Here is a 69,727-nt window from a genome sequence, read left to right as displayed (position 1 = left end):
CTGGAGTCCACAGACCCTCCTGGCCCCAGCGGCAGAGCTGGGCATGATCGATTCCTGCAATTTGACCTCTAAGTTCAGCTGCTGCCTATAAGACCTGCTGGGAGGATGCTGGCTCTCCCGGGCTCCTCCACGGGCTCTTCCGTGGGTGTCCCTATGCTGCCGAGGAGGCCCCTGGGTCTGCACGCTGCGTCTCAGTCCTCCTGGTGGCCTCACAGCGTCGGCAGCTGCACTGTTCCCCAAGCGAGTCACCATCTGTGCACGAGTTTGGGTCTCTGTGCGGCTCCACTTCTGTGCCCAGGGCTGTTGACTCCTCCCCACCTGCATGCATAGGTGCTGGGACAGGCTCCGGGGTGGCACTGACCTCAGGCCTTCTGCCCTAAGACGCTGACCTACATGGGTGCCAGCTGCCCGCAGTCTTCCCCGCCGTGCGTCTCCGCGCCTGGCGTCTCCTGTCAGCTCCACTTTGCCAGGCAGGGTCCAGCTTCTAGAAGCTCGTTTTCAGGTCATCAACACAGCCTTGCTCTGGGTTTGTGTCACCATGAGAATGTTCTGTGACTGCCACGGGGACAGGGAGGCCCTGGAGCGGGAGGTGAGCCCTCACCCCTGTTGGCTTCTGCACAGGACTCCAGGGCCAGCATGTGGGAATGGGACGGCTCTTATCCGTGCCATTTACACAGCGGCAGAAAGACAAGCATTGAAGAGGGGAAGCTGAGGTCTACGCGGTCAGCCTCAGGTGGAGGCACCTCACACCCCAAGATGCCTCCTGCTAGGGTGGAGACAGCCATGGCCAGGGCCTGGAGCAAAGGGGAACAAAACCCAGGACACCCCAGGGAGCTCATGGCAGGGAGTCACCATACCTGCTTTGCTCAGGGCCAGGCTCCCATGTGAATGGGGGACACCCCCAAGCCAGCCTCTCTTCCCCCACCTCCAGCCTGTACCACGAGAGCCCTTCTTCCCCCACCTCCAGCCTGTGCTGTGAGAGCCCCTTTTCCCTCCCCCACCTCCAGCCTGTGCTGTGAGAGCCCCTTTTCCCTCCCCCACCTCCAGCCTGCACCGTGACAGCCCTTCTTCCCCCACCTCCAGCCTGTGCTGTGAGAGCCCCTTTTCCCTCCCCCACCTCCAGCCTGTGCTGTGAGAGCCCCTTTTCCCTCCCCCACCTCCAGCCTGCACCGTGACAGCCCTTCTTCCCCCACCTCCAGCCTGTGCTGTGAGAGCCCCTTTTCCCTCCCCCACCTCCAGCCTGTGCTGTGAGAGCCCCTTTTCCCTCCCCCACCTCCAGCCTGCACCGTGACAGCCCTTCTTCCCCCACCTCCAGCCTGTGCTGTGAGAGCCCCTTTTCCCTCCCCCACCTCCAGCCTGCACCTGAGAGCCCTTCTTCCCTCCCCACCGCCTGCACCTGAGAGCCCTTCTTCCCCCACCTCCAGCCTGTAGTGTGACAGCCCTTCTTCCCTCCCCTCCACCTGCACCTGAGAGCTCTTCTTCCCTTCCCTCCGCCTGCACCTGAGAGCCCTTCTTCCCCCACCTCCAGCCTGTACTGTGACAGCCCTTCTTCCCTCCCCTCCGCCTGCACCTGAGAGCCCTTCTTCCCTTCCCTCCCCTCCAGCCTGCACTGCGAGAGCCCCTCTTCCCTCCCCCATCTCCAGCCTGAACCATGAGAGCCCCTCTTACCTTTCCCCTGTTCAGCCTGCACTGTGAAAACATCACTTCCCCCCACCCCCAGCCTGCACCGTGGAGCACCCCCAGCCTGCACCGTGGAGCCCCTCCTCCCCCCGACCTCCAGACTGCACCTGAGGTCTCGCAGCCGGTGTGTGACCAGCCACCCCTCCCACAGTAGTGGCTTCGTGGCCACACTCAGGCCTCAGGCACACAGTGGCCGAGTGGAGGACAGATGTGGGTGGTGTGGGCACCACGTTGTGGTGGGCAGGAGCTCCGGGTTCCAGATATGGGATCCACTGTCCAGATATGGGATCCCTGGAGCACTGCAGACTCCAGGCCAGCAGGTGCCCTGGGCCCCATTGGCCCCTGCTCTGTGGGGAGGGCCATCGAGCCTGGGCTGGGGCCTCAGGTGACCAGGCTGAGGTCAGTTTGGCAGAGACCACCCTGACGAGATCATCGAAGGGAAAGATTTGGGGAGAAGTGAGCTTCTGTCTGTGACTGATTTGGGGAAGCTGAATCTGCTGTGTTTAGGGGAGAGGAGATGAGAGGGTTTTCTGTGAATATGAGATTGAGGCCACAGCTAGCATCTTCACGAAATAGGAGCATCCACTCTGTGGTACACCGGATGCATTTAAAGCCATATTTAGACTGCCACGTGGGCGTAAATGTAAATAAAAAACCAACCAGAGTGTTGTGGTTGGGGGTGGTGGCTCTGTTGGCCAACCCAAGCCCAGCACGGAGGGCGCTTTCCCTGGCCTGCATGGGCACGGGTCTCACTGGGCAGCCTTTACGTTGAACGCGCGGGAAGAGACAGTCAGTCCATGCATTTTTTCCGAATTTGAAGAAAGAAAGGTTGATTCCACATGGTAAGAATATCTACACAACTCCTTTTTGGGTGTTTACTTTGAGACAGCATCTTGCTCTGTCACCCAGGCTGGAGTAGAGTGGCACAGTCATGGCTCACTGCAGCCTCGACCTCCCAGGCTCACGCCATCCTCCCACCTCAGCCTCCTGGGTAGCCAGGGCTACAAGTAGTCGCCAGCACACCCGGCTAATTTTTATATTTTTTATGGAGACAGGGTTTCGCTATGTTGCCCAGGCTGCAGCTCCTAGTTTCAACAATTACTTGAAGTTTAGCAGTGTCATTCATGAGCAGGGAGGACGCAGTGGTGTCTGCTGAAGACGGGAAAGGTGGCTGTGAACGGCTGGCTGCTGTTACAATCGTCCACGCAGGATCGAGAGAAACCTGCATCCCATTGCACCGAGGCTGAGAGATGCAGAGGCCGCAGTACAGCCACTGAGCAAATGCAGAGGAGAAGCAGGCTCTGCTCAGAGCAGCGGCAAAAGCCAGGGATTGCTGAGAATCGACCAGAGACACGCCCCGGGTCATGATGGAGAGACCTGCAGGAAGGCAGAAAGGAGACCGAGCCGGCAGCCACGAGGGTGCAGACGGTGCTCCAGTGCCGGCCGCCACTGTCTGGGCACTGCCTCCAAGGGGTGAAGGCCGTCAAGGTGGAAATTCCCCCCAGGCAGTGTAGAAAGCAGCGCAGGGCCGAGGGAGCACCGAAGAATCTCTTCTGGAAATTGACAACCTGGTGCAAAGCTCAGAGGAAAAGTGGTAGCTGGCAAAATTTCAAAGAATAAAAAAAAATGGCCTTGCTCTACTACTAGGCGTCGAGACTTACAAAAAAGCCATAGTAATTAATGCAGTGTGGTTTTTGGTGCAAGAATCCACAGATCTCAGCAGCACCTACGAGATACAGAAGTCGGTTGAACACTGGAGGCAGGAAGTAGTGCGGAGGGGGCGTGCTTGATGAGTGACCTCAGTTGTGTGGACACAGCCAGCCCAGGGCCACCAGCTTAGTCATAAAAGCTTTCTGGGTTGAAAGCTTAAACCACAGCAAGTGTTAGAGTGTCCCGGGCAGCTGGCCTGAACCCGTCGCTTGGCATTTACGAGTCTACGTTCCTTTGATTTAAAGGCGCTGAATATGTAATAAAGCAGCTGCCATGAAATGTCATAGATGTGATAAAATCACTGTAAATCTTTACCGCAACGTTTTGCTACATTCTGTTACAATGTTGCTTTACAAGTCTTAGCTTTGAAGAGAACACTTATGTAGTTAAATACTTATGAATGGGAGAGCAAATAATATTCGCCTTTGGTAGTCATGGGTATATGCAAGTTTTAAAAGCTGCACAGTACCTGCTTCTGAATTATATCTTGTTTTCAAAATCATCAATGAGGGATCCTCACAGTGAGACAAAGCGAAGGGCATGTTCACACATGGGTGGGGTGAGAATGCTGACGGCAGGGCCCTTAGGAAACACCTGAGTTAAATAAACTTGGATGTTTCATGACGTGCGACCCAGTGGCTTGCATCAGGAGACTGATGGCAGAGTCGTTCATGAATGGAGCAGCCCTGAAGTCCCTGCGCAGCTGGTGGGCAGGGCTGTTCTCCCTCCTCAGCAGCACCGCAGGTGGGGGCCTCCCCAGCCTTGCCCCAGCGTGCAGCAGCTGAGTTTAGGGGAGGCTAGTGCCAGACACTTCCAGCACACTGCAGGCGCTTAGCAATGGTAACTGGGTTTTGGTGGGCAAGGCATCGGCGGGCACGGCGTCAGTGGGCAAGGCGCTGGCGAACGAGGCGTCGGTGGGTAAAGCACTGGCCGGCATTTCCAGCTCTGCGTGAAGCCTGCTGCCCCCACAACCTTGCACGCTCTGGTGACTCTTAGCAGACTGAGCTGCAGCACAGGCAGTGAGGGCCCCGGGAGCCAGGGACGCCGCAGCGCGGACAGCGAGGGCCCTGGGAGCCAGGGACGCCTCTGCCCTCTGCTTTAGGGCTTTGGTGCTTTCAGAAATGCCTTCAAGGGGACTCTTTCATGAGGAGAAGATCCAAGGCCCAACGCGCCCTCTCCAGCCCCAAACCCTCAAACAGACCCCAGTGCCGCGAGGGTGGCGGTGACGGGTGTTTCTTTTTGTTTTTTCCGTTTGTGCACATTTCCAGCATTTTCTGCATGTTGAGAATCTTTTCTTAAGCAGGAGGAAAAACCCTTTAAAGGAGTAACCTTATAACAAGGGATAGTTGTGCGGGGGTCTCAGAGAAGGAGCTGAGGGCCTGGGGAACAGGCTGACCAAGCAGCCCGGCCTGGCCTGAGGAGGACTCTGCAGCCTGGGAACCCCCTGCCCGTGGCGCCTGGGGAAGACCTGGGTGTCCTTGGGTGATGGGTGATGTTGTACGTTGGCTCCCTGAGAGCGGTGGTTCATGCCTGTCCCTGCCTCCTATGTCCCCACATGGTGAGCAGAGTGTGACCCCTGCATGAAGAGAAGCAGGCACAGGGTGAGGGGAGGCTCGGGGTGCGTGGGAGCCTATTCAGTCACCAATGCACTTCTGGGGGTGGCGAGTCCAAGGGTCAGTAAAGTCACCCAGACAGTTCTGAGCATCCCGGCACCCCCTACAGGGCTCTCCCAGACAACCAAAGCCAGGGAGGCGAGGGGTGGGCCCCCAAATTCCTTCAAAGAACCTCGGGGAAGGGCACCTGAGCACATGTCTGGACACACCAAGGCTGTGGCGAGGAAACCCAGAGCGGATTGCGTGTTCTTAAAAGAACAGACAACATTCAAATGGAAGAGCACTCACTGCTTGTAGTGTGTGGGTCAGGCAGGGTGGCCCATTCAACCTGACCCCTGGCAGGAAGCTGCCCTGAGGTCCTGGAAGACCACAGCGGACCCCGAGGGGACTGGACCCTCCCTGCTGTGGGCAGTGGTGAAGCTGCCCTGAGGTCCCGGAAGACCGCAGGTGGGCCCTGAGGGGACTGACTCTGCCGTGGGCAATGGTGCACCCTGGTTTCCAGAAGGAGTGACTCCGCCCAAGCACTGGGGATGCGTGGCAGGCGCCTGGCGGGTCAGGGTGCAGATGGCCTCCGCTGCTTAGAAGTCTGCCCCAGGACACAGGCGGGTGCTTACCTCCTCCATAGGTCTGGCACAGGTACGGGAACCGCCAAATGTTCCCCAGCCCCACGGCAAACCCGATGCAGCTCAAGAGGTACTGGGCCTTGTTGTCCCACTTGGGCCTCTCATCCCCGAGGTCACTGGCGGCCGGGTCTGGTTCTGGGGCATGAGCCATGGTGACTGAGTGCCCCAGGCTTCAGGGCAAGGGTGGTGCCTCACTCCACACCCAGCACTAGAGAGCCGTCTCCAGCCTCTGCCAGCATTTGGAAACCACAAGCAGCCCCCCTGCAGTTGTATTTATTCATTTCTTTAAAGGAAAACCAGTGGAGCGCCGTTAATGGGTAACTCAGGCCCAGGCCCTGGCTCTGACACCGGGGTCCTTCCCTGGCACCCACGTCCTCTGCTCCTTCTCTCACGCTCTGTGTTCCAGGCAAACGCCGGGCCTGGCACCACCCCCAGCACCATGAGGACCGTTTGCGAGGACAGCCTCAAGTTTTGTGTTGCGGACACCAGGATTCCCAAGACTGAGGCATGTTTTAATTGTTTTAAATTTCTTATGTTTTATTTAACCTTTTGATCTTGAGATACTTGTAGATTGTCACTCTGTCACTGTCAGACACAACTCAGATCAGATTGCATGCACCCGAAGCCCGGATGCCCGCAGGGATCCTCTCGGCTGCTCTTGGGAGGCCGGGGGCTGCCCTCACACCCACTGCTGCCCTCAGGCTGCTGGGCAGGACAGGGTGACAGGCACCCACCGTGCGTGGGGGCAGAGGGCTGAGTCCTCTCCTGTGCTCGGGGCACCCCTGTCCGTGGGTGGAGAGTTGACGAGCTGACGCCGGGTGAGTCCAGCTCTAAGGAGCTCCCCACAGTGCTCCCTGGACTCTGGGGCTCCTCCTTGCAGATGCTCCCGCCAGGGACAGGCCAAGGGCCCCCAGGCCTGCAATTGCCCCATTCCACTGGACACTGCACCCCTCAACCATGTGGCCACAACTCCAAATCCATGAGTCCCAGGGCAGGGGCCCAGGTGGACACATTTTTGGAAGGTTCTTATTCGAGTGAGAGGAAGTGTCAGGAAAGATGAGAAGAGCTGGTTGGTCCCCGTCACGAGGCCACAGGCCTGGGCCATGGTCTCTTCAGAGCAAGCCCCCAAAGCCAGACCCCCAGGAGGAGGAAGGAGCTGGACCTGCCGTCCCCACCATCCCCTCTGAGGTCACTGGCTCACTCATCCCTTTACGTCTGGACAACAGTAACTTTCAGGGTGAGAATATTAAATAGAAGGGATTTATTTAGAAACGTACACTATATGCCCATAGAACCTGCATTTCTACCACATTTACGGAGACATTGAAACCTACGAAACAACGCATGAATCAGGAGATGTAGATGGGATGGGAGCTCCCGCACAGGGTCCTATGGCAGGCACACCAGGGTACACCAATGGATGCCAGGGCACACCAGTGCACACCTATGCATGCCAGGGTACACCAATGCACACCTGTGCACGCCTGGCAGGGCCTCCTGGGCGGACGCCACAGGGCAGCATATTAATGGGGCACTGATGGGAATTTTCTCGATTGAGGGTCCAAGAGCAGGAAAAGATGAGGTGAGACCCTGTTGAAGCCATCAGCAGGCGAGCCCCTCGGTGGCATCACAGCCGAGGGCAGAGGCTGTGATATTTCCTCCCACCTCTGCTGCTGTGGAGTCTTGCACATCCCAGGGCCCAGTGACAGTCAGCAGGGGAGGAAGATGCTGGTAGGAGGACTCAGTGTGTGCAGTCACCGCTGGATGGGATGCTGGCAGGGAAGATTGTGACCAGGTTTCTGTGGGTGGAACATCACACCGGCACACACCAGCCTTTCAGTCCTGCCTGTAGGAATTCTCAGAACATCAGTTTAATGTAAGTGTCCAGATTCTTCCATGGAAAGCAGAGGTGACCTGTCCGTAGGAATTCTCAGAACATCAGTTTAATGTAAGCATCCAGAATCTTCCATGGAAAGTAGAGGTGACCTGTCCATAGGAATTCTCAGAACATCAGTTTAATGTAAGCGTTCAGATTCTTCATGCAAAGCAGAGGTGACCTGTCCATTGAAGCAGATGTCCCAAGTGCCGACTGCCTTTGGCTGAGATGGAACATTGAATCCCAATGGGGGCCCATCCCGTGATGGGGGCAGGGCAGGCGCCAGGCTGGGCTTCACTGAGTGGTGCAGGGGCTGGAGGCTTCTGGGGGCTGCATGGTCCTCCAAGGTGCCCTGGACACACAGAGTGCCCAAGGATGGCAGCCAGGGTTGAGTTACCCTGTAACCCATCTTTTCCAAAGGCTGGCTAAAAATTCACACAGCTCATGTCCTCTTAAGAAAATGCACAGAGTGGTATTTGCCTTGAATTATGCCAAGTTGAGTTTTATTTAACTGCTCATCTATTTGTGGCGGCAGGGGCAATGATTAAATGGCTGGCATTCACTAAGCCGGGAGATGGCCAGAACGCAGAGACTCCGCAGGGGCCGACTGGAGGCAGGGCCCCAGAAGACGTGGCCAAGTTTTCTCAGAATCGCCAGCAACTGCCCACTCCGGCTTCCAAGAGGCTGCTCCCGATCGAGGGCTACAGGGCCCTGGGAGCCCCCAGGTCGAAGGTCAACACCAAAGGGAAGGGGAAGGGTGGAGGTGGGCAGCATGTGTCGCTCCCAGGAGCCAAGATAGTAACCTGTGTTTTTGTCTCCTGCCATCCACAGAGATGAAGCATAGAGGTGCTGCCCCCCACCCCAGCTGCAGCTTCTGCTTCCCCTGGGCATGTGCAGGGCGCAGCACGTCCCCAGTGGTCTGCTCCCCTCTGCACATGCGCCCCGTGACTGTGGCAAGGACAAACACAGAGGGTAGCTGGGCCCTGAGTGGCAGGCATGCATCCCATTGATGTGTACGCACGCATATCCACACGTGTCCATATGCGCACATACACACACACAGGCATGCACAAATGCACACCTGCCTGAATATGCACATACACGAGCACACGCCACACACATATACACAAACAGGTATAGACACACACATATACACAACACGCATGTATACACACACGTACACATGCTCACATATACACACACAGGCATAAATGCACATATACACATGTGCATATATACATGCAAGCACACACACAGAACACACATACACACAATTGCATGCATGTAGATACACTCACAGGTATACATACATGCATGCATGTGGACACCATTGTACGAGCACATGTGCATGTATACACGTGTGTTCACATATATGCACACCACACACAACACAGGCATGTATGTCCATATATACATGCATGCACACATGGGCAGCAAATATTGCACACACATGTATATGCATGCACACTTGCACACTCAATGTCCCTACATGTACATGCACACGCACATGACACACATCTGCACACATGGCACATGCATATACAATACACACACCCACACACATGTATATGTGTGCGCACATGTGCACATTCACACAGTGCCCATGCATGTACATGCACACACAATACATATCTGCATACATGGCACATGCGTGTACAACACACACACACACACACACGAGCATACACTCACGCTCACACACATGCAGGTGCAGCCCGGCCCCCACCCCACAGGTCTTGCCGGTTCCTCCTTCCCTGACACCAGCGTGTGGCACGCCGTGGGATGGGCCTTCTCAGTAGTTCAGGTCCCCGTTCATGGAGGCTGTGGACAGCGTGCTCACCAGCCCCTGACGGTCCCCTGGCTTCTGGCAGCAGTTCCTGATGAGCTTGTAGATGGCATAACCAGGGATGGTGAGGCAGGGCACTCCGGCCACAATCACCACCACCGCATACACCCAGTTCGGGTAGGAGATCTTCTGGGATTTGGGAAATTCTTCCTGGGGAGAGAGCCCCATGGGTGAGTAGGCATCTCGGGAGCCAGCGGGGTTCACTTTGGGGCAAAGGCCCCTCACCCCATGACTCTCACCTCCCGTCCTGTGGGGCGGACAGGGTGGCCTGGGGCTCCTCCAGCTTTCCCTTTCCCCTACCTCCCAACTCCCAGCCCACCCACCCCCCTCCTGGGATGGCGTGACACATTGGTGTCAGGGAGGGGGGAACCAGCAAGATGCGTGGGGTGGTGGCTGGACTGCACCTGAGTGTGAGTGTGTGTGCCCATGTATGTGGGTGTGTGTATTGTGTGTGCATGCGCCATGTGTGTGGATGAGTGTCCTCCTTTCCCCTTCCCCCTTCCTCTCCCCACCCCAGGCGGCTGCCGGGGCACTTACGTAGCCAGGGTCCCAGATGCTGTAGGTCAGCTCCCGGCTGACCTGGACCACGAAGAAGAAGATGAAGATGAACAGCATGAGCAGGGGGCTGACCACGCGCCACGTGACTTGCCAGAAGATGTTGGGCTTGTGGCCGATCATGAACTCGATGTCCTTATTGAACCTGCCAAGGCCAGAGACAGCTGTCACTGCTGCCACCAGCTGGGCTTCAACTCGCCAAGCTTTCTGTGCATTCTGCTACCCGAACAGATGGCGTGCTGCGAGGTGTCCGGCCTCCCCTCGCCAGGGTCTGATCCCTCCCTCCTGGCCATGGGTGCCTCCTCAAGCAGACCCCTCTGTGGGCACGGCCAGCAGCTGTCTCTGCCCTATGATGCCACCAGCCAGTGCTCGACGGCTTGCCCATGGTCAGAGGTGCCTCGCCCTCACCCACATCTGAGGTGGTCACCAGTGCAGAATGGGGTGTTGGAGGAGGGAACGCCGCCAGACACCCCCAGCCTCTCCTTCCTTAGCAGCACCCTGAAGTTGGAAAACCCCACACCTTCCCCACCCTATGGCTCAATTCCCATCCTCTGCTGATCCCTCTTCTGCACAAAGGAGTTTATCGTCTGCAGAAATCAGGATGGAGCAGGGAGAGGGTTACACCCAAGCCGGTCCCAGGCCTGCAGTGTCCAGGTGGGGACCCGTGGTCCCTGCAGAAGCGTGTGAGGAGGAGCTGGTCCCACGTGCTCCACGTTTAGATGGTTAGGCATGCACCTCGCACCCGGCAAGGGCTTACTGCCCTTGCATCCTGCAAATCCCACTGCTGGGGTTTTCCCAAGCCAGGAGCCTGCAGGGCTGTGCCTGCTCGATGTTAACTGAGTCTGTCCAATTATTTCTTTTCTTCCTCTTCTTTTTTTTTTTTCTTTTTTGAGATGGAGCCTCGCTTTGTCACCCAGGCTGGAGTGCAGTGGTGCGATCTCCCCTCACTGCAACCTACACCTCCCAGGTTCAAGCGATTCTCCTGCCTCAGCCTCCCGAGTAGCTGGGATTACAGGCATGGACCACCATGCCTGGCTAATTTTTGTATTATTAGTAGAGACAGGGTTTCATCACGTTGGCCAGGCTGGTCTCAAACTGCTGACTTCAAGTAATTTGCCCACCTTGGCCTCCCAAAGTGCTGGGATGACAGGCGTGAGCCACCGTGCCTGGCCTTGTCTGATTATTTCTAAAGTTGTGGTGGCTCCAACCAAGAGTCCCTGTCTGAGGCTCTACCACACTGCTGGAGCCTCTCTGCCCTAAAGAGGCCTGGAGCATCAGGGAAATAAAGCACTCCCCCCACCCCCCACCCCTCCCCCCGCACACACACACAAGGAGCATCCCCTGCGGTGGGCCCTGCAGTGGCCTCGAGCATGCAGCTCTGACTCTCTGGGTGGGCACTGCCAAGGTCTGGGCTCCACCAGGCTTCCTGGCTTTCAGCAACACAAAACTCCCATTATCGGCATGCCAGGGCCCTGCTGATGCCCTCTGCTCCTGCCAGGACAGGTCTACACCAGCCTCTGTGGCCGGCCGAGGCCCCGAGTCATAGACTCTCCCTCCGTACCCTGAACACGGCCCGGGTCCTCACTCACAGGAATGCCCTGTGACCTGGCTTTTCTGCATTAGAGGCGTCTGTCCCCACCGTGGCCCCTACCTGTCCACACCGTACACGTAGACCACAGAGAACATCTCGCAGAAGGCGATGATGAGCAGGGGAATGGAGCCGGCATAGCTGTCCAGCAGGGAGAGCCAGTACTGGCCGGAGTTCAGTGTGAAGATGAAGCCAATGAGGAATGTCCCCAGGCAGATGAGGCCTGCAGGCCGGGTGGACAGAGCTGCTCACACACCCGGGGGCTGCATGAACGGCTGGGGGACAGAGCTGCCCACACACTCGGGGGCTGCATGAACGGCTGGGGGACAGAGCTGTTCACACACCTGGGGGCTGCACACACGGCTGGGGACAGAGCTGCCCACATACCTGGGGGCTGCACGCACAGCTGGGAGACAGAGCTGTTCACACATCCAGGAGCTATACACACGGCCAGGGGACAGAGCTGCCCACACGCCCTGGGGCTGCACACACGGCCGGGGACAGAGCTGCTCACACACCCAGGGGCTGCACACACAGCCGGGGACAGAGCTGCCCACACACCCGGGGGCTGCACACACGGCCGGGGACAGGGCTGTTCACACACCTGGGGGCTGCACACACGGCCGGGGACAGGGCTGTTCACACACCCGGGGGCTGCCATTCCACAGGTGGCACCATTGCCATGGGGACTGCACCCGACTGCACATGTACCTGTGAGCAGCTCCTTGGGCCACTTCGGGGGGATGACTTTGAGTTCCTGCAGGGGTACAACGACGCCCTCCATGTTCCCAAACATAGATGACAGCCCCAGGCAGAAGAGCATAACGAAGAAGAGCACGGACCACAGTGGGGACACCGGCATCTTGGTGATGGCCTCGGTGAAGACGATGAAGGCCAGGCCTGTGCCCTCCACGCCCTGCACGGATGACACACAGTCACCAGGGCCTCTGCCCTCCATGCCCTGCACGGATGATGCACAGTCACCAGGGCCTCTGCCCTCCATGGGCTCCCTCTCCTCCCCGCCCGAGGTCTTGTGCATCACCAAGCCACGCAGCATGGGGCGGGCAGGTCTGAGCTGTCATGAAATAGCTAGATCTTGTGTTTTAGGCCCAAAGTGTATTTTCAAAAGCTGAACTATGCATCAGGACCAGCACGTGGATCCCATCACCAAGCGGCACTCAGAGCCCCATTCTGCCCACAGACGGGCTCTCCCAACACAGGGAGCTTCTGAGATCTCACAGCCTGCACAGCCCTGATCCGGTGCGCTGAGCCACGTACCCGAGGTGTTACGCGAGTCGCCTGTTAATAAACGCATGCCCTGGACATGCTCGGAAGTCAGGTGGCTGACGGCCGGGTTGGAGCAGGCTGTGCCCACAGACAGCCTCTTGGGTAAGAACCACCAAGGCGCCGCCACCCGGAGGCCCCAGGGCTGACCTCGTGCTCCTGTGTCTGGTCCCAGACCATCACCGAGAACCAGGCCTTGGCCCATCACGGTCCTGGTGATCACCGGTCCTAGCTGCGAAATCTCCGGAGAAAAACCTCCACCCATGAGGCCGAGGGACCTGCCCAGCTCCCTGGGGCTCCCTGCAGGGAACTGGCTCAGGGATTGGATACGGCAGGACTCAAGGACCCATCCGAAGACAGGGTCCTCCATGGCCGCTTAACACATCTATGTGAGTTCCAGAGACAAGAGTGGAACCCCTTACACAGCAGGACATGGCTTGTGGAGGGCTCTGAAGAGTTTAAAAGGAAATTGTCAGAAGGAGGCGGCAGCACATGCATACAAGGCATGCTGCTCTTTAGTGCAGAGTGGGAGGTGGGAGGAGGCAGGAGGAGGCGCCAGGATGGAGGCGCCAACCTGAAGCAACTCTGGTGCTTCTCGGAATGGCACTGCCGAGGGCAGCTCTGCCATGAGATCACGCACATGGGGTTTCTTTCTGTGGCGTTTCTAGAAAAGGCAGGTGGGCAGAGCAGCAGAGGGGGTGCCTGGGGATGCCAGGGGTGGGGAGCAACGGCAAACGGAAACCTTGTGGGCACGGACGGGGGTGCTGCACGTGGCTGTGCAAGGCACTGAAAATGGGTGAATTTCACGGTGCATAATTATACATCACTAAAGTTGCTTTTAAAAAAGACATTTAGGCCGGGCGCAGTGGCTCACACCTGTAATCACAGCACTTTGGGAGGCCGAGGGGGGCGGATCACGACGTCAGGAGATCGAGATCATCCTGGCCAGCATGGTGAAACCCTGTCTCTACTAAAAGTACAAAAATTACCCGGGCGTGGTGGCGGTCGCCTGTAGTCCCAGCTAGTAGAGAGGCTGAGGCAGGAGAATGGCGTGAACCCGGGAGGCGGAGCTTGCAGTGAGCTGAGATCGCGCCACTGCACTCCAGCCTGGGCAACAGAGCAAGACTCTGTCTCAAAAAAAAATTTAAAAAAAATAAAATAATAAAATAAAAAAGACATTTAAACCAGACGGCCCCGTTGGGTCCTTCCTGCCTGCGCATCCTGCACTTGGAGGCCTCCTGCAGTTGGTGGAACAGGGTCGGGAGAGGCCGCGGAGCCCTCTGCCTGGCTCCAGCTGGTGCGGAAATGACTCGCTCTGCCCAGCTCTTCTCTCAGCGGCCACTGGAGAAGCAGCACTGGGCCCTGAAGTGCCTCATGAACGCAAAATATGGGGTGGCTCCCCAAAAGAACGCTGCATAATTAAAATCGGCAAATGTTGACCTTTAATTATAACAGCATCTAAACTTCGTTAACTATAGAAATAGTATTCAAAAACACTTGTTACATGGAGTATCCTCAGTATCAGCGTGGCTGAGCCTCGCCGGCCGGTCCAAAATAAAACCTATCCTGGTGGCCACACAAGTTCAAAAACAGCTACAAAAACTCTTTCAATGTTGATAGAAGTCATCGTATTACAGATGGCCCCAGGGGGTGTTCTGTGTGTTTGATGGGAGAGAATGGAGGGGCAGCCCATGGTGTTCCCCAGCTCCTGCCTCTGAGCTTATGCCTCTGAGTGTAACAGGAACCTCGGAAGTGAAATCTCGTGGACTGACAGACACCAGCGCCCCAGACCGAAGAGCCCTGGACACCAGGCAGAGCAGACAGTGGGAGCTGGGCCTCCCGGCTGAAGCTCAGCATCTGCGTCCTCCACAGGCCAGGGGCCCAGGGGAGGCCGGACTCTGAGGTGCCAGCAAGGGGTGTCCTCTCCCTGCCTCGAGCTCCAGAACAGACCTACCTCTGAGAGGAAGGAGTTGATGTCGCAGGTCTGGAACGCCAGCTGCGCGTAGGCCGCGGGGTTGGAGGCGTTGCACTGCCGCTGCATCTCCACAAAGTTCTCCTGGGTCACGTTGCCTTCAGGCAGGTCGAACCCGTTGATGAGGGTCAGGATGTTCCTGCAGGTCAGATCGAGGCCGTCCAGGGAGGCTGGGAGGCTTCCTGGAGGCGCAGCCCAAGGCACCAGGATCGCGGGACGGCCACTCACGTGCTGAAGCAGTCGTCGTAGCGCTGCGTGGCGCGGAACCCAATGATGGAGTAGATCACAATGGCCACGTACACCGATGTGAAGCCGTTGATGATGGATACGATCACCGAGTCCATCTCGCAGTTGTTGCTGCAGACGAGACCAGTGTCATGGTGGCTGGCAATGGGGTCCTGGTCAGGACACAGCACAGGGCAGCATCTGCGTCCTGCCCAGAGCGCCAGCCCCAGGAGTAAGAGGCTGAGCCACTGAGTGACACAGGGAGGCAGTCGGAGCCCCTGCCCCACTCCGAGCAGGCTCAGGGGATGCAGAGGTGCCCCCAGGGCAGTGCCTGGTCCCCTGCTGACCTGGCCTCAGCTTAGGGTCTGCCCAGGGCTATGACTGCTCCTGACTCCCCAGACCACTCTGTTTAGAGAGCTCAGGTCTCTTCCCTCCCCATCTTGTGCCTGCAGTAACTTCCATCAAGCCTCTAGGGACAGCTCCAGGCCAAAGACATCACATCCATTCTCCCCCAGTCCCCACCCTAGGCGTCCTGTCCAGCTGCTCGGCAGCTGAGACTCATCATCTCCTACAGGTACCCTGTGTTCAGTGTGTCTTGAACTCAAGCCCCGACCTCCCTGACCCAACCCAGCCAGCCCATTCCACCCTTCCCATTTCGGTTGATGCTGACACCATCCTTCCAGATGCTTCCATCAAAAGCCAAATCTGTTAGTCTCAGGGAAATGCCAGTTAAACTGCAATGAGACCTCACCACACCCCTGCTGGGATGGCCAGAAACAAAAGTCAGACAATAACAAGTGTTGGTGAGGACATGGGGAAACTGGAACTTCCTACATGCTGGTGGGAACATGAGTGGTGCAGCCACTGTGGAAAACAGCCTGACAGCTCTTCAAAGGACTGCACACAGAGGCCCGCGTGACGTGGCAACTCCACTCCTAGGTGCACACCCAGAAGAACGAAAGCATGCATCCACAAAAACGCGTACATGCAGGCTCATGTCAGCATGACTCACAATAGCCAAAACGTAGCCATAGATGGATGACGCACAAACCAGAGCCCACGCACACCATGAAATATTGTTCAGCCCTAAACAGGAATGGCGCTCTGATGCTGGCTGTGATGGGATGAGCCTTGAGGATGTTGTGCCCCGTGCAAGGATCAGACATAGGGCTGTAGCAATGTGGCCACCCCATTCGCAGGAAATGTCCGGACCAGGCACAGCCACAGAGGCAGAGAGCGCATCAGTGCTCACCTGGGGCAGGAGGACAGGGCACTGGGGAGCAGCTGCTCACATACTTGGAGCTTTTGCTGATTGGAACCTTCTAGAACTGGACAGTGCTGATGGCTGGCTTCACAACTCTGTGAATGTACTTAAGACCATTGAACTGGGCACTCCAAATGGGGGAGTTGTGTGGTATTCGAGTTATCTGAATAAAGCTTTATAAAAATAATTCACCCTCAGTTCCACCTCAGCCACGCCACAAAAAAGTCAGAGTCCTCAATCCTGCCTCGGCCCTGCCCCAGCGCCTGCAGTGCCCAGGGGTCCTCCCAGCACCTGCCCTCAGCACCCAGGGGAGCTTCTGAGGCCTTCGTGGGGCTTCACTGCTCCACCCAGTGCTCGCAGAATGACTCCAGGGTCCTTTCTGTCCCTCCAACCCCCTCTCTGCCCCCAACCCCATCCTGCAGGTGCCTCCAAGTGCATCTCCCTCTGCACCCCAGCCCTCCTTGCCTGGACTCTACACCTGCCAAGCCCCAGCCACGCCCCAGCTACGCCCTCCCTGCCCAGCCCCGCCCCTCACACCCAGGGCCTGCCCTCTCTACCCAGGCCCCCGTCCAGTCTAGGCCCCACCCTCCCTACCCAGGCCCTGCCCCCTTGCACTGAGGGTCCCCTGTGTCTGACTCCAATCGCACCTTCCCAGCCTGGAGGGCCACCCTGACCCCTAGGAGTCCTCCCTCACCCCCAGCCCCTTCTGCTCTGAAATTCTGGTCACCACACAGAGGACAATTTCTGCACTTGCTTGTCAATCTGCAGAGCCACAGGTCACTGAGGGCAGGTCCTGATGCACCAGGTCGGGCACACAGTAGGTGCTTCATAAATGCGAGTGGAAATTAACTGACACCAGCTGTGCTCCTCCCAGACGCTGCTGGGGACTCCAGGGTATGCACCCTTCCCGGGGCATTGGGAAGCACAGTGGGTATGTGGGGAAGGGGCAGTGGAAGGATCAGACCTTGGTAGGGGACGTGGAGGGCGTCGGGGGCGCCACATGTCTGGGGGCCTGGGATGCCCAGGGGTGGGCTGGGAGTGATGTGGGTGTGGAGCAGGGAACTGGGGAGAGCACAGGAGGGGTCTGCACCAGACTCGTGGAGGGACGGGTGTGGGGAAAGCTGCAGGCGCCCGGCTCCTGGCCCTCCTCGCAGGGAGACTGGCCCCTCCTCCACACGCTGCACTCTAGACTCAGCTCGCATGGACCCATAGCAGGAGGGAACGGGGCCATCGGGGCAGCAAGGCCCCGGCCACACAGCCACAGAGCGCTTTCCACCTTGTCTTTTATCCTGCCAGCAAGATCCCCCCAGGACTGAGAGGGAAACTGAGGCCCTCCACGCCCGCACTCACTGCACAGAATTGTAGCTGGAGAAGGAGATGAGGCCCCCGAAGGCCAGGGAGAAGGAGAAGAAGACCTGTGCGCCCGCGTCCAGCCAGGTGACCGGGTTGGCCAGCTCCGTGACCTGTGCCATATGGAGACCCTCAGCCACTCGCGGTGCAGATGGGGCCATGGGGACCTGGGGGGGTGTGCTCCCAGGGAGGCTGGGGAGAGTCGAGGCTATCGGGGTGGTCAGGACAGGCCAGGCCCCCTGGGGTGGCAGCTATGCCTTCCCTGTGGGGGCTCCGTTGGCTCACAGGGCAAAGCCACCCTCCCAGAAGCTGTCCCAGGCCCCAGGGACAGGCCTTGCCCTCGCTGGCCCCGTTGACCTCCTCAGGCCTGGGACTGGTCGAGCAGCAGGCTGCCTGTCCCCGTGGGTGAGAGCTGGTATTGAAGCTGGCGGGGGCACAGGGCAGCCAGGCCTCTCCCGGGGTCTGGGCCCAGGGCAGCCTGGGGGACTCACGTTGGGCGTGAAGAGGAAGATGATGCCTTTGGTGGCGCCCTTCAGTGTCAGGCCTCGGATGAGGAAGATGGTCAGGACAACATAGGGCAGCGTGGAGGTGATGTACACGGCCTGCGGGGTGCAGGACACGTGGATGGGGGGGCCGGGCGGGCGGGGGGCGGGGCACGTGGGGGCGGGGCATGGGGGAAGCGGGGCTGCCAGAAGGGTGGGGAGGGGGCCAGGCCTATTGAGGGGACAGGGCATGTGGGAGGGGTGGGGATGGGGGCAGGGGCTGTGGGGGGCGGGGCCTGCAGGGGGCGGAGCATGTGGAATGGATGGGGATGGGGGGCCAGGCCTGCAAAGTCCGGGTATGTGGGATGGTGCGGAGGGGGGCCGGGCCTACGGGGGTTGGGGCATCTGGGGAAGAGGGCCCAGGACGACGGGGGGCCGGGCATGTGGGACCAATGGGGATGGGAGGCAGGGCCTGTGGGCGGCCGGGTATGTGGAATGGTTGGGGATCGGGGGCAGGGCCTGCGGGGGGCCGGGTATGTGGGATGGTGCGGAGGGGGGCCGGGCTTGCGGCCGGTGGGGCATGTGGGACGAGTGGGGAGCGGGGCAGGGCCTCACAGACTGCCGGCCCACCAGGAGAAAGGGCTGGCCGCTCTGGACCTCGTACCAAAGATTCCCACGTAGGGGAAGATCGAGCCTCACTCTTCCATTTCCACCTTCCTGTTTTATCATCATCATCATCATCATCATCATCATCGTCTAACTCTTTCTGGTAGTTTGTATTACTCCTACAGAACGCTAAGTGTCGTGTGGGCCAACGCCAAGTTCCTGGGGCCCCAAGTCTGGTCATTTCAGGAAACCTGGGGCAGGCAGGGCCCCTCCCACCCAGGCCAGTGAGCCTAAGGGCAAAGGCAGCTCTCTTGGTGGGGTCTGAGGAAAGGCGGAGCCCGGGACCCCCAGAGCTGGGTTTTAGAGTGCAGCCGGCCGGAGGCAGGGCTGCCCGCACCCGCCCTCTGCAGCCTGGCCGGGCCCATGCAGTACCTTCCCGGTGGTCTCAATGCCGCGGATGGTGCACATGTACAGGACGCTCCACGCGCAGGCCAGGCACAGCAGCATCCACCACTGGATGGAGCCCGAGTCGCTGATGGACGTGGAGATGTTGAGCGTCTCTCGGTACCAGAAGTAGTCCACAGGGGAGCTCCTGGCACACTCATCCACATACTCTGGGGAGAGGGCCATTCACACACCTCAGGGTACGGGTCCCCCAAGGGAGGAGAATGGAAGGCCCTGAGCTGGAAGAAATGCCAGCCACACTCCAGAGGCCTTGACACCAGTGACATACCCACACGTGCACATGAACACAGGCACACATGACCCCGGGGGCCATCTTGCCGGCCTTGACAGGGCAGTAGCTTGCAGGGAAGCCCCGCTGGCCCCGCTGTGCTAGTCGGACCAGAAGCCAGTGATGACCAAGCCGTTCAGGCCCCAGGGCCACATGTGAATCGCAGTGAGCTGACTGCATGTCACACGTAGAGGGTCTGCCCCCTACGCTCCCTCCCTGGGCAAGAGGGTTCTGGAAGGGCCGGGGTGGGAGGGCAATGCGCACGGGGCCCACATGGGCAGGACAGACCCACCTGTGTGGAGCAACGCAGGGATGCATGGGGCGGGAGGCAGCAGTCCTGACACCATGTCCCTTCCTGGAGAATAGGGAGCAGCCTCCCAGCAGCCCCAGGCTCCAGGCTGGTGACTGGGGGCCCTCAGAGCAGGCACAGCACCCCTGGGCTCCCACGCTTTCTTCCCAAGGGCCTCATCCTCCACCACACCCCCGACACGAGAGCCACCACTTCTAAGGCCTTTTCTCTCGTGCTGTCATTTTTTGACACCCTGTTGCCTTGGGGCTCTGGTTTCTGCCACGCCTGACCTGAGATTCGTGAAGCCACGTGCCTGCTGTGAGAGGCGCGGCAGCCCCACAGGTGAGACGGACGGGACTGCTTGCAAGGACTCACCTGTCTGGTTCTCGTTGAGCGGGCACTCGCTCCAGGGCAGAGGCTCCTGGAAGGAGTTGAAGAAGTACCACATGATCCAGGCGATGATGGTGTTGTAATAGAGTCCCACCATGAAGGACACGAGCATGGCGGCCAGGCCTGTAGGGAGGCTGCTGCTGAGGCTTGGGGCCGAGGCACGCCCTCCACTGGCCGCCCGTCCCCACTCTGAGCAGGAGGTCCCAGGGCTGGCACAGCGTATGGCCGGGACGGGCTACTCCAGAATCTGAGGGGCAGACCCAGTGCAGGCCGGGATCGTGCAGCTGATGCCGTGGTGCAGCCTGTACACGCCTGCCCTGCACACGCCTGCCCTGCACACGCCTTCCCGGCTCACACCTTCCCGGCTCACACCTTCCCAGCACACACCTTCCTGGCACACGCCTGCCTGGCTCACGCCTGCCCTGCACACGCCTGCCCTGCACACGCCTTCCCGGCTCACACCTTCCCGGCACACGCCTGCCTGGCTCACGCCTGCCCTGCACCCGCCGGCCCTGCACACGCCGGCCCTGCACACGCCTTCCCGGCTCACACCTTCCTGGCACACGCCTGCCTGGCTCACCCCAGGCATGGGTCTCATCTGCCCAGTGCAGCCTCCAGCAGGTGCATCCAGGCCACAGCCTTGGCAGAGAACTTTTGATGTACCAATAGCCTGGTTGCTGCCTACAGGCTGGGGGGACTGCCCACTTGGCCCTGCCCCAAAGCGGGAAGCCCCCATGGCCCAGGACAGGTGGTGGGGCTTCAGGAAAGCCTTCCCTGTGAAGGACTCATGAGAGGGGGAGACAACAGAAACTGCAGAGGGGAAGGTTCTCAATTATTTGGGGACAGCTAGGCAGGATGGAAAGTGTGCTGTGTAGTACATGCTTTATTGAAGTTTCAAACTCAAAACCAAATGTGTGTTGTGAATATGTGAGTGTGAGATGGGGAAGAGAGACAGAGGGAGAGACGGACATAGGGGAAGAGAGAGAAGGGGGAAGAGACAGAGAGAATAGGAGGGGGAAAGAAAAAAAGACAGAGACTGAGAGGGGAGAGGAAGAGAGAGTGGGGAAGGGAGAGAATAGGAGGGGAAAGAGAGAGTGACAGAGACAGAGAGAGAGGAAGAGAGAGGGAGAGACAGAGAGAGGAAGAGAGAGGGAGGAGGGAGGTCTTGGAGACTCAGCGAGAGGGCGTGGGCACTGCCCTGGGCCTGGAGGGAGGCCTTGGAGACTCAGGGAGAGGCCGGGGTGAGGGTGTGGGCTCTGCTCCAGGCCTGCAGGCTTCCGAAGGGCAGGTGCCTCCTGGACTCAGACCCCTCTCTGGAGTGGACCCTGCCCTTTCCTCCTCCGTCTTTCACTGTCTGCCCGTATTCTGAGGCCTTAATGAGCCGTGTCCTCTTGGTGAGGCTGCACTGGTTCTGCTCCTGGGCCCCAGAGCTTATAAATGAGTGACTATGTCTGGGGATGTCAGTGCTGGGGGGACCTCCTCACTAGGTGTGGGGGAGTGGACACAGGAGGCTGGTGCCCCCTCCTGGGCCCTGGGCTCTCGCTGAGCGCCGCTGTGGGCAGGGCTTGAGTGGTCACTCTGCTGTCCAGCGTCTGGACCCTCCTGGGCCCTGGGCTGCCAGGGACTTGGGTGGCCTCTGCTGGCCTGTCTGGTTCCTGGTGACCAGGAGTGGCCGGGATTTTCCAAAGGCCTCCAGGAGGAGATGAAGCTGGGACCTTTGTTGCGCCAGAAACAGACAGGGAAGGCGGAGCAGGGGCGCCGAGGCCGGCAAGGTGAACCCTGGGCCCGGGTGGAACAGCTCCACGGCAGAGGTGACCCCTGGGCCCGGGTGGAGTGGCTCCGAGGAACTCACCTATGCCCTTCAGGGCCGGGTGGATGGAGCTCCACACGCCCAGGCTGCCCCGCCGCAGCCTCTGCCCAATGGCGAACTCCAGGTACAGCAGGGGGATGCCCTCCAGGACCAGCAGGATGAGGAACGGGATCATGAAGGCTCCTGCAATGGGAGGAGTCCGCCATGCCTGACAGCCGGCTCCAGGGGGAGCAGGAAGGCCTCCCTCGGGAGCAGGCATTCACAGCAAGCCTTGCAGCCCCATATGGCCGGCCCACCACGTAGGAACAGAGCTGAGATGGAGCAGCCAGTCCACGGGATCAGGGCCAGAGCTGACTCCACGTTCTAGAAGCACTGCTGGGCAGCTGGACGTTCCTGACCATCACACAGGCCAAAGTCGCCTATGGGACCTCGGGACATTGCGGTCGTTAAGGGAGGTGTGGTCCATGCCCCTCGCGCACTGACCAACATGCAACCACAGCCGCTGCCTGGGAATCGACCTCCCCACCCACCCCCTGGCAGTCCAGGAGTCCCACAGAGGAGCTGCTTCTGCCTGTCCAGCCAGGGGCTTCCAACAGCAGCGTGCCCACCCCTGCCCCACCTGTGCCAGCTGCACCTGCCGTGTCCTTCCTTGGCTTAATGAACGTTCTGTGGATTTGGCATGCCTGTGGGGAGAGGCTGTTTCCTGGCAATTGTGTGTGGCCTCAGTGGGGAGTTAGGGTTTAATGGGGACCGTTTTGGTTCTTAAGACAGAGTTCTAAAGATGGCCGTGAGCCCAGGAGCTAGTTACATGGCGGTCTTTAATACCACTGAACTGTACATGTAAAAATGATTAAAATGGCAAATTTTACATATATGTCTTCAATAACAATAAAAAATTGCAAAAATGAGAACCACGTTGAGACATTTCTGCTTCTGCTGTGACAACGGTTTCGTCTTATGGAGGATCTACCCGCCTCTGCTACCTCTTTGCCCTAAAAGGACACCTTCAGCCATCATCCTGGGGCTCATTCTCTAATGTGGAACAGTGTAAGATCACCTTTGAAATATGATGCTATTTAATCTGTGTGAAATTGTAGTCATTCAGTCTGGGCTAGAACCATAGCAGGAAAGTGGGACTGTCCAGGCGCTGACAGCCAGGAGACAGGTGATTCGCTCATGGTCTAAACCGAGGGCCACTTTTAGTGTTTCACTGACTGGAGAGTTGTTTGTTTGAAAATTGGTTTGAAATAGATAAAAGAGAGGGATGTGCTGATCCTGAGAGGAAGCCGTGTGGCTCCTGCGATCATCAGGCGCAGAGGCTCAGAGTCAGCCTGGGACCGGGAGAAGAGATTCAGGAAAAATCGCAGATGCTTAGAAGGATTTCACACTCACATTTCCTCGCATCTTTAAATTCTGTCTCTTTCAAAAAACCAAAGCTGAAAAGCATAGGTCAGCTTCCTCTCAGGGCTCAGCGACAGCCAGCACCCAGAGAAGGGGCCTGACCGTGCCCGTGAACCCCACTCACCCGGCCAAGCGGGCTGCCCTGACCGCTCCCTCTGCGGGTGGACGTACGGCCTCCCAGCCCTGCCACAAGGCCCCAAGGCTACACACAGGATGAGCCGCAGCCACTCCTGGGCATCATGACGGTGCCCAAGGTGCTCGGCAGAGGGTGAGGAGGGACACAGCGTTGGCAGGGCTCCCATCCAGCCAGGGCAGCATGGACACCGGTGGGTCCTTCGCTCAAAGGTGGAGAAGGACGAGGGTCAGGGAACAGCAGAGACGAGTGCAGGCCACGCGGCCCGGCTTCCGAGGCTGGCCTGACACCGCGCAGTGCGTCTCCTACCTGAACCCGAGCACCCTGCTATGGGGACGCGGAAGCAGCTCCCGTCGCACCTGCCCCAGGCTGGACGGAAGGGCCACGCTGCAGCCGGGGTGAGCACAGCGAAGCTGACAGCCATTGGGACCAAGGTCAGCAGCTGCAACAGCGCAAGAATTCCAAACACAGCTGTGGCTGAAGGGCCTGGGGGTGTGCAGGTCCCAAACCCTTGTGAGCCTGATCCCGACCTGGGTCCTGTCTCCTGGGGGCCACCTTTCTATCCCGTGGTGACTAACCCTGAGAGGGAGGGCTGTGGGAATGCTCACATGACACTGGGGTCCCAGCGACAGCCCCTCCTCACGCTGCGTGTCCCTGGGGCCTCTCAGGAGGGATGGGTGACCCACCCGCCTGCACCCTCCCGACCGGCAGAGCCAAGCCCCCATCATCCTCCCGCCCCCCAGGCCGGGCACCCTCACCCTCCTTCCGCACACACATGTTCCATTTGTTCTTCTCCCACCAAATCTCTTAAACCCTGAGCTCCCCCATTCCATCCCCAGTGCCTCCCTTCCCCGACCCGGCCACTGTCTCCCCAGCCAGCAGGGCCATGTCAGCCCCCAAACTACTGTCCTCAGGGGATGGCACTGCACGTGTGTGAGAGACAGAGACACACACAGAGACACTGACACACACAGAGTCACAGAGAGGGAGACGGGGACACACAGAGAACGAGACAGAGACACACAGACAGAAACAGAGAGGGACAGAGAAGGAGAGAAATAGAGACAGGGTGATGGAGAGAGAGAGAAAGAGAGAAGGAGGGAGGGTGGGTGGAGGTGGAGGTGGGAGGGAGGAGCCGGGTACCGGCGGCTGTGACTTCCTCACTTGGCCCCTGCCAGCCTTTCTCACTCCTCCCTCTCCCAGTTTAACACCAAGCCTCTTCTCTCTCCTCCTCCCTCTGTGTCCACTTGGTGCCTGCCTGTTGAGTGGAACAGGGCCCTCTGGTGCCCAGTGCCTCTATCCCCACACAGGCCCTCTCTCTGAGCTGGGGCTCCAGGGACAGATTCCTTCAGAAGCAGGAGCTGCAGGTGGCAGAAGCAGAGCCAGGTGTGTAGGGCGGGCTGGCGGGATGCTGGATTCATCGTGAGATGAAAGGCAGAGGGGAATGGTAGCCAGGTGCAGGAGACGCCCACCAGTGGGTCCCCATGGGAGGGGGTGGGGGCTGCAGGCTCACCTGCAGGGACACCCAAGACCCCAGCGGGGTCTGCTCATTAGGTTAAAATAAGAAAAGATTCGCTCCTCCGATTTTTTTCCCCAAGAGCTTGATTTGAAACTCTTCCAGACAAAACTACCAGGAAAAAGCAAGTGCATGATCCCCTGTGCCCTCCACCCCTCCCTTCCCTCCACTACGCCCTAACCCTAAATTCTTGGGTCTTCCTATCGCTCCATCTCCATTGAGAAACTCCTACTCATCCTTGAAAACCCCACCAGGGTGTCCCCTCTTCAGAGAGTCTCAGTTGTTGCCCTTGCTCCTTGTGGCTCTCCTTTCTGGAAGTTCCTCAGGGCAGGAGACCCTCAAATCCCCGATCCCTGGGGCTCAGGCTCAGCATCGAGCAGTGAACAGAGAGGATTCGGGGTGGGGGGGCACACACTCACTCCACCCCAAATGCAGCCCGGAGGCAGCCAGGCCCTCCCTTGCTCGCAACGAAGGAGGCTGCCCTGCCCCAAGAAACTCAAGGAAAGCCAAGCATTCTTGACAATTAAAGCCACCAGAATATGAATATTTGTCTTTTAAACCCAGCGACTTCTTCCTAGTGTGGGGTGAGGTGCAGAGGAAGGAGAGAAGGAAAGGGGCGGCCAGCGCCCAGGGGACACTGCGTGGTTCTGCTTGGTGGGGCCGTGCAGGGCGCCTGGACGTGGTTGCGAAGGTCCCTGGAAACCAGGCCCCTCTGCGGCGCTGCAGAGGTTGGCTCTCTCAGGTGGAAGCAGGTAACCAAGAGAATGGAGTGGTGACGTGGCCAAATGGAAAGCACCCAGAGGGAAAGAGACACTGGGCACAGAAACAGTTCCTCCTGTCTGTCCTTGAAAAAGTGGGAAACCAGGAGAGGGAGGAGTGGGAGGAGGGAGCTGCAGTTCTCACGCAGGGACTAAGCTTCCCCTTTTTTCTCTCTCCAGCAGGTGGTGTTTGTGGCACCAAGTAAATGTTGCATGGATTTTTGCTAAGAATTAGCTGTAGATGGACTAAGGGGAAAGCTGACCCCAGGGCCAGGCACTGAGCAGCAAAGAAGAGACAGCTGGAAACAGCTGTGCTGGGGCCACATGGTCCTTGAAGGGGCGGCTCCTCAGGCTCCCGCACACCGCCTCGCTCACGTGCACGTCACTGCCATGTGCGGAGGAGCTGAGGGGCAGCCCCTGAGGGGCCAGCTGTGGGGTGGGCTCTGTCAGCAGCCACTGATGGGGACACACGGGGCAACCGAGGTGTCTGGACAGACACAGGTGGGCATGAATGCATCTCCGCCTGCGCCACCGGCACTGTGGGGCCCCACCGTGGGGATGTGGTGCTCCCAGGTGGGGGTGAGTGGGGTGAGCCCTGGCTGACCACGCCTCACGGCTTTCGGTTGCTGTTCCTGCACACCTGCCCCCTGCCCCTAACACCACCCTTGGGGGGCTCTGCCATCACACATTTCCCAGGTGAGAACGCCCATGCACAGCACGCCCTTGAGGTGGCTCAGGTGAGTGGGGCGGCTGAGTTTGGAAATGCTCTTCCTCAGGAAAGGGTCCCTTGAGCCTGCCCACCTGGCACAGGCTCTCCAAGGAGGGAAAAATGTGTTAAGACACAGGAGACTCGGAGGCACGCATAAATGGTTTTTAACCTCAAAGGACAATCCCAAACACTCAGGAGGCTTCCAGGAGGGAACCAGGAAGACCCGGCTGCCTGCTTCCCCTCGATTTGGTCTTGATGACCCGCATCAATTAGGAAATCTGGTGTCACTGACACGGCATGCATGCTGGAGCCCTCACTGAGATGTATAGAGAGAGAGTGTGCTGTCTGTGGGTGCGGCCTCCCCGGGACGCTGCCTGCTCCACTGTTTTGGCACCCATGAGGCCCCCAGGAGCCAGAGGAGGGGACCCTGTGTCCCCGGGTCCTTTCAGCTGCCTCCCTGAAAGCTCCCTCGTGGCAAAGCTACAGCCCAGATTAGATTCACCAGGAGACGGGTGCCCTGCTGGGAAACCCGGGGGCCTGCAGAGCCGTCTCCCATTCTCGGGGCCCTGCCCGCCTGGCCTGAGTCCCTCTGGCTGCAATGTGGGCTTCAGCTTTCAGGCTGGTGGTCTGGTATGCGGGGGTCCTAGTCAGCCCCCACAGCGTGACCAAAAGGCACAGGGTTCCTCCAGGCCGGAGGGACTGCCAGAACCCTGTGGAGCCATCTGCGATGCCGCAGCTGATGGGGGCCCAGCTGACAGTGGCCCTCAGAGTCTAGCAGGTGACCTGGTGGCCCAGCTGAAGGGCCAGATCAGGGGCAGCTTGTCTGGGGTCTGGGGAGAAGGACCTGCTGGTGTCCACCCCAGGAGTGGGACCGTCTGAGACCCAGCACATCCCAGAGCCCTGCTCGGCCCTCCTCACCTGGGCCCACCTGCCCGAAGCCCGCTGCCCGCTGCCCGCACCTGCCCACCCCAGCATGGCCCAGGGTGCAGCGCCAGCACCTGCTGCTTGAAAGCTGCTTGCTCCCAGGCTCCACCATGCACAGCGGCTGGTCTCTTGGTGTCAGAGCCGGGACTATCTGAGGTGCTGGGAGCCCCATCAGATTCCCACCCAAGCCCGTGTCTTAGAACTTGCCCTTCTGTGCAAAGACAAATAACTTCCCAGGCAGGCTCAGGCAGTCCCAACCCCTCCTATTCCCAGGAGGCGTGTGTCTGCCCCTCCGTCCCCAGTGCCTGTGGCTCAGTTTCTCCTCCAAGCTAAACAAACTCAAGGTGTGGGTGAGCGCAGGGATCTTCTCCACATGATAGGGCCCTGGGGGAGGGGGTGAGGGCAGTGGCCAGGAAGTCCCTGAGGCTTTGGTGAGCTGAGACTTGGGGACTGTCAGGGACTATAGTATTGGAGTGGCCGAGGTCCCCCACCCCGCCTCCAGTGGAAAGTGCAGGCTGGACCAGAGGCTCCTGAAGCGCCCGCCCCCCCAAGGCAATGATCAACTCCTTGACAATGCTGGAGGCGAAACTGATTCAGGAAAAGCCCCTTTCTGTTTTTCTTTAAAAACCTTCACATCACAAAGCCCGCGTGAGACAGCAACTCTCCATGGTGAGAAAGAACAGGGCCTACCGAGGGTGGGCTCCTCTAAACGGAGGCTGAGACCCTCACGGCCCCCCCGTGAACTGCCCCAGGGCAGCAGGAAGCCTGTTTCCCGAGAGTGCCCGGCCCTCCTGGACCTTCCACTGAGAAAGCAGCAGGTTTATGAGGGCAGCAGCTTTGGGGTTCGCCAAGCCCAAGGCTGACCTCAAGTGTGGGGTCCTAGGTGCAGCCCCCTGCCAGGCCTGGGAGCCACTTTGCAGATGCTCAGGGCCACTGGACAGGAACACAAATGTCACCTCCATGCCAGCAGCGGCCATGCCCACCTGGGCCCCAGGAGCCAGAGGAACGAGGAGCAGTCAGGCTTGTGTGTCGGGTGGGCACAGCGGCTCCCGGCCTCCAGGCCTGAGGGCACCTGGCTCAAGAGCCAGGCCCGAGTTCACAGGCTCCGGCCACCCACTCTGCTCCTCTGGGGTCACCCGCCCCCAACCCAGCTACCTCCTCTGCTCCCTGCACTGGCAGGTGTGTCCGCCTGTGGGGCTGGGATAAGATGTGATGCCCAGGAGGGCTCGGCCCCGCGTCCTCCAAGGAGGGGCTATACCGGGAGAAGCACCCTTCCCCCAGCCCCACCCTCAGGCCAGAATGTTCTAGGACTGCCAGTCTGGAACACAGGGCCCCCCCTGGAGCCCCACACGAAGTCCTGGGGCCGTGCCGGCCAGGCCCATCTCCTCACCAGCAGCCTAGGAACCGGGCACAGGGGCCCGTGGGGGCCCCAGCTCCCCCCACACCCTGTGGCTTCTCCTCTCCCCTCCGTGCTTGGGGAGCGGAGGGTCCAGGGAGGACGTCTGCCCAGGGCCTCTGCGTGTGTCTGTGTTTCCCTGGCCACAGCCTGGCCCGCAGCCCCGCCCGGCCAGCCTACCTCCTCCATGGCTCTGACACAGGTACGGGAAGCGCCACACGTTGCCAAGGCCCACGCAGAATCCCACGCAGGTGAGCATGTACTGCGCCTTGTTGTCCCACTGGGGCCGGGAGCTGGCCTCCTCCCGCTCGATGTTCTCCAGCTCAGCCAGGGACGGGATCCGGGAGTCCAGGCCGGGGTTGGGCAGCACGAGCCTCACCATGGTGGTCACTGGACGGTCTGCACACAGCAGGCAGGGCAGAAGCTGGAGGGCGAGTGGCCGTGGGCCGGGAGCTGGGCACTTTATAGAGAACCTTTGGCACCTCACCCCACGCACCTGGCAGAACGGAGCCAGTCGTCAGCAGATCTGCAGGGCGCGTCCGCGGAGGGACTGTTAATGCCTTATCTGCAGAGACGCCCGGCCCCGGGGCCAGCAGAGCCACCCACTGCCGTCGGGCAACCGGAGGCTGCTCCGTGGGCGCTGGCCACCCCTCCCCCTGCACAAACGCACACACAAATATGCACAAACGCCAGCGCCCCCGGGGAGGAAGAACCAAGGCAAACAAACAGGACGCTGGCTCTGCCCCAGTCTTGGAGCCCCCCACCCCCCCCCCCGCTGCCGCACACCTCCACCTGCAGGAAGCCCAGTGGGCCTCTCCACAGCTCCCTGGAGCACAGGCATCCCCGGCCCGCACCCCAGTCCAGGGAGAGGGAGCTCAGCGGGAGCAGGGGCCCTGGGCAGCTCTTGGTCTGCTCACACCAAGCACATCGAGGCCCTGGGCCCCTCCAGCCAGGCTCTGGGCTCTAGACGGCTGCTCGGGGGTCCGGCTTCCCACCAGTCCCCACGGAACCACGTCTGCTTGGGATGTGGCCTGAATCAACCTGAGAGCGGGGTTCCCGTGGCTGTGCCCCCTGGGCCACAGTTTCATTCTGGGGTTCGTAATGAACTTCATAATCAACAGCTCACACCACCCAACCCCAGCCTGGACGCCCAGATCCCATCCCTGGCTGAGCTGGAGAACATCGAGCAGGAAGAGTCCGGCTCCCGGCCATAGATTCAGGACCCAGAGCCACCCTCTGGGGCAGCCTCGTCCCCAAGGGCCCTCTGGGGTCACCGGGGTCCCACGTCATGGAACCTGCAGCCTCCCCAGATCCCCGCCTTCCCGGTGACTGCAGGGTTTCTGTCCTTCTGTGGAGCACTTTGTGGGGGGCAGTCCTGTGCCGGGCACGGGATGGCGAGGGAGATGGAGTCCCTGCTCCCCAGCAGAGAGGCCATGCGGGGAAGACACAGGGCTGATCACGGGGTCCAGGAGGGGCCGGAGGAATGTTTGTGGGGAAGCCACAGGGCTGACCTCAGGGTCCAGGAGGGGCCGGAGGAATGTTTGTGGGGAAGCCACAGGGCTGACCACGGGGTCCAGGAGGGGCCGGAGGAATGTTTGCAGGGAGTTCGGGAGAGGATCCTACCCCGGGGGTTGTGTCTCCAAAGCCAGAGCAGGGTTCTCTCCTGGTTTTCCACACAGGGAGTTGGGGGGCCCTCCTCTGTTGGGCGCTGCCCGTTTGGGCCCCCACTTGGGCCTCCTCAAGTCTCTCCCATCCAGGAGACCTCAAGCTCTGGAATCCCAGACCGGCCTTCCTGGGGCCAGGGACGGTGCCACACCCTGCCCCTCCCCAGGCCTTCCTCTCATCGCCTCCTTTCAGCCTCTGGGCTCAGCTCCCTGGGGGCCCTCACTGGCCCCCTGCCCCCACTGCCCACACGGCTAACCCTCCACCTCCCTCCACAGCCAGGGCCTTCCCGGCAGGCACGGGACTTTCTGGCTAGCCTCCTGGTTCCTTTATCGCAGTCCGCACCGCTGGGTGATAAGGACCCAGAGCCACCCCCGCCCCCACCTCCACCCAGCACCGGGCTCACTGACATTCACTGAGTAATGGAGATGAAGGCGCTGGGGGCGTCACTCAGAGATGAGCAAGTTTAGGCCCCTGACCTTTGCCCTAGGACACAGGAACTCAGAAAGGGAGGCCAGAAGGAAGAGATCACGTTTGCATTTAAGGACGCCTGGCTTCCGAGCACAGTGCAGATTGGAGGGGAGGGTAGGAACCTGGGAAGACAGAGAGAGAAAGACAGAGGTAGAGAAAGAGAGACATGGAGAGACAGAGACAAGGAGAGACAGAGACAAAGAGAGACAGGAACAGAGACAGAGAGACAGAGACAAGGAGAGACAGAGACAGAGAGACAGGAACAGAGACAGAGAGAGAGAAAGACAGAGATAGAGAAAGAGAGACAGGGAGAGACAGAGACAAGGAGAGACAGAGACAGAGAAAGAGAGACAGGAACAGAGACAGAGAGAGAGAAAGACAGAGAGAGAAAGAGAGAAAGGCAGAGACAGAGACAGGGAGAGACAGACAAAGACAGACAAGGAGAGGGAGAGACAGAGAAAAAAGAGAGAGACAGAGAGAAAGACATAGAAAGAGAGACAGGGAGAGACAGAGAAAGGAGAGACAGAGAAAGAGAGACAGGGACAGGGACAGAGAGGGAGAGACAGAGACAGAGAGAGGGGAAGAAACAGAGACAGAGTGACACAAAGACACAGAGACAGACAGACACAGAGAGAGAGTCAGTGGCTAGCCCAGGCCTGGAGTGGAGACTCAGGAATGGTGGAAGGTACAGGACAGTCTTCAGATGGGGAGGACGTGTCTCCTGGACCCCAAGGACCAGCAAGGGAGAATGAGCATGGGATGGATGAGGGCGGGTCTTCTGAATGAGCTTTGTGGGAGAGTCCACACCACAGACAATTGGAGGCATGAGCCCAGATGTGTGCGGAGGGTCCCTGCCCCTTGCAAGCCCCACCGGACACACCTGAGTGTCACCAGGGGCCTGGGGGCCCAACTTAAAGGGTGCCTGGGCCCAGTGGCCTTGCAGCTTCCTCCTCTCCCCAGTGCCTCTAGAAACTTCTGCAGAGGCAACCAGGTTGCTGGGTAGCCACCAAAAACAACTTGGACCACATTTGCTGGGCCACTGGCCCCACAGTTCTTAGTGCCCTCTGGCCCAGCATTCGTATAAGTAAAACAAAGCGTAGTACCCAACTCTCACAGTACTGAACTCCCGCAGTGCACAACTCCCACAGAACCCAACTCCCACAGTATCCAACCCCCACGGTACCCAACCCCTGCAGTACCCAACTCCCACAGTACCCAAATCCCGCAGGACCCAACTCCCACAGTACCCAACCCCTGCAGTATCCAACCCCTGCAGTACCCAACTCCTGTAGTATCCAACTCCCACAGTACCCAACTCCCACAGTACCCAACTCCCACAGTACCCAATTCCCGCAGGACCCAACTCCCACAGTACCCAACCCCTGCAGTACCCAACTCCCGCAGTACCCAACTCCCACAGTACCCAACCCCCGCAGTATCCAACTCCCACAGTACCCAACTCCCGCAGTACCCAACTCCCGCAGTACCCAACTCCCGCAGTACCCAACTCCCGCAGTACCCAACTCCCGCAGTACCCAACTCCCGCAGTACCCAACTCCCACAGTACCCAACTTCCACAGTACCCAATTCCCACAGTACCTAACTGCTACAGTACCCAACTCCCGCAGTACCCAACTCCTGCAGTACCCAACTGCCACAGTACCCAACTCCTACAGTCCCCAACTCCCACAGTACCCAACTACTATAGTACTCAACTCCCACAGTACCCAAATCCCGCAGCACCCAAATACAATAGTACCCAACTCCCACAGTACCCAACTCCTGCAGTACCCAAATCCCACAGTAGCCAAATACAATAGTAGCCAACTCCCACAGTACCCAACCCCCACAGCACCCAACTCCTACAGTACCCAACTACAATAGTACCAAACACCCACAGTACCCAACTCCCACAGTACCTAACCCTCACAATGCCTAACTCCCATGTACCTAACTCCCATAGTACTCGACTTTCACAGTACCCAACTCCCAAAGTGTCTAACTCCCAACGTACCTAACTGCCACAGTAGTCAACCCCCACAGTACTCAACTGCCTTGTACCTAGGTAAGTACTCCATGCTTGTTCCCTGAGAAAATATCTAGAAACAGCTACGACTGATGAAGACCAGTGCCTGACGCCTGCAGCAGCTCTCACGACAGGGCCTCGAGGGGCCACTTTGGTTCTGATCCTGAACCGGAGCTTTCTTCCTGCAGAAGAGAGCGTCTCATCTGTCCCTGCCTCTGAGGAATGGGGAGCCCTTGGGAGGGGCTCAGCGCCACCACCGCCTGAGCTTCCCGAAGCCCGCACAGCCCTGGCCGGCCCTGCCCATTGCCGGCTGGGAGGAGGGACCAGGCAAGCCAAGGACCATGGACCTCACTTCCTGCTGCAGAGCCCGAGGCCGGGTCACCAGCATGAAGCCTCTGTGATGCTGCTGTGGTCTCAGTGGCCATCGACTGCGTGCCCAGGAGGTGGGAGGTGGCCGTCTGTGATGGCCCTCGACTGCGTGCCCAGGAGGTGGGAGGTGACTGTCTGTGATGGCCCTCGACTGCGTGCCCAGGAGGTGGGAGGTGACTGTCTGTGATGGCCCTCGACTGCGTGCCCAGGAGGTGGGAGGTGACTATCTGTGATCGTCATTCCTCAGAGGCAGGTAAAGATGAGGTGCCCTCTTCTGGGCTCCAAGGTGGGGCAGGGGCCAGGGAAGCAGCTCTTAGGGCTTCTGCACTCCCCAGGTGGTCACCAAGTTCCTCTCGCTCAGAAACCTTCAGTGTTCATTAGAGCAAAGGTCATGATCCCTGAGGGCCAGCAGGGTCCTATCTGCCTTGTGCATGGCCTCTGACCCTGCAGGGTCCTCCCACAGGCCTGGCCTGCACCTGCTGCCGGCTGAGAGCTGCTTCCCAGGAAGTCGGCTTGGTCAGCACAGGCCAAGCATGGGCCACGCAGTGGGACTGCGCTTCTCCCTGCCTCTCCTTTGCATAGCAGGATCTCCAACAGGCTGTCCAGTTTGTTTAGCTGTTGGGCTAAGGGCTCACGCTCTCTCTTCCCCACTTGGACATAAGAGGGACCAGGTAGGAATCTTTGTTGCCTGTTTACTGGTGAGCCCTGAGCCCCCAGAACCTGCCTGATGCCTTATGAGCCCTCATCAATATCTGACGCCCTGCAGCCTGCGGGCCCCAGGGACATCCCAGGGGCAGGTTCGTCCCCACCACCTCTGCCCCTCTCTTCCCAGCTCCAGGGGCTGCAGGAGAACCCTACCATCTTGCTGATGGGGGTCAGGGAGTGAAGCTCCCCTCTGAAATCTGGGGCAGCTTGGGGGCAGGTGAACTACCCTGGGCTTCTGCCTGTTCCGGGTTGCATTTGAGACTCATCAGAAAGGCCAGGGCGGCCAGAACTATGTCCTCCCTTAAGGCGGGAGAGGCCACCTGGGGCACGTAGTGCAAAGTTACCTTTGTCCGTGATGAGCACATGGAAGGGCCATTGTTGTGGGTCTTTGCAGAACAGGTGTCCATCCACCTTGTCCATACAGACCTGAGGAGGGTCCTTTGGGGTCTGCAGTCGGAAACAGTGTGCCCTTCATGTTTATTGCGAAAGCAAGTTATTACAAGCTCAGCAAAGGAAATTGGAGCATTTTCAACACCTCCTGGAGAAAAACGCTGTCAATGGTTTTCTCCCTGTCCTGTGGTTTATAAATATCTGTGTGTGATACACTCACTCACAATGTGGGATTCAACTCTGTGCATGATTTTACTAAACATCATGTCTCGTCTACACACTATGTCCCTCACAGCACTAGTCACAACAGCAAAGACATGGAATCAACCTACATGCCCATCGTCGGTAGACTGGATAAGGAAAATGTGGCACATATGCACCATGGAATACTATGCAGCCATAAAAAGGGATGAGATCATGTCCTTTGCAGCAACATGGATGGAGCTGGAGGCCATTACCTTTAGCAAACTAACACAGGAACAGAAAACCAAATACTGCATGTTCTCACTTATAAGTAGGAGTTAAATGCTGAGAACACCTGGGCAGATAGAAGGGAATATCAGACACTGGCCTGTCGGAGGGTGGGCGTTAGGAGGAGGGAGAGGGTCAGGAAAAATAATTAATGGGTACTAGGCTTAATACCCGGGTGATGAAATAATCTGTACGCAAACCCCCATGACACACATTAACCTCTGTAACAAACCTGCACACCCTGCACATGTGCCCCTGAACTTAAGTTAAAAAAATTAAAAAATAAACATTATCTCATGACGAGTTTCTGTTTATTAAATGTTTAGATTGTTAGGTTTGAATTTTTGTTTAATTTTTCTCTCAAATACCATCTGGAGTGTGACATCGAAAGCCCTCTGCACCGGCTGCACCCTCGTTGATTACGGAAATTCACGGCAGCCTTGGCTTTCATTTTCCCCCAAGAAGCCTTGCTGGGATGGACGTGCTGCACCTGCGTCGTTCTCCAGGTGGATGAACTTTCAGGAAGCGGCACATCCGCAGAACAAACCCCTGCCCAGAGCAGGAAACACAATGTTCCAGAACCCCAGCAGCCCGGCTCCCTCGGCCCCATCCCACTTCCAGAAAGGAGCCACTGTCTGGAGCTGGACACTGCAGGCGGCTCGCTGTTCCGCACAGAGCTGTCCGGGCCTCGCACCCTCGCTCGCTGTGCCTGCTCCAGGTCCACGGCTGCAGCTCCTTCACGGCTCCATTGTTGAGGGTAGGGGTCCCGTTTGCGCCATGAGGATGAAAGCCGCCGTGGACGTCTGCTCCTGCCTTTCGCACATTCACGCCCGGAGTTCTCCGAGGTAAGCGCCCACGAGGGGAGGTGCTGGCTCCTGGGGCGAGTGTGTCCGGCCGGAAAGGGGCAGGCAGGTGACTTCCATGAACAGTCCGGCTGGACCCTGGCCCTGCACCTCCACCCACACCCACCCCTGACGTCCAGCCTTTCCACCTTGTAGCGACAGGATCTCGGTGCTTTGAATTCTGGTTTTCCTGGTGGCCAGGGACGCTGGACATCATCCATGGCTTTCACGGGCCATCGGCTGCCCCAAGGAACACCTGTCCACACGCCGTGCGCTACTGATGCTGATTTCCTCATGGGGATTTGCAGGACTCTCGACATATTCCAAAATGTCCTGTTCCTCAAACATCTCCCCCTACTCACAGCCTTTCCTCCCCCCATGACGTCTCCCCCCACTCCTCAGCCTTTCCTCCCCCCACTCCTCAGCCTTTCCTCCCCCACTCCTCAGCCTTTCCTCCCCCCACTCCTCAGCCTTTCCTCCCCCACTCCTCAGCCTTTCCTCCCCCCACTCCTCAGCCTTTCCTCCCCCCACTCCTCAGCCTTTCCTCCCCCCATGACATCTTTTGATGAACAGAAACTGTCAAGTGTAAGCCGACCAATCGTCTGCGCTTTATGAGCACCTCTGCCCGCCTTCGGGCCCTGGAGCTTCCTCTTCCACCTCCTGCCTCTGCAGGCCGCCCTGCCTCCCACCCATGTCCAGGCCTGTTAGATCGGCTTCTCCACTTCCTCTTTTGTTCATTGGTCTTCTTGTCTACTTTGCACCAATAATACACCATCCTATTCCCTGTGGCCTTCCGATAAGCCTTGGTGTCTGGTGGTAAAGTCCTTCCACTTTATTTTTCTCAGCAACAGACATTTTATAACAATCCTGTAACTCTCCACAGAAAAAAGCCGGCTGGGATTTTAATGGAAATGCATTTAATTGAATCTGTAGATCTGTAAATCAGTTTAAGTGGAAATCTTTACAGTGTTAAGGTTTTCAAACCATGAACACCGTCTATCTCTCCATTAATTTAGGCTGGCTTTCTTTGGTAACATTTCATAGTTTTGTGTAGAAGTCGTGAAGATCTTTCATTAGATTTATTCCCACTTATTTATCTTTTGACTCTGTCGTGAATGGTGTTGTTTTAAAATGTCCATCTCCTAACCCGCCTGACTGGTGGACGTCATGTGAGAGCTGTCAGATTTGAATCCCATGGATTGAACCCGCTGAAACCAGAGCCTGGGAAGGTCCTGAAGGGAGGGGTCTCCCGCCCGAATGCCTGACAACAAGAACCACAGAAAAGACTGCAAAACCACAACCTTGCACAAAATGCTTCTTTGCGGACATCGGCCCACTCACTGCCTGTCCAACCTTGGACTGACGCCACCCTCATTGTTGATGCTGTCACCAAGGAAAATTGTTCCACAACAACATGTGCGACCCTCTTCATTTTCCCTTTAGAGCCCCCCTGACCACGTTCGCCTGCTCCCCTCACAACGCCTGTTCCCGAGCAAATAGTTTCTTTTTTTTTTTTTTTTTTTTTTTTGAGACAGAGTCTCGCACTGTCACCTGGGCTGGAGTGCAGTGGCGTGATCGCGGCTCACTGCAACCTCCGCCTCCCATGTTCCAGTGATTCTCCTACCTCAGCCTCCCAAGTAGCTGGGACTACAGGCACCTACCACCACACCCGGCTAATTTTTTGTATTTTTAGTAAAGACAGGGTTTCACTATGATAGCCAGGCTGGTCTCGAACTCCTGACCTCATGATACGCCCGCCTCAGCCCGGCCACAAATAGTTTCTTTTAGTCTCTCTCTATCCACTCTCTAGGTTTGACAATAACAGCGCAATTACTTTTTGTATATTGACCTTATATCAAAATCTTTTTCTAGGCCGGGCGCGGTGGCTCACGCTTGTAATCCCAGCACTTTGGGAGGCCGAGGCGGGTGGATCACAAGGTCAGGAGATCGAGACCACGGTGAAACCCCGTCTCTACTAAAAATACAAAAAATTAGCCGGGCGTGGTGGCGGGCGCCTGTAGTCCCAGCTACTCGGAGAGGCTGAGGCAGGAGAATGGCGTGAACCCGGGAGGCGGAGCTTGCAGTGAGCCGAGATTGCGCCACTGCACTCCAGCCTGGGCGACAGAGGGAGACTCCGTCTCAAAAAAAAAAAAACAACAAAAAAAAATCTTTTTCTAATATTTTACCCATTGATTTTAAAAGATATTTTTTTTTTTTTTTGAGTTGGAGTTTCGCTGTTGTCGCCCAGGCTGGAGTGCAGTGGTGTGATCTCAGCTCAGCGCAACCTCCGCCTCCCGGGTTCAAGCAATTGTCCTGTCTCAGTCTCCCGAGTGGCGGGATTACAGGCACCTGCTCCCACACCCAGCTAATTTTTTGAATTTTTAGTAAAGACGGGGTTTCACTATGTTAACCAGGCTGGTCTCGATCTCCTGACTTCGTGATCTGCCCACCTCAGCCTCCCAAAGTGTAGGGATTACAGGCGTGAGCCACCGCACCTGGCCCTTTTAAGATATCTTAATACAAAATTATGCCAACTGCAGGTGCTGCTTCGTTTCTCCTCTCCCACTCTGTCACCTTTGCTTCTTCTGTTTTTCTTGTCTTGCTGCATTGTGTCCAGCACAGTGCTGGGTGGGGTCCCCACGGCAGCCTCCTGGCCTTGCCCCGCCTGTGGGAAGCCGTCAGCACGTCACCCCTGGAGCCACCTAGTATGGTGGAGACTTTTGTACAAGCTCATTTCAGATTCAAGTCTCCTCCTTCTGTTCTCAGTTTACTAAGAGTTTCTTTTAATTTCTTCATGAGCTTTATTGATTCTCACACCGTAGAATCCACTTGCTTCAAGCCCATGGTCCAGTGGCTCTCAGGGAACTCACGTCATCCTGCGACCGTCACTGCGATCGACCCTGGAACGTGCTCATCCCGAAAAAGAAATTCCCATTGCCCTCAACTTCCTTGATGTTCTGCTTTTTATCATGAATGGTGATAAACTTCATAAAATTATTTCCTACATTTTTGAGGTAACCAAACATGGTCCTTCTTCATTCTTCATTATCTTCATGAGGTGATTACACAGTTTTTTGTTTGTTTGTTTGTTTGTTGAGATGGAGTCTCCCTCTGTTGCCCAGGCTGGAGTGCAGTGGCGTAATCTTGGCTCACTGCAACCTCCGCCTCCTTGGTTCAAGCGATTCTCCTGCCTCCGCCTCCTGAGTAGCTGGGATTGTGGGCACGCACCACCACACCCAGCTAATTTTTGTATTGTTACTAGAGACAGGGTTTCACCATGTTGGCCAGGCTGGTCTCGAAATCCTGACTTAGGTGATCCACCCGCCTCGGTCTCCCAAAGGGCTGGGATTACAGGCACAAGCCACCGCGCCTGGCCCACAGTTTGATTGTTAAATATTAAACCAATTTTACCATCCTGGAATAATCCCAACCTGTCCATCATGCATAATTTTTACAACACTGGCTTCAGTTCACCACAAATAGACTTAGAGTTTTATAATCTATGTTCCTTGACCATATGACTTAATCCACATTTCCAACGGTGTCCTTGGGGTGAATTGCTGTGATGGGAATTGTGAGGCCACAGGCTGCCCTTATCTTCCGGGTAGACACATACATCACAAAATTCTCCATAAAAAGCTGAGTTATGCTCCCGCCAGCAGGAATTAGGGATCTTCTACTCACTGAACTTTCACTCACAGTAGGTAATATTATTTATTTAAAACCTTCACTAATTTCATAAGCTTAACAACATACAGCTGAAATATACCAAAGAGCTTCTGGAATCCTTTGTAAAAGAGATTTGACCCTTAATCAATTTCGTGTTTTTGCCCCTCAGATTTTATTGAAATGGGGCAGGCTTTCGGCTTGAGATGTTTCCCACATAAGATGCCCCATCTTTCAAATCATCTGGAAGAGACGACATTTTAGCCGGCACAAGAGAGGCTACGCTGCAGGAACAAACATCCCCCAACTGTCCAAGACAACGTCCTATGGGCCAGGGACCCTCCAGGCAGCTGCACCTCCAGAGCACCTGCAAAGTCCACAGCTGCTGAGGCTGGCGGGGGAGAGCTGGGGACCCGGTATGGGCCACCCCTGCCCACAGTCTGCCAGCCAAAACCATTCCAACATCCAAGCACCTGCTCCTTCAAGGGGACAAGGAGGCACAGCACCCTCAAGGCTGGAGGAGGAGAGCCTGAAAGCATGGTCAGAGGTACCCACGTGGCCAGGCACACCGAGGACCGGCCGCAGCTGCCCCAGCCCCACACAGGCACAGCACTGCATTTGGACACGCTGTCTGGCTTCTTTCTCTCCTGGGGGACGGCCACCTCCTCCCAGCCACTGTGCCACCCCCAGACCCCACCCAGCCTACTGGCAGAGGCCTCAGCTGTGCCTTCAGCCCAGCGTGGTGGGTGGACCCTCAGGTCTGCAGAGGACTGCTCAGGCACAGCAGACTGGTAATGACCTGGCTGCTCGGCCGGGCCCTCACTGAGGGGCAGCATTTGGAAGCCACCAGGCCAGCAGGGGTCCCAGCGTGCCCTGGCCTTGGCTTTTCGGGGCCTCGGGGCATCTCACAGGGACCAAGCCTGCAGGAGACACACATGTGGGAATCATTGCTCAGGTCCTCGCTCCCCTGCAGGGAGGAAGAATGACCTCCCATTGGGTAGGGTGGCAGGGAGGGGGCCCGCCTCGGAGGCACCACCCTTTCAGAGCCTCCGAGCCTTTTCAGGAGATGGAAGCAGCAGGAAGCCGGGCTTGGTCCTCCTGTGCCGCCCCCACCATCTGCTCACAGCCAGCCAAGGCGGGGCTGCCATCCCCAGCACACAGTCAAGCTCCCCAACAAGGACTGGACCTGCTGCGTCTTGGACTCCACAGCCCTCCCACCCAACCCTGCCTGAGAATTATCAGTGGAGGCTCATCCCCAAGGCCCACGTCACCCCAGCGGGGCCACAGGGCTCCTGCATCTGCCCTGGAGGAGCTGCCAGCTGCAGCATGGCGGTCAAACCTGAGGTGTGGCTGGAGCTATCACAGCGAAGTACAGGTCTCCCTGAGGAGGCCCAAGGCCCTGATTCCATCCCTTCTGGAAACTTCCAGGTGCAGCAAGATGAGTGTGAGGCTGGGCCGGGCCCAGGAGAGAAAAGCAGGAGGGGGTGGGGGTGCCACGTCCTGGGGCAGCCACCAGGACAGGGCAGAGACATCCTGAAAGCACAGATGCCCCCCATGCCCAGCCAGAGAAAGGTGCCAGGGATGCCGATGGCTCATCGGTGGTGCCTCTCCCGTCCCTCAGCACCTGGCATCGGGCAGCAGCCAAGAGGGCAGCCATGGAGAGCCTCGTGATCGCGGATCAGTAACCTTTGTTCTGAACGGGGTGGTTTGTTTTCATGGAGGAGCCGAGTTTGTAAGGCCCAAGTTATTGAGCAGCAGCTTCCTAAGCCATGGGACCCTGAGGCCTCCCACCTCCCCCAGGCCTGGAGCTAAAGCCACAGGGTCAGCTCCACCTCCGACATTCATCCTGGTCGCCTTCACCCCTGCCCTTGCCTCTGCCTTTGCTTTCTAGGGAAGGGGAAGCAGAGTGCCCACCCACCAGGGCAGGAGGCCAGGGGGCAGGGGAGAGAGACAGCAAGACACAGAGGCAGAGAGACAGAGAGACAGGGAGATAGAGAAACAGAGACAGAGAGACAGAGATTGCGAGAGAGAGACAGAGAAGGAGGGAAGAGGAGAGGAGAGAGGACAGAGGGGAGAGAGGAGGCCAGTGCCCACGGTCCCATTCCTGGCACCCATGGCACTCATGGGTGCTCCACACTGGGGCCACTGCATTCCCAGGAGGGGCCGTGCCCCAGAGGCTCTGGTCCCTGGGTGGGACACCTGTGCGTGTGGCCCTCTGGGCACCTGCCAGCCAGGGGACGCTGGCCTTGCACTGGCACTGTCCCTCCCCCATGGGCATCACATTCCTGGCTGTGTTTACTGCTGGGTTATCAGGAAAGCCAGTGCTTACCCAAGCGTAGATCTTTGCGGAAATAACCCAGAGATAAGCTGGGACAGGCTGCAGTTTGACTTTTCTCTGTGTCAAGATAACAGCTGAGATCAGCAGGTGGCAGCGGAAGCACAGAGAGGAGCTGCGACCTCCTCTCCACAGAGTGTGTCTGATGGGGCCCTGAGTGGACGACATCCAGGGAGGCTGCCCAGCCAGAAGCCCTGGGCCTGGAAGCGGCCGGCTTGAAGCTTGTGGCCTGGAGGCCTGGAGGCCAGAGTCCTGCCTGGAAGCCCTGGTCCCATCCATGGAACCCTTCTGCTCTATGGTGCACAGCTGGGAAAAGGGAAGGAACCCCCCTAGTTATTGTCAGAGAAATAACAATAGTGTAAATGTGTGTTTTTGTAACTTATGTGATTATAAAAGTAATACAGTTTTGTAACGTATTTGGAAAATGCAGAACAAACACAGGGAGAGGAGAAGCATCCTCATTTCACCATCCATGGGGGCGAGAAACAGCCAATTCAGCATTTTCCATCCTGATGCATGTGTGCATATGTACACACATATCACATGTATGTGCCAATTCCATTCTGACATGTGTGCAGGTGCACACACATATTACACATATGTGCAAATTCCATCCTGACATGTGTGCAGATGCACATGCATATTACATGTATGTGCCAATGCCACCCTGACGTGTACAGATGCACATGTATGTTACACATATATGCCAACTCCATCCTGACCCATGTGCAGATGCACACACACATCACACGCATGTGCCAATTCCATCCCGACATGTGTGCAGATGCACACACATCACACACATGTGCAAATTCCATCCCAACACGTGTGCAGATGCACACACATGTTACACATATGTGCCAACTCTATCCCAACACGTGCAGATGCACGTGCATATTACACATGTGTGCCAACTCCGTCCTGATGCGTGTGCAGATGCACACACATATCACGTGTATATGCCAATACTCCCTCATGGGAGCTGGGGAAGGAGCTGCTTCCACAGGCCCTCCAGGCACTCCAGGTACCTGGTGACAAAGGGCGGGTTGGGTCAGCCCTCATTCTACAGATGAGGAAACTGAGTCCTGGGGACAAAGAGACCACTCAGGCTGGAGGCCAAGGGGCACCAGACCCTAGGTCTCCTTCCCACAACCCAGCCCAGTCCAATGGCCCTGCTCACCTCACAGCCCCATCCAGGATAAGGCCCTCCCAACGGCCTCTCCCAGAGGAGTCTCCCCAGGCAGGACCTGCCCCATCTTCCAGCTGGGGGCCCAAGCATCCACCCAGGGCCTGGTCAGTAAATGAACCCAGATCCTCAAACTAGCAGCTCAGCCACCCCTGGCCTCCATGGCCCAGAAGAAAGGTCCTGGGATGGGGGCACAGCGTCCGTGGGTCCCGGTGAGGGGGAGTGGTCTTCACCTCTGTCCACCTGACCCCCAGAGCGTGAGCGGTCCTCACCTCCGTCCACCTGACCCCAGGACATACAGGGGCCTCCACTGCAGGGGAGGGTCGGGTGCCAGTCTCAGCCCCAGGAGGCGCCAAGTTGAGTTTGTGGGTGGGACAGAAGGAGCATCCAAGGCCACAGCCTGACCTGACCCCGCAGCACCTGGGTTATCCCTGAGCTTCTTCTCCAAGCACCTCTAGAATCTTGTAAAATGGTTTCTAAGCAACGATTTGTGATTAACCATCAGCTGGGGAGGTGTCTTCTCAGTGGCCTGTGGTTTTCCAAGAAGCACCTGTGACCCTGCTGAGCATCTGCGAAGAGAACCCGGGCAGAGTGGGGTCGGCCTCTGTGGAACATTCCAGGAGCTCTGCCTGCCTAGCACCTGCGCCCCTGCGGGGTCCTCAGGCAGTTCTCGTCCCCAGGTGAGACAGTCTGCTCTCTGGGGCCTCCCGGTTTCTGCCCACGGCTGGGATGCCCATGTCCCACCCATCCAGGCCCCTTCCCCCAGACTCTGGGTGCTCCTCCTGCCCCGTACCAGGGCCGTGTGCACCCAGCCCTTCATCATCTCCACGCCCTGATGTGCAGAACCCTTGGTGGCCCTGGCTGGGCCTGCCCATGGCTCTCCAGCCCCGCCAGCCTATCGGGAGCCTGGAGCTGCACCTGGGGTGGGGACAGGGGCTCCCCATTTAGCAGCCCAGACTGGAAACCTTAGGTGGAGGTGGAGCACACACAGCTGGTCAGAGGGGGTCTGCTGCCCCGGAAAGGGTTGGGGGAGCAGTGAGCTCCCCTTATGCCTCCTGTTTCCCCCTCATGCCCCTTCTTGCCCCTCCTTCACCCCCTGCAGCAGCCCCGGAGGGGTCTCAGAGCTTGAAAACCAAGCAAGCAGGAGCTTTGCTGTTACCCAAAGGCCGCTGGCCCTGCCCCTTCCTGCCTCTGTCCAGCCCTGACCACAGAGCCACCTGCCCTCCCCCTCTTCCCTGGGGCTGGCCCTGGTGTCCTCCAGGCCTTACTGAGTGCAGTGCCGGGTGCCGGGTGCCGGGTTCTGGGTGCCGGGTGCTGGGTTCTGGGTGCCAGGTGCTGGGTGCTGCATGTGGTTTACCCCATTCCTGCCCCACCCCCATCCAGGGCTCCTGGGGAGTTTGTCCTCCTGTCCAGGTGAGGGGCATCCCCGGCCCAGCATCTGTGCATCTGGGGTCTGCACCCTGGCCTCAGAGCTGGCCATGGTATCTTTATGGAGCTGCCCCATGTAATGACAGTGGACTCCCAGGAACAAAGCCTGACTTGTTTACAGAGCCTGTGCTGCTGCTGAGAGCAAGGAGCGTTATTAAAAACCCTTTTGTCTCTGCCCCTTCTGTGGGCTCATTGACCTTCACGGGCCAAGCAAGGCACTTCGCAGCTGTATTTTGAAATGGAAGTGCTTCCAAGGAAACATTGTTTGGGGGAACATTTTTACCAGGTGAATGAAACTCACAGTTCACCAATGGCAATCATGCCGGAGACGTTTCTCACTGTGCCCCACAGCCTCCCTGGGGCGAGCAGGCCTGGCAACAGGACACACGTCTCTGGGAGCCGGGTTTATCGGAGCCAGCATGGACTCCCTGGGCACCCTCCCGCCAGCAGCTGTCCACAGGAGCTGCGAGCTGCTAGCTGCGCTATCACAAATGTTAAAATGTAACTCCTCTTTGCTTTTCCTCAACCAACAGCAGCGCAGCCGAGCAAAGGTGAACCGTGTGGGGTTGATAAGCTCGTCGGGAGCACAGTGCCTGCCCGGGCGGGCACCCCATTCCGATCCGCTGCCCCTGAGAGGTGGGCCTTGGGAGAGGAAGGGCTTGGACGCCCTTCCTCGGGGCAGCGGGGGGCAGGGAGAGCTCTTCTGGCCATGAGTCCCCAAGTCCCCAACCCTGGCGCCCTTTCAGCAAGATTCTCAGGTACATCTGCCGGGGGCGCTGAAGGGACCTGAGATGGATGGGCCAGGAGGGAGGCTGAGGTAAGACCTCGCCTCCGCACACAGTGCTGGGGCCTCCCTTGAAGCCCACTTGAGGTGAGGTCCCCACAGCTGTCAGAGGACATGCAGGGTGGGGGCTCCTGGGTGGGAAACAGGTAAACCTCGTGGACGCCTGGGGCTGGAGGCCTGAGTGGTCCTGAAAAGATCATTCAGGCTGGGTGCGGTGGCTCACACCTGTAATCCCAGCACTTTGGGAGGCTGAGGCAGGTGGATCACAAGGTCAGGAGATCGAGACCATCCTGGCCAATATGGTGAAACCCCATCTCTACTAAAAATACAAAAACTAGCTGCATGTGGTGGCGGGCGCCTATAGTCCTAGCTACTCTTAAGGAGGCTGAGGCAGGAGAATCACTTGAACCCGGGAGGCGGAGGTTGCAGCAAGCTGAGATTGCGCCACTGCACTCCAGCCTGGCGACAGAATGAGACTCTGTCTCAAAAATAAATAAATAAATAAATAAAAATAAAAGAAAAGATCATTTAGTGAAAGGAGCGAGAAAGAGAAGGCATTCTGGGCAGACCCCGGCCCCCGGGGCACAGGTGTGCAGGGTTTCCCTTCCAGGGTTTGGTGGACACTTGGAGGTACCAGGTCGGGGTGTGGCCTGGGATGGGTGGCCAAGGTCCAGGAGTCAGGGTCACTGCCGGGTAAGTCCCAGGGGCAGCGCGGAGCCACCGCTGTGGGCATGGGAGGAGCCTACCAGCCAGCATGGCCCACAGGAAGGAGGGGCTGAGGGTCAGAGGTCGTGGGAGAGAGGAGGGAGTGGGGTGGACTCTCTCCCAAGGTCATGGGGGTGAGGGAGAAACAGTGCCTTAGGGCCTGTCCTGATCCTCCTCCAGGACCTGCTCAGAGTGGGAGCAGCCCCTCCTCCCTTCCCCCCCACCACTCAGGCGCAGGTGTGGCCTCTCCCTGGCCCGGGGACCTGCGTGAGGTCAGCCTTCAAAGCGCTGTCCCTTCTGGCTCACCTGGCCCAGGGTGAGGCCCAATCCCACGGTGGACCCTGAGTCATTGCAGCTTCTGTGCCCAGCTCGGGAACAGAGCCACCTTCAAGGCTAGGACCTGGGAGGGGCTCGGCTTTTCCAGCCCTCAGACGCCACTCGACTCTTCCTGCCCGGGTGTTGGCAAAGAACTAACACAGCCTCTGAGGCACTGAAAAGACAAGGGCTCCCTCTTTTCCAGAAGGTCCCAGAGCCCACGATGAGCAGGCACAGTGTTTGGGGAAAGCCCGGGGAGGCGGCAGGGGCTCCGAGGAGTGGGGTTCTAAGGGGTTATAGCTGTGCCGAGCCCCGGGCTCCTCGGAGGCCTCAGAAGGAGAAGGGGGCTCCTTTGGGGGCATCCTTCCTGCATCCTGGGTGTTGCAGGGTGACCTCCCGTAGTGCCAGCAGGGGCAGCCCCTCGGTCTGGCCGGAGAAGCCCAGCCACTGTCCCGTATGGTGGATGTCAGGCCCAGTGCCGTGTTTCCAAAGGAGGAAAGGGGTGAGAGGCAGCAGCCAGACACCCCACTGAGCCCGCCCGGACCCTGAGCACGTGGGAGCTGGAGACGGCGTCACACACCCGGCCTGGCTTTGGGACCATCCCTAGGGCTTCTGTGGGAGGAGGAAGGAGGAGCAGATGTGGAGGGGCTGCGAGGGCCCCAGCAGATGGGGTAGGGGGCGGGGGAGAGCCAGGAAAGTGTGGGCGCCTGGGGGAGTCACAGATGGAGGTCTGGTACCTAGAGCCTGGAGAACAAGGGCTCTCGGGACAGAGGGCCTCAGACTCTGGCACACCAGCCATACACATGACAAGCTCCATGGGGGAAGAACCAGGCACCTGGATGCATGGCTGTGAGGCCCCCACCCCACAGGGGCCCCAGAGACACAGGCTCCAGGCTCCAGCGGGAAGGGCCCTGCTCTCCGCCCCCGCCCCCGCCTCAGGCTTCACTGAGATGGGCCCCGGGGACCCCGGGAGCTTTCTGTGACTGCCCGGCAATGTGTTCCCCAAGGCCTGGCACAGGCTCTCCTTAGAGCCAGGCTGTGGACCCAAAGCCTCGGGCCAAGTCTCAGGACCAGATGGGCGGCTCTGGAGAGGACCCCACAGTCCAGGGTGAGGTGCGCCCCGCTGGGGGCAGCGCTGCCCGTGGCCGTCTCCATCCATCTCACCCTGGCGCAAGGCCATCTTCCTCTGCGTCCAGTGGTCGGGGCCTTGGAGAGGCCAGCAGGACCCGTGGGGGTTGCGTTTCTTCCCCGTGGCCTCAGCTCTTTTCCCAGCAGGCCTCTTTGCAGCTGGGTGCAGCAGCCAAGCCCTGGAGTCTTTGGAAAACTGTGGCCTGGCGGGGCCCAGGCAATGCCACCTTACAGGGGACACCCACACAGGCGGTCCTGAGGAGGGGTGTGCTGCTGCCCTGAGCTCAGCCAGGCATCGCCGTGGTGTCACCGTCAGCTCGGGTGGCACCTCTGGGGCTGCCCTCTCGGCTGCCACTTCTCATGAAACTGATGGGGACTGAACACGAATGATGTGGCTTATAGCTGGGTGCCCCCATCCTGACCACAGGTGTCACGTGACGGGAGCCACATTCTCTTCCTGATTTTAACTCCACAGGTACAGAGACAGAAGCTGCCATCTTTAGAAATAAAACTTTTTTCTAACTACAAAATAATACAGTTTAATACAGAAAATGTGGAAAATGGGGTATTCGGGGTGGATATTGAGAAGAGAGAAGCAACACCAATCCTACGTGCGACGCGCTGGCACTTCCCAGCGTAGCCTTGTGTTCCTGACCCTGGGGTGGCCTGGGCGTTGCCTGTGGGGCCCCTGTGTCCAGGTGCGGAGGGGGCCCTGAGTCATGCAGGGCAAGTGGTCAGGGCCTCAGGCCCAGGCTGCCTGGAGCGAGATGACTGGGCCTGGCCCCTGGGGACTTGCTCTGACAAAACCCCCCAGCGCCCCCCACCAGCACCCCACTCCTGAGCCCCTGCAGGGGCAGCCCTGGGAACGTGCCTATGTGCTCCGGACTCAGGAACTCTGGAGAGAAGAAACACGACCCCACAGGCCCCGCCTGCCTCTCGTGCGGTCTCCAGGCCCCAGGGAAAGCCCCCGCTCTAGGCAGGGGGGTGGGTGCCCGAGCGAGGGTGTAGGGTGAGCAGGGTCCTGGGCATGTCAGGGCTGCACGGGGCTCCAGCGGGCCGGGTGTCTCCCGCCCTGCAGGACGTGGCTGGCCTGGTCTGCCCTCGGCTGAGCCCCACCTGAGGGAGAGCTGGAGTGGGCCGCCTCATTTAGGACCGTGTAGTCGCCTTTCGCACACAAAGCCGTGTGAGTCCACACGTGAATCCATACGTGAGTCCTGTGGAAAGACAAGACATGGAATAGGAGTGACATCCGTCCCCAGGCATGAAGTGGAGCGCATCACGCTGTGTGGGTTAAACACTGGCCAAGCATTGTGCGAGTCGGAGCTGGGGACCTGGCCAGACGAGGGCTGCGTGCAGCTTTCACACCCTGGGCACGTGAGCACCGCCAAGCCCAGCCTCAGCCAGCAGCTGCTCTGCAATGTGGAGTCACCGCGGCCTCAAGGATGGCAGGTGGGGGTGGCCCTGGGACTGAATTAGGCCGACACCCAAGGCCTCTGTTCCTTCCCGTCCCTTCTCTCCCTTCGGAGGATCAAACGAGAGTTTCTAGGAAAGAGAACATGGCCAGGCCCTCCTCCAGCGCCCAGGCAGGGCTCAAGCGGACGCCCGTGTGACCCCCACATCCCTTCTACCCCTGCAGCTCTCTGACTCTGATATCCCAGTGGGAGGAATGAGGAGGGGACGGGCGAGGAAGAGGAAGAGGAGGAGACATGAGGGTTAGGAGGAGCACATCCTGAGTTTGTGAGGCTTCACTGACCTCTGGCCTCACAAACACACACAGACCTGAGCTCCGGACATTTCTCCTGTTCTGGAGACAGTGAGAAGTGAAAGAGAAACGGCTACCCCTGCACCACTTACTGCAAAGGAGGCTCAAGGCTGGGGGGCCCCTCTCCCTTCCGGTGACGGCCCGTGCCACATCCTAACCCGCTCAGCAGGTGAGCTGCAGGCTGCCAGCGCACTGGTGCTACTTGCCCCTGGGTGTCTGGCTGGCTTTTGTGCGGCTGCAGCAGCTTGCAGGCCCACATCCCAGGCACGGGTGGTCCTGAAGGTGCTGGGGAAGGGACATGCCCTGGGAAGCAGGATGTCCACACTAAGTGGGTTGCTCGCCTCCACTGCAGGAGAGACGGCCAGAGGCATGGATGCACACTGACTCGTGGACGGCCACTGTTTGACAAGACCATCAAGAAGGGAGGAGCACCCCAGAAAGGCGTGGCAGGGTGGCCAGGGCAGAGGCGTACATCAGCCTATCCAATGCTCACAGCTGGAGGATGCCGCGCCCTGTGAATGCTGAGGACCATCCGGGGCACTGGGGCTCTCCATGTGAAAACGGACAATACACCGCCTTCCCGGCTGCCCCATCCTTCCTGCGAGGGCTTGGGGATGGGTGGCCACAGTGGCACTGGGGAGAACATGAGGGCTCCCCAGCAAGCGTTTTCTCTCATGGAGGTGGCTCTGGTCACAGCGTCACTGCAGGGTGTGGCCACGGTGGCGACCAATGGAAACTGGGCTCTTCTTTTTTTTTTTTTTTTGAGACAGAGTCTCGCTCTGTCACCCAGGCTGGAGTACAATGGCACGATCTCAGCTCACTGCAACCTCCGCCTCCCGGGTTCAAGCGATTCTCCTGCCTCAGCCTCCTGAGTAGCTGGGATTACAGGCGCCAGCCACCATGCCCAGCTAATTTTTGTATTTTTAGTAGAGACGGGGTTTCACCATGTTGGTCAGGCTGTCTCGAACTCCTGACCTTGTGATCCGCCCGCCTTGGCCTTCTCAAAGTGCTGGGATTATAGACATGAGTTACCGCACCCGGCCAAACCTGGGCTCTTCTACGGTGGGGAGGGAAGAGCTATTCTCTCCGGGGTGGGTGCTTGTCTGGGACTTGTCACCATCCCTTACTACAGGGCTGTCTTCAGCACTGTTGCCCACAGTCTTTCCGAACGCCTTATTCAGATGTTATAATTTCCCACACAATGTTCCTGACCAAGAAACACATTTTACAGCAAAGGGGTGAGGAACGGATCTGTGGCCATAGGATCCCAGAGCTGTGTCCCCGCCACTCAGGAGCAGGCGACCTGAGCAGAAGGGCTTGGCACTGGCGGGCAGTGGGAGCCCTGCCATGGCGGCCCGGGGGGGTGGTGGGATCCCCGCCGTGGGCAACCCCGGGGGTGGTGGGAGCCACGCTGTGGGTGGGCGGGAGGCCCTACTGTGTGTGCTACCGGAAGGGAGGTCCTGACTGTGAGTCCAGGTTCCTGGCATGTTGAACAAAGAACTGAACAAAACTCACAAAACAACAAATAACGGTAATGAAAGCGCAGATTCTTTGCAGCGAACATGCACTCCACAGGGGGGACGCGGACTCCAGCAAGTGCTCCAGAGCCCCCATTAGGGTTTGTATTGGGCTGAAAGAATTTGGTAACACCCCCAGGTGCCTTTTCGGGTCTTTGATTGGCTGCACCCTATGAAGGACTGGCCTGCGGCCAATCAGAGGCTGAGGTGGAGACTCCCGTCTTGTTTTCCCAGGAAGGAGGCTGCGGCCTGTGTGCTGCCCAATCCAGCCAGGAACCGGCGGCACCTGCTGCCCTCCTGCTTCTGCCTTAGACCTCGGCGACCCCATTCCCTTTTCTCCTGCCTCAGGTGCAGGGCGATGGTTCTCAGTCAACGCTGGGGCCAGAGCCGGGGCTGGGGCCGCTCCTTCCACACAGGTCCCGGGGGTGGCGGTGAGCAATACCTCGCTCTTGCTCTCGGCGACCCACGTGCAAAGCTCCCCCTCCCACCCAACCCCGACCCCGCAGCTTTGGGCTCTGCTGACTTCAAGGCTTGATTCTTCCGCCAGGAGAACACAGCAGGTCCCTCCGACCGCAGTCGGCCTGTCCAGCCTGTCATGCCTCTGGCCATGAGGCGACCCGCCGGAGTGATGGATTCTGGTCACTACCACCCACAGGGCGAGGGGGTGCATTGGTCTGCTTGGGCCGCTGTAACAAAATGCCACAGCCTGGGTGAGTGACTGACATTGCTTCCCCACTGTTCTGGAGGCTGGAGGCCTGAGATCGAGGTCCCCGACACTATTTCGGTGATGCCGGAGCCCAGGAGGAGTCGACCAAGCCCCGGCGTGGCCATAAGCACCTTCGCAGGACCACGGAGTGGCTGCAGGTGTTCAGCCCCGTTGAGAGTGGGAGTCGGTGTTGATGGTCACATCTCAGTAACTCATCGTCACCAGCGAGTGCCACAGAGCAGACACACCTGTGGTTCTCTGTAGAGCCTCTAGTTGATACTGAGAGCCACTGGGGCGTCTGACACCCAAGGGTGCAGAGACGTTCACTCCGACTAAGTCCAGAGACCACGCCCTTTCTAAGGCCCTGACTCACAGTCGCCCCATGGTCATTGTGCCGGATGTTTCCACAGCCACAAAGACGGTGCATGAAGGTGGGTGATGCAGGGTGGGCACTCCAGGTACAGAACCCAGAGGTGCTTCCCATCCCCCTTCCAGGCCTCGTCCCCACCCCCTCCCTCAGCAGCAGCAGGGTTGGACCGGGGCCTTCTTCGACATCCACCATGTATTCCAGTGATAGTTTAAGTAGATCCCACACTAAATGGCCCACTGAAAACACGATTTTGCCTCGGGAAAACTTTCTGAGTTTAGTCCACATGCTGATTTCATGCTCTGTTCAGGGGGTGAATGTTAAAATCTCTGCTTAACAATGTGAGATGCAGCCATGACTTACAGAAACATGAAGCCACAGTGGACGCCTGGATGAGACACAGATCACCTTCCAAATCTGAGTGTGGCCTTGGGACCAACCAGGCAGCCAGGGAGAAGGCAGAGACCAAAGGGAACCCAGGTGCCCTCAATCCCAGCCTCCCCAATCCCAGCCTCCTAATCCCAGCCTCCTCCATCCCAGCACCCCCACTCCCAGCCTCCCGATCCCAGTCTCTCTGATCCCAGCCTCTCCTAAAGCCCAGACTCTATGAATCCCAGCCTCTGAGGTGGGAACTGTTAGTATCCCCACTCCATGGACAAGAAAGCTAGGGCCTGGTGAGGCTAACAGCCTATCCTGATGGTGTGAGGGAGGGATCGGCCTCTGAGGGCTGCTTCCACCCATCTCACCAGTGGCTGCAGGCTCCAGGCGCCACTTTCCTTGAGTCTATGTTCTTTCCAAGCATCCTGCTGCTCCAGAAGCTCTGGAGCCACCAGCACTGAGAGAAGCGATGGCACTGCATGCAGGGTGAGCGTAGGACTGGGCAGAGCTGCTCTGTGGCTGGTGAGCACATTCTTTGTCAACACGAGCAACTCTCACTGCTCCTAGACCCACTGGCAACTCTCACTGCTCCTAGACCCACTGGCTCCCCAGCTTCCTTGGAGCCAGCTGTGGCCACAGGAAAATGTTTAGGTCAATGACAGGTGAGCGAAAGTGTGAATACAACCTCCAGGAGTTTTCTTAAAGGAAGGGACAGGCCCTTCCCCTCCTCATGTCTCCTTCTGGCTGCCTGGAAGGCACATGTGAGGGCTGGAGCCTGAGCAGCCACCTTGGGCCATCAGGAGGAAGCCTGTGCTGCAATGGTAACTCAGTGACTTGGCAAGACTCACAGAGCCTGCATTTCCGACACCTGGTGCCCTATACCAGCCCCGGGCCCCTTCTCTGTGTATTCTTAGTGTGGGAGAAAAATCAGCTTTGGTCTAGCTTAAGGCTCTGGGTGGGGGACAGAATGGGATAGAATGGGGAGTCCGGTTCCCCCAGCTGAGCCAGGTGACCGTCCCTCAGGAAACTTTGTTGACAGCAGTGTCTGGATGGACCAGCAGAGGGCACTCGCACCCACAGGGAAAATTGTGCGCCCAGGCTGGTCCACCGCCAGAAGACGCCGCTACACAGTGAGTCATTCCACAAATCCCTGCTCTCACGGGATCTCTGGAGATAAAGGCAGTTGAGAATCAACAAATAGGACTCTTTCTCCGTTTATGAAATTCGAGCTGCCCTTAGACTTCACGGCAAAGAATATAGAGACAGTAAACCCTGGGGTTAAAGATGGGACCATGAACCTGGGGGCACTTTCTAGGGACGGATGCTTCTTGTGGGGCATCCCGGGGAGGGGGTGCCCTGGAGCCTGAGTCAATGCCAGGCACCTTGAGTCTAACGCTCTTAGTGCAGTTGCCTCCTTTGAAAAATAAAAGGTTTGGACAAAATAAGCTCCAAAGTCTCGTTCTGGTTTGAAATTTTTAACAAGCAGAACCAGTTCCAGTGTCACTGAGGACCTTCTGGAAATTACTTTCAGCCTCTGCCCCACTCTCAGCATCAGGCTCCTGGGGAGGGACTGGGGGTGCTTCAGGGAGAGGGCAGCCCCCCAGCAGAGGGAGGGGAAGCGGCCCAGGGACATCCCTCGGAGGGGCCTGAGGTGGGAGATGGCACCAGCAGTGCCCCAGTGCCCATGGTACCCCAGGGGTGGCTCAGCCCCACCTGCGTCCATGTGTGTCCCTGGGCACGGGTGGGACGAGGCCCCTCGGGCTGGGTGGGGTGCTCCCCTCCTGACAGTCTGAATTGCACCCTCAAGTACTCAGACCCAGCGATTTCTCCCCGCTGGGGACACGGGGCAGCAACACAGGTGCCGCGCCGGGTTTTATGCAAGACACTGACTGCATTCTGGCCGCCACCCGCCTCACAGTGTAAGATGATGTGGATATGCTTTCCCGGAGGTGCCTGTGGAGCCTCCCTGTCCTCTGTCCACACCAAGTCCACTGAGCAGCGATCAGCTGGCCTGGTCCTTGGTCAGACCAGACACAGGCCCCTTCACCATCATGGGCACTCTCTGCCCTCAGGCACAGGAGCTCCCAGGGTCTCTGCAGTGCAGACCCCGACTACCATTCACCCCACATGGCCGTTTCTTTCTTTCTTTTTTTTTTTTTTTGAGATAGAGTCTTGCTCTGTCGCCCAGGCTGGAGTGCAATGGTGCGATCTCAGCTCACTGCAATCTCCGCCTCCCGGTGAGAGGTGAAGCCAGCTGGACTTCCTGGGTCGAGTGGGGACTTGGAGAAGTTTTCTGTCTAGCTAAAGGTTTGTAAACACACCAATCAGTGCTCTGTGTCTAGCTAAAGTTTGTAAACGTACCAATCAGCACTCTGTAAAAATGGACCAATCAGCACTCTGTAAAATGGACCAATCAGCACTCTGTAAGATGGACCAATCAGCATGCTGTAAAATGGACCAATCAGCACTCTGTAAAATGGACCAATCAGCACTCTGTAAGATGGACCAATCAGCACTCTGTAAAATGGACCAATCAGCACTCTGTAAAATGGACCAATCAGCACTCTGTAAGATGGACCAATCAGCACTCTGTAAAATGGACCAATCAGCATGCTGTAAAATGGACCAATCAGCACTCTGTAAGATGGACCAATCAGCACTCTGTAAAATGGACCAATCAGCACTCTGTAAGATGGACCAATCAGCACTCTGTAAGATGGACCAATCAGCACTCTGTAAAATGGACCAATCAGCAGGATGTGGGCGGGGCCAAATAAAGGAATAAAAAAGCTGGTAGCCAAAACTGCAGTGGCAAACTGTTTGGGTCTTCTTCGGTTTTCTGGTAGTGTAGTTGTTTTGCTCTTTGGGTCCGCATCTACCTGGTAGTCATTTCCAGAGCTATAACACTCCCCGCAGAGGTCTGCAGCTTCATTCCTGAAGCTAGGGAGACCACGAACCCACCGAGAGAAACAAACAACTCTAGACGCGCTACCTGTAAGAGCTGTCACACTCCCTGTGAAGGTCTGTGGCTTTATTCCTGAAGTCAGTGAGACCAGGAACCCACCGGAAGGAAGAAACTGCACACAGAGAACTGCAACACAAAATGAGGGTCTGTGGCTTCATTCTTGAAGTCAGCGAGATCAAGAACCCACCGGAAGGAACCAGTTCCGGGCACACCGAGTTTAAGCAATTACCCTGCTTCAGTCTCCGGAGTAACTGGGATTACAGGTGCATGCCGCCATGCCCAGCTAATTTGTATTTTAGGAGAAACGGGGTTTCAGTGTGTTGCCTAAGCTGGTCTCGGATTTCTGAGCTCGCGCAACCCACTCACCTCGGCCTCCCAAAGTGCTAGGATTACAGGCGGGAGCTACTAGGCCGGGCCCACATGGTGGTTTCTACTGTGGACTGACTCTGCTGAGTCTTGGTCATTGCAGAGTCCTGCCGCGCATATGGGGCCTCGGCTGGGGGAGAGCTTGCGAGGAGCCCTGGACCTGCTGGCCGTTTCAGGGTGACAGGAAGCTCCTTCCATCCCCAGGGTCCCATGGCACTTGGTCAGGGAAGCCTCCCTAGATAGGCCCAATTCTCCAGATCCAGGTGGGGAACCAGAGTACCAGCCAGGCAGTGTTCCCACCCCAGCCATGCTGCTGGCTTCCGTCCCTGTGGTGGGGTCACCCAGGCAGCTCACGCCTCCATGCACAGCCTTGTGGACACCCCCACGCCACCCGTAGTTAAATCACAGCTCACGAGCCCACAGAGCAGATGTGGCCCGCCAAGAGGGGACGGTGGGCCGGGAGGGTCCTCTGTGGGCAGCGCCAGGTTCCTGATCTCCCCAGGGCCGCTGGGGGTGGTGTGGGGCAGAGGAGGCCACCTTCCCATTTTCCACTTTGCTGGGTGTCCGTCTATGCTGGACAGTGTTGGGGCAGGTTACACACACATGACTGTGAGGACTGAGGGTGCGTCCTGGAGCCGTCAGGGCTTGGGTGGAGGAGGGGGCAGCTTGTCCCCCCGAGGCCTGGGCCAGAGATCCCATTCTGAATGTGGGGAGCCAAGATTCTACCCGTATCCTGGCCTTGTGGGTCACTGTGGCGGCCCAGAGCTGACTTTATGTGACAGTTTGTCCTGAGGTTTATAATTGAATATTTAGACATGTGGCATCTGGGCATCCACTTCAACCAAGGATGGGGACAGGCAGCAGGGTGGAGGGTGGAGGGTGGACGATGCAGGAAGATGCTTGTAGGACCAAGAACAAGGGGGCTGTGGGGCAAAGGAGCAGCATGAGGAGCCGTGTGTGCCCACTGCCACTTGCAGCCTCATTTCTCAACCCAACTGTGATGACTGCCGCTTGCTGGAAAGATGCTCTGAAGACACAACGAACTGAGCATGCGCCACCCTCGCCTCCTGCCTGAGCCACTCCATTCCTTAAAGACGGTATCTGACTCACGTCCTTGCTGTGTCCTGCACAAGACAAGGTCTGGCAGGGTTGGTAATTATGCCTCTGGGATCTGTAACCAGACATTCTCTGTAACCATTCTGTATAATCCGGACGTTCCTTATAATCCAGATGTATTCTGTAAACTGAAGTTCTCTGTAATTAGACTTTCTCTATAACCAGTTGTTCTCTGTAACCTTCTCTATAATCCAGACATTCTCTGTAACCAGATGTTCTCTATAACCCAGACTTTTTTTTTTTTTTTTTTTTTTGAGACAGTTTCACTCTTTTTGTCCAGGCTGGAGTGCAATGGCGAGATCTCAGCTCCCTGCAACCTCCACCTCCCAGGTTCAAGCGATTCTCTTGCCTCAACCTCCCGAGTAGCTGAGATTACAGGCGTGCACTACCACGCCTGGCTAATTTTGTATTTTTAGTAGAGATGGGATTTCTTCATGTTGGTCAGACTGCTCTCGAACTCCTGACCTCAGGTGATCCACCCGCCTCGGTCTCCCAAAGTGCTGGGATGACAGACGTGAGCCACTGCACCCGGCCCCAGATGTTCTTTTTAATCCAGGTATTCTCTAATCCAGACGTTCTCTGTAACCAGACATTCTCTGTAATTGGATGTTCTGTATAATCCAGGCTTTCTCTGTAACCAGATGTTCTCTATAATCCAGACGTTCTCTGTAACCCACGCGCAGCTCAGTGTGACTCTGCTCTTCTGTGACTTCTGTGCACATTTCGAGCTGCATCACCACAGCTGTGCCAGGAGCTGGGACTGTTCCGCAGCAGCCTGACCATGTGCCTCTGAAAGACCCCTCCCGGGCTGCAGTGCCCAGAAAAACTAACAAATAAGACGAACTTCGCTTATTTAAAAGCTTGACTCCTTTATTGAATGGACAGTGCTGTGAGCTGACGGACACGAAACGTCCAGGACAGGAGGGCCGGCCTCGGCTCAGGCCCTGCTTCCTCACCAAAGGCTCTGTGCTCTGTTCTCCTTCTGAGCCAGCTGTCCTGAAACGGAGGCCCTTTTGTGACCCGACTTGGTCTGTTGGTAGGGGACAGACACCAAGCCATGTCTCACACCTGCCATGGCCAGCCCCCGGCCCTCCTCCCCTCCTTCCCTGCTGTAGCCTTTAGTGTTCAGACCCTGACTGTCCTGTCCTCATTGGGGCCGATGCCCTGCCATGCCCCCCAGGAGCCCCCATGCTCGGCAGGCTTGGGCTGGGAGGCGCAGTCTCCAGTCTCCAGCAGACACCACCTTACCCAGGAACGTGGCACTTTTCTCATTAGGGTGACATTTTCCTCATTAGGGAGCCTCTTGCCTGCTGAGGTGCACCACCCCTGTGCTAGCGTGGCTGGTCTCCAGAGTCATGCAGGAGCATGGCGGGCTCATCTCCAGGAACCAGAGGGTCCTCTGGGGGTCAGGGCACGAGGGGCTGCCCTGACCTCCCCAGACCCCAGTGCGATTCCCACGGCTCTCATCCACGAAGCACCAGGCTTCGGCCACGTTTCTAATCTCATGCTCCCTCCTGGAAATCCCAGACGTGACAGATCCCAACGGGGTGGTGCTCACATCACTGAACCAACTCCAGGACACTGGAGAGCTGGCTGTGTAGGGAACCCGTGGATCCACCTGGGCCCTGGAGCTGGGGATATTGGCAGTGTGCGGGGAGGCGGCAAGGCAAGACGGGCAGGAGGAGGCAGCTCTGTCCAGGGCCCAGGCATCCCTCACACCCTTTCCAGGCACCCGCAGACTTCAGGAGTCTTAGTCGTCGTTGGGTGTTTGGGGCTCTCAAACCTCACAGCTACCACCCTGGCGCTATCGTTACGGACGATCAGACTTTTGAGAAAATTGGGCACCCATTGCCAGAGCAGCAGTTAGGCCTCAAGCCAGCTAGGCTCCAGAGCTCCTGCCGCCAACCATCATACCACAGGGCGCAGTCTCGGATATTAAACGTCCGGTTGGATAAAAAGACCACAATTTCTCGTTGCACTGGGAGCTTCCCCACGCACCATCTCTGGGCTGACACAACAGCCTAAGGCCCTGGGTCCCTAGAAATAGATCCTGTGTGTCGTAAGTGGGCTGGCCTGGTGGTCAGGGCTGCACACAGGGCCTCTGGGCTGTGGCTGGGTGGTGGTCATTTCAGGAAGATGTGCGGTGGGGTCCTGTGATTGGGCATGTGTTGGGATCTTTATGACCTTGAGAATTATGGTTTTTGAGGGAGACCAAGGCCACTGTGTCAGGGCCAGCCTGATGGGGGTTAGGGGCAACTGAGCTGAACACCAACAAGCAGAAACCGGCAAGTTATCTCTTGCTCTATGCCTCAGTTTACCCATCTGTCCATGGTAGTAACACTCGTGTTTTTAAGGATTCTGCAAAAATAGCATCATGCATATGAAATGCTTGCAGGTTCCTGGAATGGACGGTGCTGAGCAGAGATGGCTGTTGTTCTATTTCAGCAACCGAATGCCAAAAATACGGAGGAGGCAGTTTGGCATGGAGGCGGATCTGCCTTACGAAATGGGCAGGGGCCCCACACGCGGGAAATGGCACAGGCATTTGGAAGAGTGTGTGGCACTTTTTCAGGAAATGTAACATCCTTCCACTCTGTGACCCGGCCGCTTCCCCTGGTGTTTACCAGAGAGAAATGGACGCAGACATCTGCACAGATGCGGGCACAGGAAGGTTCCTAGCCGCTGTATTTCAGTATTTTAATTGCCCCAAACTGGAGATGACAGAGTCCAGGCTCAGGAGCGTGGCTGGCAGTTGTGGCACGTCTGTGCCATGGAGTGCTGCTCAGCACCAGGGGCAGGGGCCGTGGACGGAGCTGTGGACACAATGTCAGGACTACAGTGGGCGAGGAGACGGGAAGGCGGGGGCCCTGTCCTGTGGGGTTCCGCAGCAGGCAAAGCATACCTGGGGCAGAGACGGCCGGGCCGATATTACCCCTGGGCGAGGGCCGACAGCAAGGCCAGGACTGAGCTTTCTGGGGTGGTGCTGATGCAGGTGGACACAGCTGTCTACGCGGAGTCCGCACCCCCACTGCCAGCCTCTGTACCAGAGGGCTCGGCTCACTGGCAGTTTGTCCACAAGGTGGTGCTCAGTCACCATACACAGGACATTTTTGACCGAAAGTTCTGTTTTTGCCATAAATTGCACCCTGACCACACCTGCCCCTTCTGAAAGCACCTGGTCCCCAGCTGCATTTCCTGAGTACGAAGCTTGCAGGAATTTGTAGCAGGGAGGATGGGACTAAGATTGTGTGTGGTGTGGGCAGGAGCTATCGAGAGCCCTGAAACCACTCGGGGTTTTGCTTGGCATACGGAGCCACGGAGCCTTCTAGGTTGAGGGAGCCCTTTGTGGAGAAAGAAGGAAGCACCGGGATCAACAAGGTTATTTCAGTGCTTGTCATCATCACCTTCTGGACCGTAAGTGGCAGGCACACATGTTGAAAATAACAACAGAAGACAGAGGCTACTTTGATGTCTGGGCAGGCAGGGCTGGCCAGGAAGCTGGAGGCAGGACTGACCACGGCCTCTTTCTGCAAATCTCTGTCATTTATTCCCTGATGCTGGTAGCCTGGCGGTCCCCCTGCCTGAACACCTTCTGGCTCTTCTTAACTGCTCTGAACCCCTGGCATCAACCTGATGGGCAGGCGCTTCCCCCATGCCTCCTCTCCCTGCACTGCCCACCCCACGACTGACCTTCCCTGGGTTCCCCACACACCCCTTCAGTGCCTCTCACTTCCCTCCTGATGGCAGACATCTCAGGACTGCTGCCTGGGGGGGTTTCCCTTTGTGTCCCCAGCCACATAAGGTATCTCATTCTCTGCACATCCCCGTACCATGAATGGATGGATTGGTGGATGGGTAGATGGATGAATGTGTGGATGGATGAACAGATGGATAGGTGGGTAGATGGATGGGTGGATGGATGGATGGAAGGATGGATGGATGAGTAGATGGGTGGGTGGGTGGGTGGATGGATGGATGGGTGGGTGGGTGGGTAGGTGGATAGAAGAGTGGGTGAATGGATGGATGGATGCATTGACAGATGAGTGGGTGGGTGGGTGGATGGATTTATGGGTGAATGGAATGATGGATAGATGGGTGGGTGGGTGGATAGGTGGATGGATGGATGCATTGACAGATGAGTGGGTGGGTGGGTGGATGGATTTGTGGGTGAATGGAATGATGGATAGATGGGTGGATGGATAGATGAGCGGGTGAGTGGATAGACGTATGGGTGGATGGATGGATGGATGGATGGATGGATGGATAGATAGTTGGGTGGATAAGTGGATAGATAGAAGGGTAGGTGAATGGATGGATGGATGGGCAGATGAGTGGGTGGGTGGCTGGATGGATGGATGAATGGATGGATAGGTGGGTGAGTGAGTGGGCAAATGGATGGATGGATGGGTGAATGGATGGATAGATGGGTGGATAGGTGGATAGAAGGGTGAGTGAAAGGATGGGTGGGTGGATGGATGGACAGATGAGTGGGTGGGTGAGTGGGTGGATGGATGGATGGATGGATAGGTGGATGGATGCATGGATGAATAGATGAGTGGGTGCATGGATGGATAGATGGGTGGATGGATGGGTGGATGGGTTGGTGGATGGATGGATGGATGGATAGATGGGAGGGTTGGTGGGTAGATAAAAGCGTGGGTGAAAGGATGGGCGGATGGGGGGATGTATGGTTGGATGGATGGATGGATGGATGGATGGATGGATGGATGGATGAGTGGATGGGTGGGTGGATGGATGGATGGATGGATGGATGAGTGGGTGGATGGATGGATGGGTGGGTGGGTAGGTGGATGGATGGATGGAGGGATGGGTGGGTGGATTACCGGATGGATGGGTTCATGAGTGAATGAAAGAATGAGTGAATGAATGAGTAGGTGAATTTGTTCCTCAGGCCCTGGAGCTGGATCTACCCTACTGTCCCTAAGTGGCCTGTGTCCCATGCACCCGTCTCCGTGAACTGTGTGTAACCTCTCAGGGTGTTACTCACTGGGACCACCCAGAGCTCCTTGCAAAGGTCAAGGCTCCTGGTCTCCCAGTAGGCAGAGCCTCAGTCTCCAGGATGTGGCCTGGGGCCGGCATTTCTCCAGCCTTCGGTGGGGTCCTTTACGTCAGCCTCTAAGTGCCCCCTTAGGAGGGGCTGGTCTTTCCACTCAACTCTTTGTGTCCTTAGGGGCCAAAACATCTTCCTGCACCCTAGGGGGATGACCCTGCTCTGGTGCGCCAGGGCCCTTATTGTGTGTCCGGAGAAAGGAGAGGGCTGAACCTGGTTTTTCTTCATCAGAAGGATGGTGCGGCCAGCCTGAGAGGAGGGGCTGCCTGGGCGGAGGCTTCTGTGTGGCTGTTCAGAGTGCGGCTGTGCTGGCTGCCCAGTGCCTCCCGTCTCAAGGCACAATTCTCAGGTGGACGGAGGACAGAGGCCCTGGAAACCATGGGCCCGGCTTGTCCCCACCCCGGTGCTGCAGCTTCAGCTCATGGACAAGGGCTCCCGCCAGTCCCCGGGCCCGCAGAGTCTCAGCCTCCTTCCTCCTTGCTCAGTGTCTGCGCTTGTGTCTGGAAAGGGCATGAAGCAGAGGGTGTGGCATTGGCCCCAGACACTCCCTCCGAGAGCCGTGTGCCTGCCCTGACCTTCATGGGCCTCTCGTCTGGGAGACACAATGTTATCTGATTGAGGAGGACTCCCCACTCCGAATCACTGCCCTCCTCCCACGAGACACAGGGTGTCCTGCAGGGAGAAAAAGGGCCCAGCCAACTGGCTCTGCACGAAAAGTACCCTCTGGAGACGGATTTATCCGTGTGCTGGCTCTTCGTGCAGCCAGAACATGTGGTCTCTGAGGACAGCATGGGGAGCACAAGGGACATGTGGCCACGCCCCCCCCTCCCCCGCCCCCACCGCGGGTGGCTTCGTCTCAGCAAATTAGGAGCAAAAACTTCTCAGTCAATCAGGGTGGGCCCCTGGAGGAGGTGGTGAGGTCACAAAGGTGGAGCAGCTGGCTGTGTGTGTGTCTGTGTGTATCTGTGTGTGTCTGTATTGCTGTGTGTGTGTGTCGGTGTGTGTGTCTCCTTATCTGTGTGTCTGTGTATGTCTGTGTGTATCTGTGTCTGTGTATTTCTGTGTGTGTCTCCATATCTATGTGTCTCCATCTGTGTGTTTCTCTGTGTATCTGTGCATGTCTGTGTGTATTTCTGTGTATATCTCTGTGTGTGTTTATCTGTGTGCATCTGTGTCTATCTGTGTTTGTGTGTGCACAGATCCACACTGTGAGATGAGAGGCCAGGGTGTTATGTGTCTGGTCCTGGTGGCCCGAGAGGGGCACCTGATGTCCCTGTGGATGTGACTTCTCCGGGCCCGAGTCTGTCCCCCCATCTTTCGGACTCTCACGACCCTCGAGTGAGCCCACACCATCCTTCCCACCCACTGCCGCTTACCAGGCTGAATCCTTGGTGGGCCACAGCGCCCACCACTCGCGTGCAGCAGTGCGAGGCCACTCACAAGGGAGACAGAGCTCACGGGCATCTGCAACCCCCTGCACTCGACGGCCACAGGCTCCTCCTTGGGAGGCACCTCAGCGGGGCTTGGGCCAGTGTCCCCGGAGTGCCTCTTGCTGGAACAGGCTGAGGCAGCCTGGAAACCCAACCTTGATGGGGAGCCCGGGGCCCACAGGGCCGCAGGATCAGGTCGCAGCACGGGGCCAGGCCATGGGTCAGGTGGCCAAGTTTCCATGTTTGCAAGTTTCAAGTGGGGCAGGTCTCACCGTGGGGAGGGGCCCGTGGGCAAAGACTGGCCCAGTGACCTTTTGGCATCAGGCAGGGCTGCAGGCCAGGGAGGCAGGCCAGGCCCACCATGGGGGTTTCTGAGCACCCTGACCCTGGGGGTACCCCAAGACTGATCTTTCAGCCCAAATCCAGGAGGCCCATGTGGGATGTCACCCCGACCCCACAGCACTGGGCACGGCTGCTCAATTAGCCAAGGAAAGAACCAGGACCATGCGCCCCTGATTGGCTACTGGAACTGAGCCGTGAACCCCACGACTGTGGCTCAGTGTCCCCATACCCCTGCCACGGCCCAGGGGAGACCACCACCCTGACCAGACCACCTTGCCTGCTCCACAGAAAAACGTGTCCAGAAATGTTACCGTTCCCTCAACCCTCACCCCGTGACTGGCCCCCACACTTGGCTAGTCAGACCCTTGCATGGCACCTAAACTGAGCACTGCGGGGGCAGGCCCTGGAGATGGCTCAGACCTCTGCCCCCAGGAAGTCCCCAAGGGGCAGGAGCACAGCCGCCCTCCCAGTGGAGAGCCCCAGAGCTTACTGCAGAGCACACGAGTGGGAGTGGGAGGTTGTAGAGACACTCTGAGACCACCGAGAGCCCCTCCAGCACCAAGCTCACAGCTCCAGCCACTCACCGGCTTGCTGGGCCCAAATCCCCCTCCTCTTCTTCCTAGCAAGGTGACCAGCGGCTGCGGCCCTTGGTTTGCTCCTCTATAAAATGGGGACAGCCGTGGCCCCTCCCCCAGGGCTGCCCTGGGAAGAAAAGAAGTTCTGACAAGAAGCCCTTAGCTGCCTCCTGGCGGGTGGCAAACACCCCCCTTGCGCTGAGCTCATTTTTAAAGAAAGATACAGATATCAAAAAGAAGAGTCTAGTGACAGGAGGGAATGTTTCAGAGGGAAGAAAAATCACTGAATCCGGCCAGTCAAAAGCCAAGTTTCTTCCTCAAGAAAAGCGGAAGTTGCCTTCGCTGGCATCCTCACCAGGCTGGGGCAGGAGCCAGCTCTCAGCCCCTGTCCCTGAACAGAACCTGCTGCCAGGCGGAGGCTGTACCCAAAAGCCAGGCCCCCGAATGTCAGGATGCTTCGTTTCCGCTCTGCTCAGAGTCCCCTAGAACCCAAATTCTATCCTAGGCCCAACCCTGTGCACATCACCCACCCTTTGCAAGTCACCCACCCTGCAAAATCCCAAGGGCAGCTGCACCTTAGACACGGATTCCTTAGTCTGAGAGAGGACACACCCACTCCCCCACCCCCAGGGCCTCGAAGGGTATCCTCGGATGCAGGAGGCACATGACAAATGCAGGGGTGACTGGGGGAGAGTGGCTTGGTTTCTGCTGCCTGGGAGCTTCCTCTCATTCTGTTCCAGTGGGTGGCCGCGTGGCCAGTGCTGGGTCAGCTGCCTGTCCCATCATGGGACCCCTCGGGGTCAAGGTGGCCTCAGGAGGACTGGCCATAGGAACGTGGTGAGGACACATCCCTGGGCAGCTGGCTTTGCTGATGTGGGGTGGGTGGTTGGCCGGCCACCACCCAATGAGTGGGCAGGGGTCTCGGCCAGAGTGGGCGCTGGAATGGGGCTGGAGGAAGGTTCTGGAAGCAGGGAGGGTACCGGAAGAAAATGAACTCTGCTTTGGGTCATCTGCGGACCCCAGGAAGCTCCTGCTGTGGCCTTGCGTGCACAGAAAGCTGGGAGCCTCTGTGTCCGCACAGTGAGGGCGCCCCGGCTGGATGCACCTTCTGGAGCAGTGGGGATGCAGGATCCTCCCTCTCGGCTTCTGTTGTGACTTGCTCCCTGGCTGCTGTCCAGTAGCCGGGCACATGTCCAGGACCCTCCGTCGCTGGGCACCGCACATCCCAGCCACGGCCTCACCCCAACCCCTCCCATAGCTCCTCCCTTGGCTGGGGGCCAGCAACACAAGGCCGGGCTGCCCAGCTTAGCCTGAACGTGACCTCCGTGGATGGACGACGGCTGGGTCCCCAGAGCAGCTCCTACTCCTGTCGGTCTGCTGCAGGTCCCCCACTGGCCTGGCCCTGGTGAGGGTGATCCCAGACCTGGCTGAGGGTCAGCAGATGCCCGGCCCTGCGGCGGCCACCCCCAGCAAGGGGCTGTGCCTTGTAGCTGCGCCTTTCCTTAGGTAGTACTGTCTCCACGGCACCCTCAACCCTGGGCCTTCGTCTCCAGGAAACGCCACTGAGCTAGCTGCTCACAAAGGGCAAATCGTGGACCAACAGACCACGCGGGAGTAGAGAGCTGAATGGGACACTTTATTTCAGCAGGTGAAGTGGCACCTTTGCAAACAAGGTGCAGAGCACCAAGGGGGAGTTTCAGGGAGCGCCTGGGCCGGAGGACACAGTGGGTGTGCACCTGGCAGCTGGAGTTACAAAGCGAGCTGTTGTCTCTCCCACCACAGAACCTGCCCAGAGGGAGGGCCCGGCCCACAGAACCAGGGAGCAGTCTCACGCCCAGCACCGTGGGCCATGGAACAGACTGCGGGGATGGAGCTAGGCCACCTTCGTCTGGTCCTGGAAGTCAGGAACAAGAGCAGCATTCATGGAGGACAGGGCGTCGTGCAGAAAATTCCCCTGCGCTGAGTCATCTCATCCTTGAGCCCGTCCTAGGGAGGAGGCGCCGTTGTTCTCCCAACTTCAGATGTGAGGCGGCTGAGGCCCTGGGAGGGTTTACCTCGGCAAGAGGGTACAGGAGAAGTGCATCAGTCTGCTGCTGGGTTCGTAACGCTGTGTAACAAGTGGAGCTGCAGTTACTTATCCCTGCTCACTGTGGGGCCGGCCGGTCTAGGCTTATCACGCTTCTGGGCCGTGCTCTGGGCTGAGTTTGGGCTCAGAACCTCTCTCCAGGTCTCTCACCCTCCAGGGGCCGGCCGCTTTACCTGGGGTGTGTTTCTTTTCTTTTTTTTGAGACAGAGTCTTGCTCTGTTGCCCAGGCTGGAGTGCAGTGGCACGATCTTGGCTCACTGCAAGCTCTGCCTCCTGGGTTCATGCCATTCTCCTGGCTCAGCCTCCCGAGTAGCTGGGACTACAAGCGCCCGCCACCACGCCCAGCTAATTTTTTGTATTTTTAGTAGAGATGGGATTTCACTGTTTTAGCCAGGATGGTCTCGATCTACTGACCTTGTGATCCACCCACCTCGGCCTCCCAAAGTGCTGGGATTACAGGCGTGAGCCACCTCGCCTGGCCCCTGGGGTGTGTTTCTTACAGTGACAGCAGAGGCCAAGCCCAGCCTGCTTGAAATCCATTATTGATCCACTATTGATCCAGAGCAGAGCGTGCCTGTGTCCTCGGGGGGGTGGAGGGGAAGAGACCAGGTGTTTGCTGAACAATAATCTAAGCACCCCCCCGTGATCTCGAGGCAGAGGTAATGGAACCCAGCCCCTAGCAGCAGTGTCGCTGTGGCGCTGCGGTGGCACCCTGCCTGCTCTCCCACCACCCTTCAGCAGCTCCTCTCCAAAGTCTGCCTCTCCAGGGCCCCGTCACAGGGCGGGGGGAGGAGGCGTCCCATCGTCCAATGTACAGTTCAGTAAATGGTGGGGAGAAGGGGTTAACATCCTCTCTCCTGCCTCTTGCCTCCACCCATCTCCGTCTCTCTCTCTCTCTCTCTCCCCCTTCCTGTCCCTCTCTGTCTCTCCCTCCCTCTCTCTGTCTCTGTCTTTCTGTCTCTATCACTCACCCTGTGTCTTCTGTCTCTCTGTCTTTCTTCCTCCCTCTCTCTGTCTCCATCTTTCTGTCTCTATCACTCTCCCTGTCTCTCTCCCTCCCTCTCTGTGTCTCTCTCCCTCCCTTTCTGTGTCTCTCTCCCTCTCTTTCTCTCTCTCTATCTCTGCTCCCCACTGCACTTCCATCGCTCCTCACTCCCAAAGGCTCTCCCATTCCCTGGTCACCTACCTTGTTAAGGCTCCCCCAGGAGGGCCTCCAGGTCTGTGGTGAGACCCCAGGGATCTGACAACAGTGGGAGTGAAGTCATGGGAGCCCAGGTGCGGGTGACCCCTGAAGGTGACCCCTGGGTCCCTCTGACTTGGCTGCGGAAGGAAGGCGGGGGTGCCTGCATGGGGCCAGACCACTCTCCTGGCCCTTGCAGTCAGCCCCCCACAGAACTTGCAGGAAAAGTGGCGAGTCTTACTGTTTGCAGATCAGACCTCAATTTTGCAAACTGACAATTGAAAAAATTAGGGGCTATAAATAGGTTGTTAGTCAAATAGATTAAAGTTGTCATTACAGACAGTGGAAAACAATGACACCGAGAGGCCAAGGCTGTTTTCAGGGGAGGCTGTATAAGCTTCACTGTTTTCTCTATTTAGCAAGATAAACAAAAAGCATGAAGGAGTACTCAGATCAAGATGGGAGGAAGAACCGTCTTGAAAGAAGAAAGTGATAGAAGTGGAATTTAAGGCCTGGAGAGGAGGATAAAGCAGGAACAGCGGTTAGCCTGTGCTCAGCCTCCTGGTGTCTGCGGCCATCTCCCCACCGAGGGACGTGTGTGGCTGGTGCACCTGTCCCCTGTCCTCAGTCACCCGGCATCCACAGCCCTTGTCCTTCTTCCCATCCACTGCTCAACACGGAGAACTTACGGGAGCCAGGCTGCATTTCTGTCTTTAGTATTTCATAAAAGAACCTGGATTCTTACATCCTTTCTCTCCTGCAGAGGCGTCAGACCATCAGAGCCCGTTGGGCCTCCTGTGTCTCCAGTCCTGTCTTCGGGAGGCATTCACCACAGTCCTCCCGGGACACATGCAGCCACCGTCCACGGGAGGGTAAGGGGGGCAGTGGCCGCAGTGAGCCCCATCGCTCGGGCTGACTCAGCATGGCTAGAGGCTTCTAAGGGGCTCCAGGGCCTCCCGAATTTCTGGAGCAGCCTCAAACCCAGGGACAGGGTGGGCAGAGGGTGTGGCTAAATGGCAGAGATTGGGGCATTTGGAAATGAAAGCTGGAGAGAGGCTGCCCTTGGGGCAGGAGTCCGGAGGAGCTCTCACTTGAGGAGCCCCAACAGGGGAGGCGGAAGGCCGGGAGGTGCAAGGATCTGAGTTGTGGGACCTCCTTCCTCCTCAAGTCCGTCCCAAGCTGCCTCCAGGTCTCAGGGGCGGCATCCAGGGTCAGCCTCATGGAGTAGAGCAAGAGGCAGCACTTCAACTCCCCAGCCGGCACAGTGCTTCCCAGAGACGCCAGAACCACCCATCACGTGGGTCCAGGCCAGACATGCAGTTCCACCCGCAACACAGCCCTAGATATCGCCCTGGAATTTCTAGGAAATTCCAAAACAAGAACAAAGGGGCGAAAAGAAAACAGAAGAGGTAAAAACAACCAAAAAGGACAATGATATCATTACTTACAGGTTAAAAAAATTCCCTGCAGGCCGGGTGCCGTGGTTCACGCCTGTAATCCCAGCACTTTGGGAGGCCGAGGTGGGCAGATCACTTGAGGTCAGGAGTTCGAGACAAGCCTGGCCAACATGGCGAAACCCCATCTCTACTAAAATACAAAAATTAGCTGGGCGTGGTTCGCACCTGTAATCTCAGCTACTCAGGAGGCTGAGGCAGCAGAATTGCTTGAACCCGGGAGTTGGAGGTTGCAGTGAGCCAAAATCACACCACTGCACTCCAGCCTGGGTGACGGAGCAAGACTCAGTCTCCAAAACAAAACAAAACAAAAATTCCTTGCAAAATGCAAGAGGTTGAACTGGAAATGTATTTGAATAATAGGATTTAGAGTTCTGCGAGGTAGAAGATTACAAAAGAAACACACAACAGCCAAAGGTGTTTCATTCTGTTTTTACATGTCAGTCCAGTAGTGACAAGAATGTGAATACACACACATAAATTAATGAAAAAATGTGCAGGACCTGGGTGAAAAGATTTGACACCATAAAGATGTCAGTTCTCAGCAAATTTATTTATACATTTCGTGACTTTTCAACCAAATCCGAAATGTATTTGGGGGGAAACTTCCAAAAATGATTCAAAAGTTCATCTTGGAAAAAGGTGTGGGGAGGTGGGAACAGGTGCAAGAAGGTTGAGCAGGTGGGAAGAGGTGTGGACAGATGTGAGCAGATGTGAGCCAGTGTGGGCAGGTGTGGGCAGGTGGGAACAGGTGTGAGTAGATATGAGAGGCTGGAACAGGTGTGGACAGATGTGTGCAGGTGTGAGCCAGTGTGGGCAGGTGTGAGCAGATGGGAACAGGTGTGAGCAGGTGTGGGCAGGTGGCACAGGGGTGAGTAGGTGTGAGCAGGCTGGAACAGGTGTGGACAGATGTGTGCAGGTGTGAGCCAGTGTGGGCAGGTGTGGGCAGGTGGGAACAGGTGTGAGTAGATATGAGAGGCTGGAACAGGTGTGGACAGATGTGTGCAGGTGTGAGCCAGTGTGGGCAGGTGTGAGCAGATGGGAACAGGTGTGAGCAGGTGTGGGCAGGTGTGGGCAGGCATGCCTGCCAGTGCCACATGAGTGGAGGCGGGGTGATGGTGAGAGGATGTGCTGAAGAAACGAGTTCTCGTCCTCCCTGGTCTTTCCACTGGTGCTAGATGTGCCCTTGAGACCCA

The 69,727-nt window shown here is 57.9% G+C and overlaps 2 protein-coding genes across 2 annotated transcripts in view; both read right to left on the bottom strand.

Moving 5' to 3' along the window:
* Positions 1 to 5,900, bottom strand: part of SLC6A18 (solute carrier family 6 member 18) — a 20,262-nt gene extending 14,362 nt beyond the window's left edge. Inside the window, exon 1 of the mRNA XM_030813774.1 lies at positions 5,618 to 5,900. Within this exon, the coding sequence (XP_030669634.1) occupies positions 5,618 to 5,777 (160 nt within the window). The 5' untranslated portion in view covers positions 5,778 to 5,900. The remainder of the gene's footprint in view (positions 1 to 5,617) is intronic.
* Positions 5,901 to 9,294: 3,394 nt separating this feature from the next.
* Positions 9,295 to 29,164, bottom strand: SLC6A19 (solute carrier family 6 member 19). The gene is made up of 12 exons (XM_030813773.1): positions 28,914 to 29,164; positions 21,939 to 22,079; positions 20,072 to 20,209; positions 19,107 to 19,288; positions 18,078 to 18,188; positions 17,587 to 17,699; positions 14,976 to 15,104; positions 14,730 to 14,886; positions 12,203 to 12,407; positions 11,555 to 11,714; positions 9,886 to 10,048; positions 9,295 to 9,498 (listed from the first exon to the last, which is right to left on the bottom strand). Exons 1-12 carry the CDS (start codon positions 29,113 to 29,115, stop codon positions 9,295 to 9,297), a joined length of 1,905 nt encoding a protein of 634 aa, XP_030669633.1. The 5' UTR covers positions 29,116 to 29,164.
* Positions 29,165 to 69,727: the final 40,563 nt, after the last annotated feature.

Source organism: Nomascus leucogenys, chromosome 6 (assembly GCF_006542625.1).
Source record: "Nomascus leucogenys isolate Asia chromosome 6, Asia_NLE_v1, whole genome shotgun sequence".
NCBI lineage: Eukaryota > Metazoa > Chordata > Mammalia > Primates > Hylobatidae > Nomascus > Nomascus leucogenys.
This window is presented reverse-complemented; position numbering and strand designations above follow the sequence as displayed.

What these genes read in the sequence shown, in the direction of transcription:
- SLC6A19 (XM_030813773.1), bottom strand. Translation starts at nt 29,115, where the DNA reads ATGGTGAGGCTCGTGCTGCCCAACCCCGGCCTGGACTCCCGGATCCCG. An exon ending in CCCGGCCCTGAAGGGCATAG is followed by an intron (nt 20,210 to 21,938) that starts GTGAGTTCCTCG and finishes GCCTCCCTACAG; the next exon opens with GCCTGGCCGCCATGCTCGTG. An exon ending in TCTTCCTCTTCACGCCCAAC is followed by an intron (nt 17,700 to 18,077) that starts GTGAGTCCCCCA and finishes CATATGGCACAG; the next exon opens with GTCACGGAGCTGGCCAACCC.